General features: G+C 36.3%; 4 protein-coding genes and 1 non-coding gene across 6 annotated transcripts in view; 2 read left to right on the top strand and 3 right to left on the bottom strand.

Annotated features, from left to right (window-relative positions):
- Window positions 1-4119: 4119 nt before the first annotated feature.
- mxra5a (matrix-remodelling associated 5a) lies at window positions 4120-15724 on the top strand. The gene is made up of 6 exons (XM_073843111.1): window positions 4120-4298; window positions 5702-5831; window positions 6018-6408; window positions 6623-10747; window positions 10874-11795; window positions 12100-15724. The coding sequence occupies exons 1-6, from the start codon at window positions 4120-4122 to the stop codon at window positions 14006-14008; spliced, it is 7656 nt and encodes a 2551-aa protein (XP_073699212.1). The 3' UTR covers window positions 14009-15724.
- A 1826-nt stretch (window positions 15725-17550) lies between these two features.
- Window positions 17551-28032, bottom strand: gyg2 (glycogenin 2). Its single transcript, XM_073842610.1, has 9 exons — window positions 28026-28032; window positions 27236-27425; window positions 26857-27031; window positions 24942-25104; window positions 24178-24304; window positions 22714-22933; window positions 22002-22166; window positions 20810-20941; window positions 17551-18974 (listed from the first exon to the last, which is right to left on the bottom strand). Exons 1-9 carry the CDS (start codon window positions 28030-28032, stop codon window positions 18849-18851), a joined length of 1305 nt encoding a protein of 434 aa, XP_073698711.1. The 3' UTR covers window positions 17551-18848.
- Window positions 28033-30087: 2055 nt separating this feature from the next.
- On the bottom strand, window positions 30088-47122 carry cd99 (CD99 molecule). Of its 2 annotated transcripts, XM_073842248.1 has the most exons (16): window positions 47028-47120; window positions 46836-46900; window positions 44319-44360; window positions 44098-44148; window positions 43960-43989; window positions 43569-43610; window positions 43107-43145; window positions 42779-42796; window positions 42611-42643; window positions 41614-41661; window positions 39618-39698; window positions 39377-39415; window positions 39236-39259; window positions 33705-33812; window positions 33075-33125; window positions 30088-30966 (listed from the first exon to the last, which is right to left on the bottom strand). In XM_073842248.1, the coding sequence occupies exons 2-16, from the start codon at window positions 46894-46896 to the stop codon at window positions 30938-30940; spliced, it is 696 nt and encodes a 231-aa protein (XP_073698349.1). In that variant the 5' UTR covers window positions 46897-46900; window positions 47028-47120; the 3' UTR covers window positions 30088-30937. The 2 variants fall into 2 exon arrangements, with proteins under 2 accessions (XP_073698349.1, XP_073698351.1); XM_073842250.1 differs by lacking the exons at window positions 30088-30966; window positions 33075-33125; window positions 33705-33812 and adding an exon at window positions 34610-38325 and having other exon boundaries at window positions 47028-47122.
- Window positions 33270-33361, bottom strand: trnar-ucu (transfer RNA arginine (anticodon UCU)). Its single transcript is given in 2 exon segments — window positions 33270-33305; window positions 33325-33361. It is a non-coding gene; the product is annotated as a tRNA-Arg (tRNA).
- A 971-nt stretch (window positions 47123-48093) lies between the features above and the next one.
- dhrsx (dehydrogenase/reductase (SDR family) X-linked) overlaps window positions 48094-52141 on the top strand; it is an 83504-nt gene continuing 79456 nt past the window's right edge. Inside the window, exon 1 of the mRNA XM_073842735.1 lies at window positions 48094-48420. The gene's annotated coding sequence lies outside the window, so the exon portion shown is untranslated. The remainder of the gene's footprint in view (window positions 48421-52141) is intronic.

The raw sequence follows: 52141 nt of genomic DNA, 5'->3' as shown, positions 1-52141 counted from the left end.
CACAGACGCGTGACATCAACGCCGTGGAGAAGTACGTCGCCTCAACAGGCGCGTGATAAGTTATTACGTCGCCTCAATAGACGTGTGAATAGAATTTCCCCTTGGGGATAATTAAAGGAATTCTGATTCTGATAAGTATGTCTCTGTTAGATTTGTTGAATTTGTAATACATTGTCAGCACAGCTGTAATTTCCCCAGTTTCATACAATAAAAATCAAAGATGAACATGTTTATTTAAAATCAAGTAACATAATAAGTAAAATAAGTATATTTTGATGGATATAGCCTTGTGTTTTATTTTATTGAAAGGCATGTATTTGCATTTTACTTAAAGGGATAGTTAACGAAAATCAAGAACTTCAAAACCAAGTAATCACTATAGGCTAATCATTTTAATTTCATTTAAGTCCTTTTGTTATTTTCTTTCTTCTGTGAAACAAAAAAAGTTAATGTTTTTGTTTTTAAAATCTCATCACTTGAAGGCACTGTTCATACTCTCCTTGCACATGGAATAAAGCTATGAAATCATAAGTTTTGGGTTATCAGAATACTAGATCACTAGAAAAAAAATCACAAGAATAAAAATCAAAGTACACTTTCATTTTATTATCCAATTATTTTGATGTCTAAAAAAATACAAAATAGACACAATGTTTTTTTAAAATAATTAATACATTTTCCAGCATGAATAAAAATCCCAACAAGAACAATACGTAATGTTTCAGATGTTTAATCATTTAATAACAAATTGTAAAATGCAATAAAAATCAGGAATCTGTAAATTTGATAATTCTCTTTAACTTTTATTTAATTGACAAAAGTACAAAGAAAAGTTTTTCAAAGTTTCACTGACCAACTTAAATATATTTTGTAAATATAAACAAATTTTGATTTTGATGGCTACACCACACTAAAAAAACGTTGGGACAGAGGCTAAATAAAACAAGGGTTATAGAATATCCAAATTGTGCTGTTTTGGAGCAGTTTGTGAGCAGGGTAAATTAGTAATAGGTAAGGTTATCAGGTTTGGCTTATCAGAAAGCTATATATCAAGTGATACTGCTGGTCCACTGGGCCAGAGCTCATCTCAGATAGTCAAAGAGACAGTGGAAATGTGTGCTGTGGCCAGATGAGTTCACTGGGAAAAATGGATGTCAAGCTGTCAGGCCCACTGATCGAAGGGAACTCAAAAATATTAGGCGTAGAAGATTCCTTATCCTGTGGCTCCATCTAGTGGACAACATTAATATCACCGCCTTCATCTTTCAATTAAAATGGCCGATTAGCGTCCCAAACATGATAAATTCGTGAAACTAAAGCCGACAGGCTACAGGACTGCCATGAATGGAATTTGGTCTTAAGGATCGTGCCCAGTAGGTCTGGGTCTGTTCTTGGCAAAAAAGTGTCAGACTGTGTCTAAAAATAATAATCTTAGAATCCAAGAACCAGTCATTGCCATTAGTTTTCACAAAGATTTTTTAAACATTTAATATTTGTCACTGACACCAAGTGCAGCTATAGCGGAGAAGCGTTTCCTGTCATATATCATTCAGCATTAATTTGGTAATTTTATCAAACATTTTTCTTAATAGGAAAAATCTCTGTTGTTGTGCTTTATTTCTTGTCTCTTTCAATTCAATTTTTATTCAATCGATAGCCTAAATTATGTCAGTGATTCTCTCATTTTTAAAGATGATCAAGTATTATTTCGAATCGATCGGCAGTCTAACACAAGTTAAGCTTATTATCTATAGATTAGAATACAGGCTAATTCCTTCATTTTTAACTTCTAAAAATTTGTTATGAAGAATAAAACAACTTCAGGCTAGGCTAACGAATTTCTTCATAACCTATTGGTATACATAGGTATAGCCTATTCAAAACGAAGTTTTCATATATAAATGAATAAATCACGAATATGACGAAACAAAATTATATGTAGATATAGGCTAGATATATAATATCCTCATCCATTTGATACAAAACTATATGTACATACATACATACATACATATACACACACACACACACACACACACACACACACACACACACACACACACACATACATATACATATATATATATATATATATATATATATATATATATATATATATATATATATATATACATATATGGTTTTGTATACTTTGGTTTTGATATTACAGTGACTGGAATTTATTACGTAGGCCTAGTGTTTTATTTCGTTGTAATCATTAACTGGGGAAATGTAACGAATAAAAAAAATAGCCTGCATTTAACTTAGGTCTACAGACAATTCATTTTAATCCCTGATTGTAGAATCCATCAAAAAAAAAAAAAGATTTCTTGAAATTCGTTTGCCGTGTTAGGTAAGCAATCTTCATTTATTCTTCTAAAGTGCAAAAACGTGCTCAGTGCATGCTAAAATCAGCAAACATTTGTGCAATTTCTTAAAAGGAGGTTGCTATTTTGGATTTTGGATACACAGCAGACGAATTTTTTTTTTGCTCTTTAATGGATTGATGCATGAACAAATAATGCTATATTATCATATTCGTGATTAATGAATACATGTAGACTTCGTTTTGAAGTAGGCTATTCGTTATGAACAATATTCGTTAGGCTAGCATAATGTTCATTTAATATTCTGCATAATAATTTTCATTTATTTTTTATTATACTGCAGATCGAAATAAAATAATTTTAGATACTCTTTAAAAATGAGAGGATCAGTGACATAATTTAGGCTACTTTTTTCGACTGGAGAAAAAAAACGATTTAAATTATAATTATTATTTGTTTTGCTCTTTAATGGATTCTATTATTGACTTGAAATCGTGTTACATATGAATGGTCTACATGAGATGTATTATTGCTCAAATAAATGTTTTTAAAAACACGCTAAAATGTTATAATTAAGGGAATTTAACATAGACCTACGCATTTTAAAAGACATTATACAATGTGTCTACTCCTCATGCAATAATTACAAAAAGAAAAAGCATCGGACATAATCCAAAACTAATGTAATAGTTAAACAGAACATGAAATATCATTATCACATCATCTTAATCATACACGAAAAAGACTTCATATTATGCAGCAATTATTATGCACTGTTTTAACTAAATAAAAGTAATAGCCTACAACAAATAGCCTACATCTACTTTAATGCAAAATTTAAATTTAGTTGAAGGAGACGACGTATGAATCAGGCGTCTTGTGAGACGATGTATATGAAGACGACGTATGTATCAGGCGTCTTGTGGGGCGACGCACCTAGTTCAGACGTACTTATCACACGTAATTTTTTTATACATTTCTCATGTACGCCGCCGTCACGTCGCCGCCATTATTGGTTCCAACAGTGACGTCGCCGTGACATCGCCGCGGGTACGTCGTCTGCCCTCCCTATTAATCCCATTCAAAATTTGACACGGACTGACGGCGACGGAAGGGTAGACTGCGCCTTCGTCTTCTTCTGCTTAGCCTTAGAAAAGGCATTATCAACTCGCCATACCCCGAGCTCTGCGTTCTTTGCGCAGACGCATCCACGCGCGCCACCGCCAGCTGAAAGTTCCATTCTCACGTTTCCAACAGAACGCGCAGCTTCACAGCTGGATTGCGCTTCTCATACGCTTTCTTTAAGATTTTAGTTAATTATACTGTTTTGTAGTTTCCCTTCATCAGAAAACGACCAATTGGATGCGTTTTGGATTAAGACAAAGGACAAGAAATAAAAACTTGAAACCTGACTGAAAACATTTTCAGCTTTTCACCATCAGTGGAGAATTTGCTGCCTGAAGTAAATGGACTATCACATGATCCTTCGAAATGCAGTTCTAAAGGGTACTGTGGACCAAAATTATGCCGGACTGTAATTGGAATAATCTCCTGTTAACAAAGTTAACACAAGGTTTGCTCTTTCACTTAAATTTCTCTTGAGTTTAATATTGCATGTGTGCTCCCTAACTTACTTTTAAGAATTCGATTGTTAGATGAATGAAAAAAGTGACATGTAACACCAAATTATTTATTTAAAATCTCAATAAATATAGATGTCACCAAAATGTTATTATATTTAACAGTGTTGCCGTTTTTTCAGTTTAAGGTGTTTGCTGCTGTGGAGCTGAAGATGGGTCGCTTTCATGCTCAGGTTTTGTTGATGCTGGTGATGGTAGCACTGCCTGTGGTGGTGCGGTGTTGCCCACGGCCATGTGCCTGCCACCAGCCCGCAGAGGTGCACTGCACGTTTCGCTCCTTACTCACGGTGCCTGCTGGCGTGCCCAAACAGGTGGAGCGGATGAATTTGGGGTAGGAATGACTATGTCATGAGATTATTATTCTTAGACATTGCTTATTTTCTTTGCCTTCTGATATCATCTTTCTGAAATGAGCACTTTAGCACACCCTCTTATAAAAGTGATTTATCTTGTGAAGATCATACAGGTCATCGAAACATGCTGAAACAGGGTTTTATTATTCATTGTTTTTAAGACATTTAATCCAAGTGGGCTTCCCTGTAGGTTAGTGGGAATTTCCCCTGATGTTAAATGCCTGAGATATTTCGACCATTTTGCAGGTGACCTTCAGTTGTTTAGGACTCTCAAGGACTTGAGATGGTAATGGGGAGACAAGTTGGTTGTCACACTTTTCTCTCCATTTTCACATAAAAACATTACTTATTAGTTGCAAAGGTGCATTTCTACTGTTATTGCCCAAGAAATTAAGATGCCGTTTACTGAATATTGTCACAATGCATCCAGTTATCAGTCTGCTTTTTAAATGAAATGAAAAATCAGCAAAATAATTATGATGAAGAAAATAATTTTTTTTTTTTCAATAAATCAAGCAACAATTTAATATGTAATGAACAAAATAACAAAATAGTATTAACCAATAAGTATCAATTGTATACATTTTTAAAATATAAACGCATAGGACAACTTCAAATGCATGAAAAATACAGTTCATGTTCATGCTTTAAGTTACAATCAGCTTAGCTGACTCGTGTATGTACGTGTGGTTTTATTGTTCACTTGTTTACCAAACAGCAGTTATTAAATATGATGGTATTTACTATGGTGACTAAGTTATTTCAATTATTTAATTTGTAATTCAAAACTGTATAGCTACTCATGTACAGTATATGACCCTGGACCACAAAACTAGTCTTAAGTAGCATGGTATATCTGTAGCAATAGCCAAAAATACATTGTATGGGTCAAAATTATTGATTTGTCTTTTATGCCAAAAATCATTAGCATATTAAGTAAAGATTAATAATCCAAGAAGAGATTTTGTAAATTTCCTACCATATATATATATATATATATATATATATATATATATACAAAAACGTAATTTTTGATTAGTAATATGCATTGCTAAGAACTTCTTTTGGACAACTTTAAAGGCGATTTTCTCAATATTTAGATTTTTTTTTGCACCCTCATATTCCACATTTTTTGTTGTATCTCAGCCAAATATAGTCCTGTCCTAACAAACCATACATCAATTTGAAGCTTATTTATTCATTAAAAAAATTCAGTTTAAACACATTTACCCTTATGACTGGTTTTGTGGTCAAGGGTCACATACAGCCTTCTGAATACAAGCCATGGTTTTCCACATTGAAATTTTTTCGTTTTTTTTTTTTTCACCACTGTATAATTAACCATCTTATTGACTTCTTCTTATGTCCCTCCTTTACTCAGGTTTAATACTATACATAGAATAACTTACAGCTCTTTCGCTGGGTTACGAAAACTGGAGCTTCTTTTGATGCATGGCAATGATGTGCATCAAATTCCTGATGGAACATTCCGTGACCTCATATCCCTTCAGGTACTGTAAAACGTTTCCTTTGAAAAATCATTATTTCTGTATTTCTTTCATTGTACTACTGTTTGAAATGATACTTAATATATTCATGTAAAAGCTTTTGCAACAAAATGACACTGAGTTAAAACTGAAAATGGAATATAACCAAATCAAAACAATATATCCAGTTCAATGCCTCTTTCTCCACAGATGCTGAAACTAAGCTATAATAAACTGAAGGTAATTAGCAGACAGACTCTTACGGGTCTCTGGAGTCTCACAAGGTTGCACCTGGATCACAACAGACTTGAGTTCATCCACCCTGATGCATTCCAAGGCCTCACGTCTCTTCGCCTTCTCCAACTGGAGGGCAATCAACTTCAGCAGCTCCACCCAGCCACCTTCTGCACTTTCTCTATTCTTGGACACTTCCCAGTTTCCACCCTGAAACACCTGTACCTGGCTGATAATTTACTGACCACTTTGTCACAGAGGATGCTAGCAGGAATGCCCCACCTAGAGAATCTCTCCCTGCATGGCAACCCTTGGACCTGTGACTGTGGCATGAGGTGGTTCAAAGAGTGGAATAAAAATTCACCAGGTAATTATCATCATGATTAACAATCATGTTGCCGTTAACATAAACAGTAGGAAGTTCTCATCAGATCAGAGAGAAAAGTAATAGAAATCATGAACTGTGATTATCATCTGGACAGGATTAAATAATGTTGTTTATAATTATACTGTATTCATAACAGTAACATTAGTTGCAGACCTGTTTCCAATGTTTATCCCCCTCCCCTTTTCTTTTCCAGGAGTGCTGAAATGTAAGAAGGACAAAGCCTATTCAGATGGCCAGCTATGCCCTATGTGTTTCTCTCCAAAACAACTGAAGAAGAAACAACTCCAAGAGTTGGAGAAACCCACTTGCAATAGTCCCATCATCAGCACGGCTCACAGAGCCATTTCCCCAGAGGACACAGAAAGTGACCTCTTGACGATTGATGAATTTCGTCAACCCCTTGGCAACATTTCCCTGGGGCTGTCAGATGAACATGGACATCAAGTAGAGCTGGAATGCCTTGTCACTGAGCCAAGAGAGCTGACTAGCATAGACTGGGAGTATGTTAACCAGTATAAAATATCCGCAAATGTGACTCTGACGTTAGATCTAAAGTGTGCAATTGACAGGTCCAGTTATGAGAAGTTGTGGAGATTGATTGCATATTACAGTGATGTTCCAGCCCACCTTCGAAGGGAAATTATGTTGAGTAAGGAACCTTCCACAAGCTTCAGATATCGACAAGATGTTGAACGAGACGCTCGTTACTATACAGGAGTAAAAGCTAACATAGTAGCTGACCCACCCTGGATAATGCAGTCATCCATGGCCCTTCAGCTAAACAGACTTCAGTCTACAAGTAAAAGTGTTCGATTAATTCTCAGCACCCATATGACTGAGGTTATGGAAAAGGAATCTATAAGAGAGCAGAGTAGGGGCTGGGTTATAATTGAGTCCAAGAACGACACTAGAACAATCCAGGCTGCTGTCGTGGGAAGTCCTACTGAGATAAACTGTTCCATACATAGCTCAGGGAGCGAGTCGGTTAAATGGATGCTACCCGATGGATCTACTTTAAAAACACCTAATAGCAATGGTGATAACAGGCTTTCAGCATCAAGTGCTGGTCTTCTTAAAATCAAGTCTGTGGATCATTCTGATTCAGGAGTTTACTACTGTATTGCACAGGTTTCAGAAGACCTTACTATCCTCCCTTTTCGCCTGACAGTGGAGGAATCCTCCAGTCCACCTCCTGGAGGTGAAGGAGTAACAGAGCCAGTTACAGGACTCGCAGGTGGATCTTTTTTCCTCCCATGTGTTGCCACTGGATCCCCTGATGCTGATATACACTGGATTCTCCCTGATGGTAGCATTATAAACAAGTGGGTAAACATTTCCAGGATATCCATGGCTTCAAATGGAACTCTGATTATTCGACACAGTCAGCTTTCAGACAATGGATACTATAAGTGTGTAGCAGGAAACCAGCATGGGATGGATACTTTAGCCACAAAAGTAGTAATATCAAGGCCACCAGGCTTACTCCCATTAAGGAAGTACCCTAGTAGCCCTCAACCTGCTGAGGGAGTTTCAACCAAAGTCCTTGTAACAGACAATCTGGAGTCTTCTGGAGATAATGAACCTGAAGAGTTTTTAGAGAAAGTGCTTCCTAGGCAAGTGGATTTACCCAGTCGGCGGAGGGTCCCAAATGTGGGAATAAAGAGAGGCCATCCATTTAGGAATTCCTGGAGACGTCCTGCCACACAGAGGAGGAGAGTAGGCACCCCAGTAGTGGACAGGGTTAACACTGTAGAGTCAAGAAGAAAAACTAGTGTGTCAAACAACCAAATAGACCCAAAACGCTGGGCTAGCATTTTGGCAAAAGTTCGCAATGGTGGACCTAGTTCAAAAACAACTACTCCAAACTATGTTCAGACAAGTACAAACAAAATACAGGAGTCAGAGGCCGCCTACACAAAGCAGTCAGAAATTGCTAACAAGATTGAAGGATCATCTGCAGAAGGTACAACAATAGAGGGCACCAAGGCACCAGTAAAGGATGTATTGTACTCAGTCACAATGTCACAGTTGCCCATTGAGGCTACTGAGTACAACTTGGATATAAAAGCTCTGGATTCTGAGGATTCGAGGCATGTTATATACCAGATAGCCGCTCCTGAAACAGATCCAAATTCAGATTTGTTTACAGTTAGCACATATATCTCACAACCCACAGTTGAACCACAGATGACCCATTTTACTCTAGGGGATTCAGAGGTTGCAGAAGGAGTTTCAGTGAGCACTGTGTGGAGCACAGCATCATATGGAACTCATTTACAGGAAAACCAAAGCCACACAATGGATGGTGGCAGAGTAACTGAAGCAATTCAAATGTCTAATGACGAAGATGACGAAGAACACAGGGTTTTGCAAAACCCTGAGCATGTGGGAGAGGTTTATCAGGGAAGGATGGATCACAGCTTAGCATCGACCACAGCAAAAACCTTCTCAGAACCAAGCACAGAAACTGCTGCGTACTCTTTTACTGAAAATTTAACTACAATTAAGCAAGGACCACAGACCCTACAAAAGCACATAACTCAGAAAAAACATAATGTCTCAAAAATTCCACTGCTTCTTACTGTGACACCAACCACCAAACCCACTTCAGGGCATAAAACAACCTTCATTAATTCACTTAATTCTTCTTCCTCACATGCTAGGAACTCATCCAGTTTGAGGAGGAGGAATGGTGGAAAACGAAGAAAGTCTAATCGAATTAGAACTAAGACAAACAGTTCTAAATCATCAGTATATGTCACAACTGTTACCCCACAGCCCACTTCAGCTTCAATTGTGGAGGTTACAAATGGGTTTTCAGTCATTACTAAGACAACTGCATCTCCTCAAACTGAAATAGAAACATCTTCATGGGCCAAAACTCCAGGAGCCAAGATGAATATTACTGTTCCATTAACTGACAGCCAACCACCGTCACTAGGCAAAATGCCTCATGAAAAGAACACAGATCCTTTATACAGTGGCAGAAATAGCAAAACCCATACATCCAAATCCCAGGAAAACATATCTATCACAAAGGATAGATACTCAACTGATTCTAAGCCAGCTCAAGAACTGCAAAACACTGCAATTATATCAGTGTCTCTATCAACATTCAGAAATTCCGAAAGAAAACAAGAAAAAGCAACTATACAGAAAGAAAACAAATCCACCGTGTCCCCCCATACTCCAAATCCTTCTGTGAAGGCAGACATTCATGAGTGGTTTACAAGCATTCATACCCCTGCAGCTAAAACGTTTGAAGAGACTCAACAGGGAAAAATTACAAGAGACCCCAGCTTGATCCCAACATCAGACAGCTCTCATGCACAATTAGAAGAACTTCCAGGTGGGAGTCCAGATAAAACAAACAACCGATATAACACCACAGAGACTGAAAACGTTCTGTCATACAAAAGGCCTGAAGGAAGGTTTCCTGTGAGGCCATTCTCTTCATCTTCCCCAAGCACCCAGAACGAAATCCTCAAAAATAATTTGGAAATCCAACATGGTTCAGCAACAGCAGCCACTACAATTTTTGAGGGGGCACAGCAAACTTCACAGGTTCCAACAGGCAGACCCAAAAGCACTACAGTGTTAGTACTTGCAATAACAAACCCAAGCAGGCTTCCAACTGATAGTATTCACAACAGAGACGATTCTTCTTTATCCATGAATCCTTGGGCTTCATCAGAAAGTGCTGATGTGCTTTCATTTACAAAAGAAAACATTCCTGCCACAACAACTACAACATCTCTGAAATATCCTACAGTACATACCCATAAAATTTACCCAAATACACCCACTTCTGCAAGCATGCTAGGTGAACTAGACAATGCAAATCACATTCCCTACAGTGACAAAGACGTATTTGTTACCCCAGGCAAAGAAACTATTAGTAAGATAGAACTTAGCAGAACATACAGCAGGGCAGGACCTCCAGTCACACAATTTCCTTATCAATTAGCCAGTGTTTCTGAAGAAACAGGATCTCAAGAATTAGAGGAAAACCTACACATGAAGACCACTACAAAGACAACCACAACTCAACCACTTCACTCAACTTCAACAATATCTTCACCCCAGCAAAAACTTCCTAGTAGGCCAGGTGTTCAGGGTAGAGGAAGCTCTTTGGAACATTATGCCACATCTGGAGGACCTCAACAAAGACCAACAGCAGGGCCTGAGGGTAGCAAACCTCGGATCACCAGCACAGACATTAGATCAGTAAGAGCACATGCTGAGACTAATGCCTATTTGCCTTGTGTGGCTGTGGGGAAACCCAGACCCTTCCTTTCATGGACTAAAGTATCCACAGGTATGACAGATATGGTTTATCATTATTTAACAATATTACAATTTAATTTTCAGTACATTGTTGACACATGCATGTAGAAATATATTCTGTTGATATTGTACTAAAACTGTCACTGTTTTCCTGCAGGAGCAAGTGTAACACAGAACACCAGGATTCAAAGATTCCAAGTCTCCTCTAATGGTACACTCATAATCCACAATGTACTTCCTCTGGACCGGGGCCAGTACCTCTGCAGTGTTCAAAACCAGTATGGAGAGGATAAAATTGTGGTTAATTTAATTGTTCTGAGTGAACACCCCAGAGTGCTGCAGCCTCGCTACAGTGAAGTCACAGCATACCTTGGAGAAACTGTTGAGTTTGAGTGTCAATCCCAAGGGCATCCTCAGCCTCGGATCACCTGGGTCCTACCTGATAGGGAAATGGTACATTCTAGTGGACCTACTTATGGCAATCCTGAGAACAAGGTCTCAGTCTTACCTAATGGCACACTTCACATGAAATCGGTCAGTCACATGGATCGAGGACTTTATAAATGCATTGCAAGCAATGCAGCAGGTGCTGATACGGTATCAGTTCGGCTGACTATTGCGGCCTTGCCGCCCATCATTCAGCAACCAAGACATGAGAATGTCACTCTTCCAGAGGGAAGCACTGCCTACTTAAATTGCACTGCCAAGGGTGTCCCTCCCCCTTCCATGGGCTGGATTACCCCTGACGGAATGCAGCTCCGTCCCTCACAGTTCATCAATGGACGTAACTTGTTTGTATTTCCTAATGGGACACTCTATGTTCGTAGTCTGTCTCCAACAAACGCAGGGAAGTATGAATGCTCAGTAACCAATGTGGTTGGCACTGCATGGAGGGCCATTATTTTGACTGTAAGTAAGTCCATGATATTCTCAAGAGCCAAGATTACATTCTCTTCGCCTCAGAAAACAGATGTGGTCTATGGAGGCAGGTTGCGCCTGGACTGTGTTGCGACAGGGAATCCAGAACCCAGGATCATCTGGAGGACACCATCCAAAAAGCTTGTGGATGCTCACTACAGGTAATACAAACACTTTAATGAAGCACATCTCCTTAAAATATATGCACATAGCTACTGTCTTCCTTTCTTTTTCAAATCTTTCTGCATTTCACTTGTGCTTAGACGCTGTTTTTATTATTTTGCATCCTGTTTTGACTGATGATACATGTTACCCTTTGCATGCCAATCAAACACTACAACTGCTCTTCTAAAAGAAAGGCACATCTTGGAATCTCATGCATCAAGAGTGCAAAAAAAGTTTCTGTTAGTAACATGGTAAATTACATGTGTTCAATAATACTAATGTCATTTTTTTGTATTTTAGTTACGATCAAAGGATCAAAGTGTCTGCCAACGGTACATTGACCATCATCTCTGTGACAGAGAAAGATGATGGTGAATACCTCTGTGTTGTCCGCAACAAAATCGGAGATGATTTTGTGCCCTTCAAGGTCATCGTCTTAGCAAAACCTGCTAAAATTGAGCAGAAGACAGAGGCTGACAAGAAAGTGATGTATGGAGGAAACCTTAAAGTTGACTGTGTGGCCTCTGGACTACCCGACCCTAAAATCCAGTGGGCACTGCCAGATGGCACCATGATCAACAATGTCATGAAGTCTGAACGTAGTTTTGGCAGTCGAAGTCGCAGGTATGTTGTCTTCGACAACGGAACCCTCTTCTTCAATGAAGTAGGGATGCGTGAAGAGGGCGACTATACTTGTTATGCTGAGAACCAGGTTGGAAAAGACGAGATGAAAGTGCATGTAAAAGTAGTTGCAGATGTTCCTCTGATTGCTAATAAGACAAATGAAGTCATCAGGGTCCTGTATGGAGAATCCGTCTCTCTACACTGCAGTGCCAAGGGTGAGCCAACACCTCTTATACTGTGGTTTTCGCCCACTAATAGAGCCATAACTTCAGGTTCAGACAAGTATTTTATACATGATAATGGGACTTTAGTCATTAAGAAAGTTCAGCGATTCGATGGTGGGAACTATATATGTCTTGCCAGGAACAGTGCAGGGCAGGATCGCAAAGTAACCAGAGTAGAAATCCTTGTCTCTCCACCTGCGATTAATGGCTTTTTAGGTACCACAAACTCAGTGAGGGTGTCTAGCATGAGAGATCAGCGGAAACTGATTGACTGTGAAACTACTGGTACACCTGTTCCACGTGTCATGTGGGTTCTTCCAGAAAATGTTGTACTCCCTGCACCATATTATGGCAGTCGAATGACAGTACATCGCAACGGCACTTTGGATATCCGTTCGGTGAGAATGACCGATGCAGGCCAGTTAGCCTGCGTTGCTCGTAGTGAGGGAGGCGAAACAAGGCTTGTTGTTCAACTTGATGTAACAGATATTTTAGAGAAGCCAAAACTTAAGAGTCCTAAAATGGAGTCACTCTTACTGACTGTGGGCAGGACCATTTATCTTAACTGTTCGGTTGACGGATTACCAACCCCACAGCTGACTTGGATCCTTCTAAATGGCTCCCCACTAGCGAGTGGTGTACAATTTAACAAATTCCTTCACAAGTCTGATGGGACTTTGGTCATTAGTAACCCTGCTCTCTCCGAGGCAGGCACATATCGTTGTTTGGGACGCAATGCTGCTGGAATGGTTGAAAGAATTGTTACATTAATGCCAGGGCACAAGCCACAGATCAATAACAGGTATAACTCACCTATTAGCATCACAAATGGGCAGAGTTTACATCTGCACTGCTTGTCAAACACTGACTCTGTCCGCCTCACCTGGACCCTACCGAGCGGGATGGTCTTAAACCGACCTCAAAGAGCAGGTCGCTATGCTGTTCTTCCCAATGGAACCCTCTCAATTCAACAGACCTCTGTCCATGACAGAGGCTCATACAGTTGCAGGGCCTCAAATGAATATGGAAGCTCCATGCTAACTGTCCCAGTCATCATCATAGCATATCCACCCCGCATCACTAGTGCTCCAGCTTCTTCTACCTATGCTAAAAGAGGAGTCGCAGTACAACTTAACTGTGCGGCTATAGGCATCCCCAAAGCAGAAGTCGCATGGGAGACCCCAGACCGAACACGGCTTAGTGTCAGCCCCCAACCACGGCTGATTGGGAACAAGTATCTCCATCCTCAGGGTTCGTTGATCATCCAGAATCCTACAATAAGAGATGCTGGATTATACAGATGCACAGCCAAAAATGTGGTAGGGGTTGATACAAAAAGTACATACCTTTATGTGTACTAAGAAACACAGGACACCTACTCTTCATATGCCCAAGGAACTGCGACGTTGAGCTGTAACACAGCTATAGCATTTGTCAATGTGAAATATAGAAAGGAATCAGCCCAAAGCAAAAACATTACGTTATATTTTATTAAAGTTCGCAAGTAAAACGTTGCGAAATGTAAAAAGGTACTATTCTTCAAAAGCTTGGTATGGGATTCATGTAATGTAACCAACCTACTGATATTACAAGGCATCTTTCTACTTTTACTGCTGGACAATGACAGTTTATGTCTAAATGTATAGATGAGATAAAAGATATATATTTGTAGCCATGAAGAAAACTATAAATGATATATTCTGACTTTTGAAACCAATAATTCAGAATATTTCACAAATCAGGGATAAAATTATTTTAATGAGTCAGATAAAGAAAAAAAAACATTATTCAAAACATTCAAATGTAAGTAAATGCTTTCTACACCTTTTTTTAATAAATCACACATTCCAAAAATTACTGTTGTTCCAGTATTACATTTTCAGATTTCAAGAATTACTAGCAAATCAGGCATAAAGTTGCCTACAATAGCTTTCTCATATAATTTTTCTGTCTGCATAGATCTGTTTGAACATTTTCATACCTACTTGTCCAGTTGTAACACTTATAAATTATTTGTTGTTTGAAAACTAATGTATTTCTATTTTGCATATTTTTAATAAAGATGACTTTTTAAAAATAATCAAAGTTTCATGTCTGCCATTGTGATTACACAAATGCAACACATGAAGTTAGAGGCAAATGTTTTATCAGGAGAGTGATGGAAAGAGAATTTCCTCAGGGAGGGTGGTATTGCACTGTCATGAGAATGTGTTAAAGAAAAAAAAACATCAGAGATTTTAAAGAGTGATTTGTTATTAGATTCTATGTTCATAACAAGCACCATCTTTGTCCATAATCCTGCCTTTGGGTGGAAATCTCATAGAAATATAGCATTTTGCACAATAATTTGCTATAAAATATAAATATGTATATGTATATTATTCAAATACAATATTTGTGTCGAAGTAGTCAAAAGTTTTTGAACAGCAAGATTTTGAATGTTTTTTAAAGAAGTCTCTTCTGCTCACCAAGCCTGCATTTATTTGACCCAAAATACAGCAAAGGTAGTAATATTATGAAATATTTTTCTATTTAAAATAACTGCTTTCTATTCAAATATGTTTTTAAAATGCAATTTATTCCTGTGATCAAATATACATTTTCAGCATCATTACTCCAGTCTTCAGTGTCACATGATCCTTCAGAAATCATTCTAATAAGCTCATTTGCTGTTTGAGAAACATTTATTATTATTATCAATATTTAAAACAGTATTTTTTTTTTTCAGGATTCTTTGATGAATAGAAAGATCCAAAGACCAGCATTTATCTGAATTAAAAAGGTTTTGTAGCATTATACACTAGAAATTAAAGAAATGAATACTTTTATTTAGCAAGGATGCTGTAAATTAATTAAAAGTGATGATAAAGACATTTATAATGTTACAAAAGATTTCTATTTCAGCTAAATGCTGTTCTTCTTAAAGGTTGTATCAGCGATTTCTAGCCTGAAACATAAAGTGTCAAATTCAGCTGACCTTTCATCACGATCCGCTGCCTGCCCCATAAATTGTCTGTCTCCGCGTCTCTCTGGTCAGCCTAGAGTCTAGTCAGTAGAGTGGTGTTGTGGACTTTTGCTCCGCCTCCCTCACATCCCAGCACCAGTAGGAAAGTCCACAACACCAAACCCCTGACGCTGATTGGTTGGAACACTGTTTGTTTATGTGTGGAAAGGTTGGTAGTGCCGATTGTTTTTTTGGCATATCTCGGACCCTAGGCTGACCAGAGAGACGCGGTTTTTTCACAGACAATTTATGGGGCAGGCAGCGAGCGGATCGTGAAGAAAGGTCAGCTGAAATTGACACTTTATGTTTTAGGCTAGAAATCGCTGATACAACCTTTAACTTTCTATTCATCAAAGAAACCTGAAAATGTTTTCAACATAATAATAATTTAAAAAAAAAGTTTGAGCAGCAAATCAGAATATTAGAATGATTTCTGAAGGATCATGTGACTGGAGTAATGACGCTAAAAATGCAGCTTTGAAGTCACAAGAATAAATTACATTTTAAAATATATTCAAATAGAAAATAGTTATTTTAAATGGTAAAAAATATTTCAGAATTGTACTGTTTTTGCTGTATTTTGGATCAAATAAATGCAGGCTTAGTGAGCAGAAGTGACTTCTTTAAAAACAAAACATTTTACTGGTAGTGTATATACAGTATACATTCATACATATGTGTGGAAAGCAGGAAAAACTATTGATCCCAACAACAAAAACCACAGAATGTGGAAGAGATCAAATAATCCTTATTAGATTCAATCATGACTTAATCACTTTCTTCTTACTGCCATAAAAAGCTATTTTTATGGAGTTTTTCTTTTTACCATCAAGATATATTTATGTTTGCCTTGCTGTCCGAACATGGAAATGTGACAATGGCTATCAACAGCATTTACATAATAATTTAAATAATATTACTCCATATTTACTCTCGTAATGGTTAAAAAACGCATACTTTAAGTGAATCAGAATGCAATCAGATCTCAGTGCTCAGCTTAAGAAAGAGAGATCATTCAAAAGGGAAGACCTCAGTATACTATGACTGGTATTTTATTGAACCAGATCAAATGAAAGATGCTCTCTAATTGACTGAGTAACGTGTGTATAAATAGTTGAGGACTTCAGAGAGCTGTCATGTTACAGGGCAGAGCCAGAAGATAATAAATGGATCCAATATTAAAAACACAGGGAAAAGGGTTTAAAATATGGTTCCATCATAGAACATGCTGGCTTTGACGTTGTTTGGCCACTAAGTTTGCTTACCATAAAAAGTTTGTGGTGTCTGGCAGATCTGATTTGGTTGTGTTAAGCATCTCTGGAGAGAGATAAATATGTTTTAGAAAACTCAAAGGAATAATACCTTTATGATTCTGTTTCATCACCTTTTGATCGATGTTTAAATGTTAAACGCTCTGCCAGTGGAGTTTGTTGAGGTGTTATAGCTAGAAAGTGTTTAAAGCCTGACCTCTAGTGGCAAAAAATGGCAATTTTGCTGCAGAAAGAAAGACGTGAAGATTCTTTGTTAGGTACACTCTTAAAATGAAAGGTTCTTTAAAAAGTTCTTCACAGCGATGCCATAGAAGAACGATGTTTGGTTCCACAAAGAACCATTTAATCAGATAATAATTCTTACCCTTTTTTTAATCTAAAGAACCTTCTTTTGCCACAAAGAACCTTTTGTGAAACAGAAAGGTTCTTCAGATGTTATAGGTTCTTTATGGAACCATTTAGACAAAAAGGGTTATTCTATGGCATCGTTAAAGCAACTTTATTTTGTAGTACATTTACTTTTGGTTGACGGTTCTACTACATGATTTTGTTGGACATTGTGTATTAATCCCAAATCATTCTCTTGATTCTTCTCATCATTTAATAATTGATTAATATAATTTAAAATACTGCTTCTTCAACAGCTATAAAGCATATTTACAGTTAATGCTTTAATAAAACTGCAAACAAAAGATCACAGCAAGGGCTAAATCATACAACTAGATCTTATCACATATAGGATCATAATACAAAAACTAAATAACTAAATTCAGTTTAATGTAAGTGATTGTGGCAACTGTACATCAGAGGTAGGAAAAAACAGCTATACTGTATCTAAGGAGGTGAAAAAGTAACAGTTAAGATTATAATGGCCATACAGTACAAACAAAACTACATCCTCCTTATTTTTGTAAATTGTATGGGTCTGGCTTGCAGTCTCATCTGCATCCAGCTATTTTTGGCTGTACAAAACAGTTTGTTTTACTTCTTGATATTGAAAACTGGTGTGTCTTACCATAATATTTTAATGTATTATCTTAATTATGAACACACTGTTTTGTAGTGCTTTTTACTGTGTTTTACCGTTTACTGCACGTTGTTAGTCTTCTCACTACAGGTGCATCTCAATAAATTAGACTGTCATGGAACAGTTAATTTATTTCCGTAATTCAACTCAAATTGTGGAACTTGTGCACACTGAACCAAAAGTCTTTGGTTCTTTTAATTGTCATGATTTGGCTCACATTTAACAAAAGACCACCAATTCTCAACAAATTAGAATATGGTGACATGCCAACCAGCGAATCAACTCAAAACACCTGCAAAGGTTTCCTGAGCCTTCGAAATGGTCTCTCAGTTTGGTTCACTAGGCTACACAATCATGGGGAAGACTGCTGATCTGACAGTTGTCCAGAAGACAACCATTAACACCCTTCACAAGTATTCATCGCCAAAGGAGTTGGCTGTTCAGAGTGCTGTTTCCAAGCATGTTAACAGAAAGCTGAGTGGAAGAAAAAGTGTGGAAGAAAAAGAAGCACAACCAACGTAGAAAACCGCAGCCTTGTCAAGCATAATTGTTTCAAGAATTTGGGTAAAGTTCACAAGGAATAGACTGAGGCTGGGGTCAAGGCATCAAGAGCCACCACACACAGACGTGTCAAGGAATTTGGCTACAGTTGTCATATTCTAAGGCTTATACTACTTCAGTCTGTGTGCATTGAATTTATTTAATACACGAGTTTCACAATTTAAGTTGAATTACTGAAATAAATAAACGTTTCCACAACATTCTAATTTATTGAGATGCACCTGTATTTCCCTATAGTGGCTAATGAACTGGAATTCCCATAGGCTTACTTATATGCTGAAGAATGAAGTAGATAGAGATGTGTTGTATACTCCCGCATCCAGCACATACACACAAAACTAATCAAGAAACAGGTCAAGTTTTCTCATGATGTTGTCAAAGGCATCTTTGCCCATATAATCAGCACGACCTTCCTCCCACATGCGCCGATGCTCCCGGTCGTCCTCCTCTGTATCAGCTGCGGCCTGCAATTTAAGGGATGATAAAACCCAACTTTAGTTATAATACTATTATCAAAATCAAAATGATACATAGTTCTCAGGGGTCAAAATGTTGGATTTATGACAGCCTGGATTCATGACTGCAAATTTAAGTATTAAAAAAATGCTTTAAAGGGATAATTCACCCAAATATGAAAATTGTGTCTTTAAATAATCAACCTCATGTTGTTCCAAAGCCGTAAGACCTTCGTTGATCTTCGGAAGACAAATTAAGATATTCTCGAAGAAATCCAAGAGCTCTCCGAACCTCCATAGACAGCAAGGGACCTACCACTTTAAGGTCCAGAAAGGTACTATGAACATCAACATAATAGTCCATTTGACATCAGTGGTTCAACCATAGTCTCAGCCTCAGACGTCACGCCCACGGAACGTTGGCTAAACGTCTGATGCATATGGTACGCTTAACTGGAAACACTTCAGGAATGTCAAAGTCGTCCTCTGATTAGTTGAATTTGACCGGATTTCCGGGAGACGCGAGGGTCGCGTTTATTTTCGATCCGCTGGGAAACAAAGCGCAGACTGATTTACTCGGCATTTTGCTAAAATGTGCTTATGCAGACGCCATTGTTGTTATACACATTTGCGACATTCGCGAACAAATTACTGACTTACTGCTTGTTCTCCCTCTTCTTCGTTATCTTTCAATGCTGGTTATTTCAATGACTGACTTGTTGCACGGCAGTCTGTTGTTGTGGGGGCATTTCCACGCACGGAAACGTGACGCTGAACAAAACGAACTGTGATTGGTTGTTTGACATGTCGATCAAACGGTCTTATGGGCGGGCCTTGGCCAACGAAAGCTGCCATGAGTTCCAGACCTTCAGCCGTCAGTCTGAAGGTCTGGCTACGTGAGACTAGTTCAACCATAATTTTATGAAGCTACAAGAAAACTTTTTGTGCACAAAAAAACAAAAATAACTTTATTCAACAATTTTTAGCGCAATAAAAAGTGTTGTAGCTTCATTAAATTATGGTTGAACCACTGATGTCACATGGACTATTATGTCGATGTTCAGGGTACCTTTCTGAACCTCAGACGTGGTAGGATCCTTGCTGTCTACGGAGGGCCAGAGAGCTCTCGGATTTCATCAAAAATATTTTAATTTGTGTCCTGAAGACGAACGAAGGTCTTACAGGTTTGGAAAGACATGAGGCTGAGTAATTAATGACAGAATTTAATTTTTTGGGGTGAACTAACCCTTTAATAAGCCACCATTAGATGGCAGTATTTACAAAAACAAACCCATCTCAAACTTCATCATGTGAAGCAGTGTTATGATAGTACCTTTTTTGAGATACTATTATTGTTTTATTCAGTTTTAATGTGTATATTTTCTATTTTATTTTATTTACAGTATTAGTAATTTAGTTTTTAAATATGTCCATAGTGTTTAATTACTTTTATTTCAGTTTTAGTTATTTTAGTACATCTGGTTAAACTAAATGAAAATGAGAAATGCTGTCTTGGCAAAGATTAAATAAGTTTTTTTGTTAATATTTTATTTAAGTTAAAGTTTATTTAATTTCAAGTAACGCAAATGTACTGAATGGTTTTAGTTTTAGTTTAATTTAACCATAATAATACTGAATACTGAAGAGACTATTTTTTATGAAAATATTAACATCTATAGATCCACTTATACATCTATAGACTTGTCAAAAATAACTCAGTTTTTAAACTTACAAAAATACTAAAGGTACTAAAGTATCTTGGAAAGATGTAATGATTATTAACTACAAAACAAATAATTAATTTTCTCCATAAAGCAGGTAAATCAGCTCATATGTCTACATACAGCTTCTCCGGCGGCCACAGCAGAATCGTCAGTAGTTTCTGGTTCTATGTGCTCACTCTCTTGCTCAGATGGAGGGCTGGTGACAGGGGTCTCTTCAGTCTCCTCACCAGACAGGACATCTATGAGAATATTCTGAGATGACAGTTTAAACAGGTTAGTAAGTAAATCAATCAATAAATAACTGGGCTTTCTCCTAAAACACTTTTGCATGACAAAATACATACATATTCACAATATGGGCAATAAATTATTTATACAAAATCAGCATTTGGAGATGGGGAGAAGACTAGCATGTGGTGGGATATATGTAGCAAACATTATCTTTTTAATTTTGCTTCAGCTGAAGTGAACTTGCTATTGTATTTTTGTTTAAAGGGTTAGTTCACCCAGAAATGAAAATTCTGTCTTTAATTACTCACCCTCATGTTGTTTCAAACCCATAAGACCTTTGTTCATCCATGGAACACAAATTAAGATATTTCTGGTGAAATCCGAGAGCTTTCTGATCCTCCATAGACAGCAACAAAACTGAAATGTTCCCAGGTCCACAATTATCACAATTGGAACACAATTAAATATCTTAATTTGTGTTCCAAAGATGAACGAATGTCTTATGGGTTTGGAACAACATGAGGGTGAGTAATTAAAGACAGAATTTTCATTTTTGGGTGAACTTACCTTTTAATGCATATGTTAATTTATTAAAAAAAAAATTGGGCCTGCCAAAGGCAAGCTTAAATGTAGCATAAATGCTTAATGAATTTTGAATCATAAAGCAAGTATAGTCTTGTGAGGTATTGGAATTTGTATACAGGATCAAACTAAATCTGCTCTGGAGTATATAGGAAATGAACTGACTGCAAACTGCTAACAATTTTATTCTTTACTTAAATGAAAGGTTCTGGCTCAGTTGATTCCCTGGGCTTTTGCATAGCATGTAAACTGAACTCTTCACATTCACTGTGTTTTTGCAACCATCTGAACTAGTTCTCTTTGTGTTGTGGTGACTCACTGTTGGGTGTGTCACTGGAATTGTCTAAAAGCCCAGAGGGCACAATAGTTTTAAAAGGAGGTGGAGCTGATTCAGAGAGAGACTCAGAGCGAGAGATGAATCAAGACTGCCTACTGTTATTTTTGCAATTCATTTCAATTCCTCAGACCTTCATTTCTCTGGAAGGGCAATACCACTTACCGATTCCTCAGGTTTTTCAGATGGGCTGATTGTCAGCGAGTCCAAAGTCAGATCTTGGAGAGGTGGAGAGGGTGTTTTCATCTCTCTGTGATGGGCTTCAGTGCTGCTCGTTTGGCTTTGTGATGGAGACTGATGTGTCTGTAGAGAAACCAACTGCTGCACTGGCTGCAAACCAAAAGAAAGATGAGAGATGACTGACATTTTAAATACAATTTAATATTAGGTCCATTAAATGAGATAATTATGCTAATGGTGAGTTTAATGAGAGTTCGGCTGAAAGTGAAAATTCAGTCATCATTTACTCAACCTCATGTGGTTCCATTCCCATTAACTTCCCATAAAAAAAGATTTCGAAAAACAATGGAAAACAAGATCGTTTCATATGGACTTCCATTGTAAGGACAAAAATACGAATTGGAACTGAAACAATTTGGTTACCCACATTACAAAACATCTTTTTTCATGTTTCACAGAACAAAGTAATACAGGTTTGGATAGACATGAGCAAATTAGGCTTTTTCATTTCATCCAAGTGATTGTTTGCAATTACTTTGCTTACTGATTCCCAGGGATGAATGAACTGATAAAATGTATTTCTTGAATACAAAGTTGCTTTGGATAAAAGTGTCATAAATCATAAGGACAAGTCATAAGGACAGCCAAACAGCCCACGTATGTAATACTAGTATGTACAAAATGAAAAACCAGATACCTGATGTGAATGCAGTTTTACATGGTCTTCATTCTTGTCATCCTTTTTAACTTCTAGCTGTCTTTTACTGTAGTACTCCACCCACCATAAATGTATAAACTGCTGAAAGTTATTGCTGGAATCGCTAAAGGATGACTCATTGACAGTCTGTGGATCATATGAATGGTGCCAGGGCTTATTCCCACCCAAGAAGTGGACAATTTTTGCATGGTGGCCATACCTGTACAAAACCAGAATGCGTATTTGTCATACTTGTGTATGTGTTCAGTGTGATAAGTTATTAAACAGTTTACAGAATTATTGGTATACTTAAACGGATAGTTCACCCAAAAATTAAAATTCTGTCATTAATTACTCGCCCTCATGTCGTTTCAAATTTGTAAGACCTTCATTCATCTTCGGAACACAAGAATCCAAGAGCTTTCTGACCCTCAATAACAGCAAGGGTCTTACAAAAAAGCGCAAAAAAGTCAAATAACAACAAACCGCTTGTTATTTCACATAAAAGACGTTAACATATAATCCACAAGAGAAAATAATAGCTGAATTTATAAAGATTACCCTGTTCAAAAATTTACATACGTTTGTTTGTTTGTTTATTTTGTTTAGTGATAGTTGTTCATGAGTCCTTTGTTTGTCCTGAACAGATAAACTGCCTGATGTTTTTCAGAAAAATCCTTCATGTCCCACAAATTCTTTTGGTTTTTCACCATATTTGTGTATTTGAACCATTTCCAACAATGACTGTATGATTTTGAGATCCATCTTTTCACACTGAGGACAACTGAGGGACTCACATGCAACTATTACAGAAGGTTCAAATGCTCACTGATGCTCCAAAAGGAAACACAATGCATTAAGACAGGGGTGAAAACTTTTTGAACCTGAATAACTTATTTTTTTATTTTGGGGAACATGTAAGTATATTCTGTAGCTCCTGAAGGGCAGTACTAAATTAAAATAAATGTGATATTTAGTCAAAATAAGAAACATGTACATATCTTAATTCTGTTCAAAAGTTTACACACCCTCTTGTGGACTATTTGTAAATGTTTTTATGTGAAATATCTTATTCAGGTCAGTACTAATTAAACAATAACATGCATTTTATATGATCCCTCTTATTTTGGTAAAAAAGAATTGCCATTTTGGAGATTCTGCAAGGTGTATGTAAACTTTTGACCTTAACTGTAACTTTACAAAATTACAGTTGAACCACTGATGTCACATGGATTATTTTGTCTATGTTCTTGGTACATTTCTGGACCTTGCGCATGGTAGAACCGTTGCCGTCTATGGAGGGTCAGAGAGCTCTCAGATTTCATCAAAAATATCTTAATTTGTGTTCCGAAGAATAGCAAAGGTCTTACGAGTTTGGAACAACCATGAGGGTGAGTAATTGATGAAAGAACTTTCATTTTTGGGTGAACTATCCCTTTAATAAGAGTTCGTGTGAAAACTTACTGCTGAAATGCTGGCAGATATGTGTAAACGGCTCCGGCTGTGAGATTGTACACAAATGGTAAATGCTTTCTGATATCTTTTACTGCCCAGTCACTGAAGAATGTGTTTAAAACACCCTGGTCTCCTCCTAAACAGGAGAAGGAAAGAAATAACCAATCACTTCAGTGCTGCATATACTACTAGGGTTTGTGGCTGGTAAGATGTTTTTTGAAAGAAGCTCAAAAAATGCTCACCATGAATATACAACATAAAACATTAATATTGTCATATTGTGAAATATTATTGCTATTTAAAATAGTTTTCTGTTGTAACATACTATAATTTGTTTATTTTATGCAAAGCTGAATATTTAGCAGCCATTACTCTAGTCTTTAGTGTCACATGATCCTTTAGAAATCATTCTAATATGCTGATTTGCTGCTCAAGAAATATTTCTGAATGCTTTCAGGGTTCTTTCACAAATAGAAAGTTCAAAAGAACAGCGTTTATTTGAAATATTTTGTAATGAAATGTCCTTACAGTCACTTTTAAACCATTTAAATGCATCTTAGATGAATAAAAGTATTAATTTCTTCTTCTTAAAATCTTACTGAAACCTTTGAATAGAAATGTATACGTAGTGCTCCTTGTTGTTTGTAAAGATTAAAAAATACAAACGGCATTTAAGGCTAAATAAAGTTCCAACAGGCTTTGAGTACATCCGATTTAGACTGAACTTAAAAGATCTGAATGCAATACCAGCTAAATATAACCGCATGATTCACCATCAAAGCTGCCGTGCTGTGCAGCGTGTTCCAGTATTTGGTTGTGGGTATTCAGGGAGGGCCTAAACACAAATACCCCAGAGTTGAAGCAATCCGGCCAGCCTGGATCAGGTGCAGCAGACAATTCTTCATATTCAAACAGCTCATCAACATTACACAGTACCTGCAGCACAAAATTATATTACAGAAAAACTGGGACCAACACCTCAATACAGTAGTTTACCTTCACTGTAACATATGTTAATTTTATCATTGTATAGAAAATGCCATTGATTAAAAGCCTATAACTTTGGATACATGGGCCATTTTACAGAATTGGTGCAAACTGATGTCCCACAACCAAAAAACACATTTAAAAAGCATTTAAGTATTTAAATCTTAGATGTTTACGACGATCCTTTTATTTTCTATTGAAACCTACAATAATATTTTAAATATCATTAAGCTTAATATATATACAATTGGTACTTGCAATTGGGAGGTGGTTGTCCCACAAGGGACTTATGAAAATAATATTGAAATAATTTTTGCATTTTATTCCATTGTGTTTAAAAAAGTTTTTTCATGTCACTACCGAAACATGATATGTTTTAGTAAAATGGCTGAGACTGATTTTGAATACACCCCTATATTTATGATAAGGAAATATTTATGTGCTCCTCTCTCTCATAGCTATATGGTGAGTAGTTATTATTACTATAGCTATTTGGGAGAAATAATATGCAGTACCAACCGAAACATGGGATGTTTTGTCAAAAATACACTGAATTATCAACTAAGATGTTATGATAGTATTTGGTTCAGTGTATATTAAAGAACTATGTATCCTTAAAGGAACACTCCACTTTTTTTGGAAATAGGCTCATTCTCCAACTCCCCCCGATATAATAAGTTGATTTTTACCGTTTTGAAATCCATTCAGCCGTTTTCCTGTTCTGGCGATATCACTTTTAGCATAGCTTAGCATAGATCATTGAATCCTATTAGACCAATAGCATCACATTCAAAAATGACCAACGAGTTTCGATATTTGTCCTATTTAAAACTTGACTCTTCTGTAGTTATATCGTGTGCTAAGACCGGTGGAAATGCAAAGCTGCGAGTTTCTAGGCTGATAAGATTAGGAACTACACTCCCATTCCGGCGTAATAGTCAAGGAAGTTTGCTGCCATAATATGGCCGAAGCAGGCGGAATATTATAAGAAATGAGCTCCCAGCTGTAGTTCCTAATCTTATCAGCCTAGAAACTCGCAGCTTTGCATTTCCACTGGTCTTAGTACACGATATAACTACAGAAGAGTCAAGTTTTAAATAGGACAAATATCGAAACTCATTGGTCATTTTTGAAAGTGATGCTATTGGCCTAATAGGATTCAATGATCTATGCTAAGCTATGCTAAAAGTGATATCGCCAGAACAGGAGAACGGCTGAATGGATTTCAAAACGGTAAAATTCAACTTATTAACTCGGGGGGAGTTGGAGAATGAGCCTATTTCCAAAAAAAAAAGTGGAGTGTTCCTTTAAGTTTGAAACCAGTATGATCAACTTTTTTCCCTTTTACAAAGAAAACTGGATTCCAAATGCAACAAATCTCACAAATCACACTTTAAATATTGTTAATATTAAAAATGTAAGCAAAATCTTAACAGGCCAATATAACCCTTCTTATTAAATTATATATCACTGTGTTTCTTTAGTGACAAATTTAGGGAGAGCAAAATATTCCAAAACTTTCTGAAAATACAATATGAGAATGAACTGCACAATTAGAAATGTGTTCACAACTTGCATACATCATTTTTTTCAAGACATTTCAAGACTCTGACTTTGAAACCAATTCTGTAGAATGTCCCATATATGTTTCAAAAGAAAAAAATCATAGTCAATATTATCTAAACATAACTAAGTACTCACAAGTGTGTCTGCATCCAAGAACACACACTTGCTAAACTGCGTAAGGGTCCAGCAGTGGAGTTTAGTGAAGGTGACCCCCAATTCAGGACGTCGCAGCAGGGTGAGATGAGCCTTGTCTCTACTGTCCAACACATCCACCACGACAACTTCATCAAACACATCCTCCAGGGCCAATCTAGACAAATACATAAAAATCAATGAACCAAAAATGTCAAAGACAATCAGATAGATGGGAAGCGACTGGAACTTAAATGAATGTTGCACTAAAAACTATTACAGACTTGCAAATCACATATGGCAAAGTATAACCTTGTTGAATGTCATATTATAATGCTAAATGTACATTTAGCAAATGAATGGAGGACAGTTACATTCTCACCTTGCTGCTCTGGAAACATTGGGTGAAACCATAACCACTAACTTCCTTGATGTTCCATGCCTGCGCAAACTTTTGCCTACCACTAAACATCCCATGCTATAGGCATCTGTGGTGGCCAGAGTCACAAAGGCCTGAGCCTCTGAGAGAAAGAGAAATAGAAATGGTAAACTAAAACATGCTTTGGGCCAACCTATATACCATATTAGTGGTCAAAATTCTAGACACATTTGACTAATACATTATTACATTTTTTAACAAAGATTACGATATACTATTACAAATGCTAATGCATTACTAAAGAAATCTATTTGAAAAGTTTTACCAGTCCAATAATAAAAAAGGCTTTCCAACATTTGACTTGCATTGACAAGGTGGGTTTCAAAACACATTGCACACAAGGTCTCAGGTTTAACTCAGTGACCCATCACATTCAGCCGCCAGTGTGAGCTGGTTACTGATATACACCGGATATCACCATAGTTGTCTTTCTAAACCCCCTTTCCATTGGCAGACAGCAGGGAGCAGATGGCACAATGACACTTCACTGCATGGTCAGTGATTGAACTTGTAATGAATCAACAGGCTTGATATGCAAATAGGTCTTGGTGACAGCACATGGAATAAACATTTCTTTTCAATTTTCTTTTAAATAACTTCAGGTTTGATGGAATAGGTCAAGACATATCACACCATCCTACTTAGTCAATAATTTAAGAGTGCTCGACTGTATTTTTCACTCTGTGTACTGTATGACATTTGGACGAAAACAGAATAGAAAGGGTGAACTTACCCGCCATCTCAGTCTGATTTTTATATCCCTCTTCTGAGTGACAAGGGAAATCTGTATGGAACAAGTGCTATAAGGTAATAGCAGTGTTTAAAATAAATGGCAAGACGATGAAACGACAGTCGTGCTATCTTCAAATAGCAGCGCGCCTTTAGTCCATGCTCACTAACAAGTGAAAACTGTTTGAAGTATAGCCTAACGGTCACGCGACAGAGGTCATTCAACCCCCGCTACTACGACTGGATGTTGTATGAGCAACTACAGATATCGATTGCACATTACAGCCTCAAAAAAAAAAAAAAAGCAGGAAAACAAACGCGGCGCTCAGTAAACACAATATATATTTCAGTAACATCAAAACGAACAATTACCCAGAAATGGACAACATAAAAAAAGCCATTGTCCATTTCTGGGTAATTGTTCGGCAAGTTGTATAATATCCAGGTATCCATTTCTAATAAATATGCATTTAATTTTTATGTTGTATTTTCAGAAAGTTCCCCACTACTTAAACAGTAATATAATTTAATAAGAAATGTTATATTGACCTAAGATTTTTTATAGATTTTTATACCAATTACAATTTTAACAATTTGAGTGTTATTTATGAGATTTGTTGAGATTTAAATCCATTTTTTTTCTTTCTAAAAGGCAAAAAGTTGATCATACTGATTTCAAACGTAAGGATCCCCTGCTGAAAAAAAAACAGCTAAAACCAGCCTAGGCTGGTTGGCTGGTCTTAGCTGGTTTAAGCTGGAAGTAGCATGGTTTTAGCTGGTCTCCCAGCCTGGCCAGGCTGGGAGACCAGCTAAAACCAGCTTAAACCAGTTAAGACCAGTCTGGGCTGGTTTTAGCCGTTTTTTTTTTTTTTCAGCAGGGTTATTGGATAACACCTAAAAATTGTCACTTACATTAACATTAGCATGTTTGAGCTAGGTTCAAAAGTATCTAAAATTGTCACTACCAAAAGTCACGACTGAAACATTTGGTGAAGTAGGGACCACTTTGGATACTTTTGAACCTAGCTCAAACATGCTAATCAGCACATGTTAGCTAGCACAGTTCTGAACGGTTGTACACATAAAAACGAAATGTTATGTAACTGTTATGTAAAAAATAGTGTTTTTTTAGTGACATTCTTTAAATTTACACAAAGATTTTATCTTCTTTTGAACACATTTACCTTAAAATGATGGGGCCTATACCTACTCAACACCCTGATAGCTCACGTACATCTCAGAGACTTCTATATGATGTCTGCATTTACATCTGCAATACATCTATTGGACGTTTCCTATCAGATGTCAAATAGATGTCTATTAGATATCTTTAAGATGTTTATGAATTAGAATGTATGTAAAACTGACATCTTACAGACATCTGCCACTGCCAGCAGATAGCACACATACATTTGCAAGATGTCCGTTAAAGATCACTTGATCTGAAAAGCATCTGCTGTGTACAAACATCTGACAGACGTCTGTAAGATGTTAGTTTTACATGCATTCTAAATCATAAACATCTTAAAGACATCTAATAGGCGTCTATTTGACATCTGATAGGAAACATCCTATAGATGTATTGCTGATGAGCAAACACTAAAAAATACGTTTTGCAGATGTAAATGGACATCAAATAGATGTCTCTGTGATGTACCTGTGCTAACATGGACAGTTCTAAACAGTTACATAAAAGCTAATTGTTAAGTAATAGTTCCCAAAAAAAGGGTGTGTAACTATAGAAAAATGGTGTTCGGTGGTGACATTCTTTGAATTTACACACAAATGTTTCATTTTTCTGAACACATTTACTTTAAAATGATAGGGTCTACCACCTATCTACTCACCATGTTGTTATGACAGAGTGACAAATAATTTTTTTCTGATCATAAATGTAGGGGTGTAGCTAAAATCAGTCTCAGCCAATGGACTAAAACATACACTGTTTTAGTAGTGACATGAAAATGTAATGTGTCATATAAATGTTTTTTGAACTGAACTAAAACAGTACGCACCAATTTTGTAAAATGGCCCATATATAACAAAGGAAAGAAAGACAAAAAAGATAAAAGGTAGTTGACACTTTATTATACACACAATAAATCAATTTCTATGGATCGTGGTTCAAGGGGTGCATTACTGACACATTCAATGCAAGTTGCCTTGTGCGTATTGTCAGATTATAAATTCAACTCTTCAGCAGTATTTACAGTAATAATTAAAGGGCCATTTTACTGTCAAATTATTCCATTCTATTTTAAATTTACATATATATAAAAAAAATGTAAATGACACAGAAGTCAGTTGGCATCCCATAATTTTAAACTATTTCAGTTGACATTTTGCCACCAGAATCAACTCTTTGATTCTCATCAGCATACATTATCAGCAATCATCCTCTTCCATTATCATAGTCTTCTGTTTGATTGGAAAAGGCAGTCTCTAATTCAGATTATGAGTAAGGCAAGAATGAACAAAAGCATAACAGCATGATGAAATCGCCTGTATATAGACAGCTTGCGCTTTACAATAGCAAGTCCCTTATGAAACTTGCTGTACTTCTACAAAAATAGTAACAATTTGTCATGTTAAAGTGCAATATCTTACATTGGCACTATGTGAAATACTAAAAGAACACTATAAGCAATTTAGTGACATTCTACTCTACCTCCTCTAAAGATCAACAATTAGTTACCAAAAAAAAAACAGAGAAAAGAAAAATACATTCTTAAAATAATGAGTCAATACAACTTAGATAATCCAAAAAAAGAAAATAAAACTAACACTTACACTAAGATTTTTAAAACAGTCTAAAACCAGCCTCTCATGTAACCGATGTTTCCCATAGGGTTAGGCACTCCATAACTGTACATACTCAGTGTGCATATATTCTTTCAGCGTGTAGATCCAACGCAGTTACGATGAACGGAGCAGGTTGCTGAAAACTTTGGGAGAGAATAGACTTCATTAAAAGACATAAAAATCTCACAGGTGTTTAGAGTTATGCATGTTATGATAAAAAAGATTGAATACAAAAACAAATGTGACTCTGGACTACAAAACCAGTTGTAAGTAGCATGGCTGTATTTGTAGCATGGGTCAAAATTATAGATTTTTATTTTATGCCAAAAAAAAAAAAAATGTTCCATGAAGATATTTAGTAAATTCTCTACCTTAAATATATCAAAACTTAATTTTTAATTAGTAACACAGGACTAATTGTGCACTTGACCACTGTGCGCAACCATGAAAAAAAAAAAATTGTGTTTGCGCTGAGGGGAGCTTCAAAAGGTTTCTGTGTGTTTTTGCAAAGTTGAGCAAATGTATCACAGACATATCTCACAAATCCTTTCACAAACAAAGAGTAGAGAAAGTGTAAATAAGAGATTCATTGTGAGGCGTAGAGAGTAGGGTTGCATCGATCCGATACTCTGGATCGGTATCGACGCCGATCCAAGCTTTTTGAATGGATCGGATATCGGTGATGCGTGACCGATCCAGATTCGATACCGTTACCAGAGTTTGATTAAATAAATAGCAAGAAATAATAGTCTACTGTAAAAACTATAATACAAGAACACAATTATTTTAAAACATTGCTTTAAAGGAACACTCCACTTTTTTTGGAAATAGGCTCATTCTCCAACTCCCCCCGAGTTAATAAGTTGAGTTTTACCGTTTTGAAATCCATTCAGCCGTTCTCCTGTTCTGGCGATATCACTTTTAGCATAGCTTAGCATAGATCATTGAATCCTATTAGACCAATAGCATCGCGTTCAAAAATGACCAACGAGTTTCCGTATTTGTTGTATTTAAAACTTGACTCTTCTGTGGTTATATCGTGTACTAAGACCGGTGGAAATGCAAAGCTGTGAGTTCCCAGCTAGTTTAGCATTTGCACATGTGCTGCGTGGTATTACTGCTCCTGCTTCAGCCTTATTATGGCAGCAAACTTCCTTGACTATTACGCCGAAATAGGAGTGTAGTTCCTAATCTTATCAGCCTAGAAACTTGAAGCTTTGCATTTCCACCGGTCTTAGTACACGATATAACTACAGAAGAGTCAAGTTTTAAATAGGACAAATATGGAAACTCGTTGGTCATTTTTGAATAGGATTCAATGATCTATGCTAAGCTATGCTAAAAGTGATATCGCCAGAACAGGAGAACGGCTGAATGGATTTCAAAATGGTAAAACTCAACTTATTAACTCGGGGGGAGTTGGAGAATGAGCCCATTTCCAAAAAAAGGAGTGTTCCTTTAAAATAATATAAAACACAAAATTGACATAAAACATCATTAAATCACTTTCAGTCAAATATTTCCTCGTAATGGGAAGGCTAATTTTTTATATCAGATTTTTTGATTATTGCTTAGAAGTTGCTCCTGAAATTTTGACTTAGGAGCACAAGTAATATTTTAAAGGTGATTTTCTTAATGTATACATTTTTTTTTAACCTCAGATCCCAGATTTTCAAATAGTTGCATCTTGACCAAATATTGCCTTATCCTAACAATCAATCATCAATGGAAAGCTTATTTATTCAACTTTCAGAAGATGTACACTGCCCTCCAAAAGTTTGGAAACGCCCTAGAAAAGTGGGGTTTGACAATATTTGCATGAATCCTTTTTAATTTGTGATAATTTAGCACTGATGAAGGGACAGCACAAACTACGAAAACATTTTAGTACATAAACAGTTTACACACAGAAAAAAAAAAAAAACACATTTTCATCAAAAACTCCACCATTAGCAGCTATTACAGCTCTGCATAATCTGGGCATCCAAGCTGTCAGTTTATTCAAACATTGACTTGATATATTACTCCAAGCCTCCTGAAGGATTGCCCAAAGATGATTCACACTATGCTGAAATCGTCCAAAACCTCACTTTGCCAGGGGTTTTGGAGGACAGTATATAAATCTCACTTTCAAAAAACTGACCATTATAACTGGTTTTGTGGTTCAGGTTCACAAATAACAGTTACATAAGGTCAGCATTGCATTCTTAAATTGTACATAAAAAAAATAAATCTAAATTCAAAAGCTTACTTTGAGGGTCAGATCGAGTACCATGGTTTTTGCCACTCTCAGGATCCTGCCCTGTAAGAAAAAGTACTTTTTAGCTTTTCCCATGTATTCATTTTGTTAAAGCCATTTTCATAAACTCTGCTACTCCAGTTCTATGTTAACATATCTTACACATAGACAACACCATACTTGTTTTAAACACCTTCTTAAAAAACTCGACTCTGGTGGGACTCGAACCCACAACCTTTGAATCACTTCTCCAAGTGTAGCTTAGAAGTCCAATGCGCTATCCATTGCGCCACAGAGCCACCTGTTGAGAACCCGAGGGCTTTTGTAATACAAGCAAAGCAGTTAAGCCGCCTGCCACGTCATGCGCCCAACCCCCGCTTCCTCTACAAGAGCTGCTGCTTTAGTCGAGCTACTTTAAAACAAACCATGTACTTGGGCTTCCACAAGTGTTTATTTACAGCTGTAGAACGAATTACTAAAAGCTGTAAGAGTAAAAACAAGTTTGAGAAGACTTAAGACTAAAGTTGTGTTTCTTTTTGTAATCAGAACTGCTAAAAAAAAAAAAAATCAAAACCAAGGTAGTGCTTGGTTACAGTATATAAGGATTCTGATTCTTTCACTGAAGCAAAGTACCGAACTCACCTCCTTGTATTTTGAAACAGAGTTTCTTTTTCTGGTACGCAAAGTAACTTGAGGCGGCACCGAGGATAGCAACACCTACAGAACTGATGATGGCAGCCATGGCTCCGCCTGCAGGATAAATTTAAGGAGACAAAACACACAAGAAAAGAAAAAGAGCAAGGGCTAGTTTCAAAATTCTTTTAAAGTGTGTAATTACCATCTTAACCAGTCTAATTAGAGCTTGATGACAAAATGATAGTAACAGGAATTTAACAAGAGGGCAAGCAAATCCGTATTAGTTTTTGCCACAAGGGGGTGCAACAGGAGTTGCCTATTCTCCACAGAAAACTTGGCAAATGTTACTGTACATATTGTTCAACTAAACCTGTTTTCAATTGTGCAGAAACACCAACTAGTACAGTTCACAGCGTGTATAGACTTAGTCAGGGTTTTGTCTCATTCAAAATCATCCAGTCACTAAATGAAATGATTTAAATTCTACTACAGATCAGAAATTCCTTCTAAAAGTGAGTCACTTTTACATTTAAAGCGACTAAAAGTGAGTCAAACAGTACTTATTCGACACTAAAGAGTTGCTGTGATACCAGTGTAAATATGCTGGGCGTTGTCTGCTAAAGCCATTTGTGTACGCAATCTGAACGCAGCCGGTCACTTCAGACTACTTATCTAAACTAATAACTTGCAAAATAATTTCACATCTGAAGCTATGTGGTTTCATCTCCCTCACTGTAGGTGTCTAGATTAAGAGTCAGCCGCTAATTAGCTAGCAGGCCTGTGTTCTTCACACATGCTCAATACATTCTCGTTGTGCCATTGTTGATGGTGTTTACAGTGAGAAATGCTGACAATTAAAAGAACGAGTCAAAGCCGTTGGGGTGTGACTATGACACCAATCAAACAGAGGGAATTCTCACAGTTGACTTTATTAAAAAGAATCACAGATACAAATAGGCTGCCATGTTTTAGGAAATCAAAGGGTGAGAGAGAAATTAGCCACTTTTGTTCAAAGTATCTGTTCACCATATAAAACGCAAGTCTGAATAAAAACTCGAATCAAGACATTAAAACAAACAAAGATACTAATGTTAAAAAGTCTTTCATCAGAAACAAACCGTGATAGTGAAATATGCAAAGGATCAACAACTGTATATGCAAAGTACCATGTGCTTCCAATAGGATGAATGCATCCAACAACAAATTTTTTTTGCGACCAATCTTTTTACACTAAAGACAACTGAGGGACTCATATGCAACTGGTACAGAAGGTTCAAATGCTCACTGAGAGGAAACAAATATGTGACCCTGGACCACAAAACCAGTCTTAAGTCGCTGGGGTATATTTGTAGCAATAGCCAAAAATACATTGCATGGGTCAAATTTTTAGATTTTTCTTTTATGCCAAAAATCATTAAGAAATTAAGTAAAGTTCATGTTCCATGAAGATTTTTTGTAAAATTCCTACTGTAAACATATCAAAATGTAATTTTTGATTTGTAATATGCATTAAGAACCTAATTTGGACAACTTTAAAGGTGATTTTCTCAGTCTTTTTGATTTTTTTGCATCCTCAGATTTCTGATTTCAAATAGATGTATCTCAGCCAAATATTGTCCTATCCTAACAAACCATACATCAATAGAAAGCTTATTTATTGAGCTTTCATATGATGTATAAATCTCAGTTTTGTCAAATTTAACCTTATGACTGGTTTTGTGGTCCAGGGTCACATATGTATTAAGAGCCAGGGGTGTAAACTTTTGAGCAGAATGAAGATGTGTACATTTTTCTATTTTTGCCTAAATATCACATTGTTGTCATTTAGAACTGCCCTTCAGAAGCTACGTATATGTTTTCCAGAAGACAAAAAAAAAAAAAAGGTAAATTTACCATGATCTTTAACTTCAAAAGGTTTTCACCCCCGGTTCTTAATGCATCATGTTTTCTTCTGAAGCATCAGTAAGCGTTTGAACCATCTGTTAACGTTCCAAAATGGGTTTTCCCAGCAAAGCCATACAGTACAACCACCATATTGGATATAATAAATCTTTTGTGCAATAGAGAACAGTTTATGACTATTGACACCAATAATTAGAATTTATTTTAAGATCCTGTGTGTAACAAATCGGCCTCTTTAAAACATCAAAAGTGCAGTTCCTCTACTCTCTTTTGAGATTCGGGATGGCGTAATCCCTGTATGCGCTAAGCTTTAAGTTTCGACCCACACACAGACAAACATTTGCCAGCTTCAATCCTCTGGTACATTTGCAAGGTCAAGCAAGTCTAAAACCAAGAGAATTGCTCTACAAATGTTTCAACCGCTCACATTCGTTCTCAGGAAAATGGGAAATAAAATGGCAGCCATAAACAGAGGAAAAAGGAAGCGCAGTAATGGAATGCTTAACATGGCCTTAGGGGTTGATTCACTGTTTCGTAAAACCGGCGGAGAAGAGAAACTCCTCATTTGAAACATGCCATGCAAAACCAGTCAATCTGTTACGTATACTGGCAAAAATTCAGAGTGTGTTTTAAGCATCCACTTTTGTGTAAACACAAGGAGAAAAAAAAAGACCAGAAGACATCAAGGATATCCTGATGAAAACAAAGAAGGGCACTACACATCCCGTGTTATCTAAAATATGCCATGATCTTTATTTCACATCCTGAATCATTATTTATTTGTATACTTTTTAGACGATGTACAAACTAGTGGCTCCCACCCACTGCTTTATTATATACAAATATATAATTTATAGTTGGTAAGTTGGTAAGATTTTTTCTCAATGTTTTCTCTTTTATGCTTACCAACTGCTTACAGACTTTAAATTTGTTTGCTCCCAAATACAGTATAAATAGTATGTATTAAAAAATATTACAATTTAAAATCATTTATCTTTATATATTTAAAATATATTTTAAAATATTATTTATTTGCGTGATTGCAAAGCTAAATTCTCAGCAACCATTACTCCAGTCTTCAGTGTCATATTCCTTTAGAAAACTTCCAAATATATACTCATTTGAAGCTTGAAAGACATTTATCAATATCATTATTTCAATATTACAAATATATTTCGTGGAAACGTTTTTTAGGAATCTTTGATGCAGCTGAGGTCAAAAGTTTACATACACCTTGCAGAATCTGCAAAATGATATATTTAACCAAAATAAGAGGGATCATACAAAATTCATGTTATTTATTTTTATTTAGTACTGACCTGAACATGAAGTGATAGTCGTTCATGAGTCTCTTGTTTGTCATAAACCGTTAAACTGCCCGCCATTTTTTTTTTCAGAAAAATCTTTCAGGTCCCACAAAATCTTCAGTTTTTAGCCTTTTTTGTGTATTTGAACCCTTACCAACAATGACTATAATTTAGAGATCCATATTTTCACACTGAAGACAACTGAGGGACTCGTATGCAACTGGTACAGAAGGTTCAAACGCTCACTGATGCTCCAAAAGGAAAAAAAAAAACAATGCATTAAGAGCCAGGGGTGTAAACTTTTGAACAGAAAGAAGATTCTCATTTTACCTAAATATCGTATTTTTTTCATTTAGAACTGCCATTCAGAAGCTACAGAAGATACTTACATCTTTTCCAGAAGACAAAAAAAAAAAAAAGTAAATTTACCCTCATCTACAACTTCAAAAGGTTTTCACGCCCCAGCTCTTAATGGATTGTGCTTTCTTCTGAAGCATTCTGAGCGTTTGAACCATCTCTGTACGAGTCCCTCGGTTGTCCTCAGTTTGAAAAGATGGATCTCAAAATCATGCATTCACAGTTGGAAAGGGTTCAAATACACAAATGCTAAAAAAACAAAAAACAAAGAATTTGTGGGACCTAAAGGATTTTTCTGAAGAACAGCGGGCAGTTTAACTTTTCGGGACAACAAGGGACTCATGAACAACTATTACTAAACAAAAACAAAAACGAACAGTTGTGAATCATTAAGGTAAAGGTATTAAGAATCAAGTGTACGTAAACTTTTAAAAGGGGTTATTTTTATAAATTCAACTATTATTTTCTCTTGTGAACTATATGTAAATGTCTTATGTAAAATATATTCAGGTCAGTACAAAAAAAACAACAACATGCATGTTGCACTAATTAGTCACTGTAATTTTTGAGCAATTTAATTGATGAATAAACATAGTAATTTTCTTTTAAATATGCTTTTAAAAATCTTACCAACCCCAAACCATTCTAAGAGTAGGTGTATAGGCTTATAATAACCCTTTCCAACACACAAAGAAACCAGAATAACCAGTCAATTATACAATGAAAATAATTCCTCACTGCCTCACTTCTAAAATCAGTATAATTAATCACTGAATCATTACCAAATATGCATTTCATCCTCAAAAAACCAAGAACACCAGAAGTCCCAGCCTAGTATAACTTTCAAACCATGTAAACAATTTTTAAAACCCGACAAGCGAAGGTGGTTACTATCCAGGACATTTAGAGCTCTGTTTTTTCCTCTGTTATGTTCAGAAGTTGCTGTAACTGCTCTAGCAGGGGCTGAACTACTTGATTAAACTGGGAAATCCAAACACTGAGGCCGTCTGGTATATTATCGACTAGCATCTTGATAATCTGGAGCCACTGCTGGTTTAGATCTGCAACGACAGGTAATCGAAGCAGAGATTTAGGGCACAGCCACTAAAATGAACAATCAAAACAATCATCTTCAGATATACTAAAGGTAGAGCACACGACCATTCACCAACCATTCACTACTCCGACATAGAAGAAAACATCTGCTAGTGAAAAAAACCTCAACATGTACTGCCCACAATAATTGTTTCTGTCTGTTGCACCGCCCTGTCCTTATATAAGAACTGTGTGACAGTTAGTCATCAGACTCGCACAGTTTTCATGGTCTTGCGCTGTAGGTCAAAATATTTTAGCTTTGTGGTCACACTCGTGAACTGTCTCATACTTGATTTAAAAAAAGAACCTGAAAGAGAGGGCATGCCAACTCCACTGGGAAAGACAACATTAGAAGCAATCCGAGCTTAAGAAAAGACAAACAGCTAGAAGTGAGGAACAGAAAGCAAGAGCGAGCTAAAGCTAAGACACCTCCCGAAGACACTCATTTACATATATTTCAGTGGACTCCTTAGGTAAACTCCATAACAACCCTCACTTTGTGGCCGACAGTTTTTCCAAAACAATTACTGATGGAGTAAAAACCCTAAAGTTTCAAATTCCAAACCCATGAGTTCATCTTCAAAACACAAATTAAGATATTTTTGATACCTTTTACCCAGAAAGGTACCAAAACCATTAACAAAACAGTCCATGTGACATCAGTGGTTCAACCACAATTTTATACAGCTACAAGAATACTTTTTGCACATGAAAAAGCTCTGATATTTCATCAAAATATCTTAATTTGTGTTCCAAAGATGAATAAAGAGAGTTTGGAACGACATAAGGGTGAGTAATTAATGGCAGAATTTTCATTTTTGGGTGAACTATCCCTTAAAGTACAACTTGAATAAAATCAATGAATATAATATTTACCATTAGGTTGTTCAGTGCCACCACCTAATGAGAAAAAACAAACAAATTAAAACAAGAAAATCAAGAAATCTTTCATTTTTTAAAAAAATAAAACGTAAACCAGAGAGCACATATTTGTCAAAAGTGTAAGGAAGTAAATACCGCTTTGATCATGATCATGAAAATCTCCTCCTCCTTGTGCTTCAACAAAAAACAAAAAACACAGTCAAATTCATTTGCAAGCACAGATGTACATTAGAAAGCACACTTAATAACAGATGCTTTTAAGTTTGGGTATGTGATTGCATTTGGGTCTTGCAATTGGCTAAGACATGAAACTTGGCTATATGTGAGTTACAGAAACAAAAGAAACCCCAAAACTAAGAACAATAATGATGCAAACCTCCACCTCGGCCTCCATCTGGTTTGTATTCACCCCCCTCATTCACACCAAAAAGGTCACTGTCATCAAAACTTCCACCGCCTTAATGAAAAATGCAAAGTTTTATGAGAATAGCAGAGTAATATAGAGTCAAATTGTGTTCAGTGATCATTCTTCAACTTTTAGCCCCTCAGACTTTTAAAATACTGTAAGAAACACCATTTCTATCCTTCACAATTTTGTCCCTGATGGATTTCACTGAAGTTGAAAATGACTGATAAAAGGTGCACACAATCCATGACTTTTGTCAATAGAGACCATAAAATCATCTTTAATTTGTGGGTTTTAGCATGAATGTTTAAATTCATCTGTAAGCTACAGTACTGTGATCCTAAGTGACAACAATTGGCCTTTATAAGGATATCCAATCAAAAGTTAAATATTTTCTTGTTACCAATCAAAAATCGTGCACTTTAGCTTCTCATCAGAACTTCTGTCCAATTAAATGCCCTCTAAAATGTGAAGTACCATGTTCTTGTTTAAAAACAGTCACTTGTTCTTTTAAATTGAACAACGCGAATATGCTTTCCATTGGAGAAACAAACATCTCAAATTATTAGAAGAGGATACAACACCAGTATCATTACCAACATAAATTACATGGTTTTCAAACTAAACATCATAATTATTACTAAACACGACTGCAGTTTACGGTTTCATATTACATTTTAAAGGGGGTCATCGGATGCAAAATTCATTTTTACATGTTGTTTGAACATAAATGTGTGTTGGCAGTGTGTGTACACTACAACCCTATAGTAATAAAAATTACCCATTGTTTGTTTTTGTTTTTATAAATATCTATAAACTATAACCACTTTTTCAAATCAAGCCATTCTCAGATTCTAGGCTGGGAGACATCAAACAGACCAAGGCTCCCACGATAACTGATTGACACAGCCGTCTTTTCATTAGACCCGCTCTGAGTGAGCTGTAAAATGTCCGCCATTTTTTCGACGCCAGAGTAGGGAAAGACAAGAAGCATTTTATGTCTCCTAATCATTTGAGGTGTTTTGTTGTTGGATGTAATAATGAACAAAGCAGACGTCATTTACTCCCGACAGTTGAGCCGTTGAAGACGCAGAGGATTACTTTTATTATTTTTGAAGGGAATGCACCCCCTAATCTGCCTAAATGCAGTCGCATGAATCATTCGTGATTCAGCCTCATCTACAGAAGTAGTAAGTATAAGGGTTTTTACGAATCTTTGCAAATCGCCTTTCCGAATAATGTGCTAGACAGCAAGTTCCAAGTTCTGCTAAATGAGGCTAAAGTTTACAGTTTCTCAATTTGTCTGTTAAATGTACAAGACTGTAGGGTGTCCCATTCATTATTTTAGCTTCAGCAGGGTGCTCGTGAGTGCCCCCTTTGCGGCCGTTATGCGCCCTTGATCCGCACTTCTCGGGTGAAGGCAGCGAGGGTTTAGGGTGCCATTTGGGACAGGGCCTTAGAGAACCGCTTGACACCCCACAGAAGAGAGAGGCAGAGTGAACTGTAGCTCATTAGCATTTAAAAGGACATGCACCGAAACGGCTCGATGTGCACAGAGCTGTTTTTGGCAAAGTAAAAAAGGTGTTGTTTTACACTACCATTGAGAAATTTTAACCAAAGTATGTTAAAGCCTTTTCATTATGACCCTAAAGAATCATATCAACTTGTGGAAAATTGCCATCCGATGACCCCTTTAGGAGAAAATCTGTTTAACTTAATATAACATAACTGTGGCTATCACAAGCTATCATGTGTGACTTTGACTGTTTTTTTCTTTTTTTAAAGGGACAAACTCTTTGATAGTATATGCCTAGACTTCATGTGTAAATCTGAAATGCATCAACACCTTGAGGCCATGCATTATTATTAAAAAATAGACAATAAGCACTCCAGTTTTTTCTCAATTAAATATACGAAAAGAGCCCAAAAATTACACCATTACAAGACTTTAAAAAAAGAAACATACCAGTTCCTCTCTCTTTGGGTGGGACCACAGGTTTTTTGGGCTCAGTATCTGTAGAGAAAGGAACATAAGAACTTATGGCATGATCTGGCAACGCCTGAAATTGGTTTAAACAAGACCTTCACAACAAGCAGAACAGAAAAACTAAAAACACTGGCAATAACCATAAATAGCAGCACAAGATCTATTATAGGGGTCACAAACTGAGAAACCACATTTCCCTTGATCTTTTGACATATAAGAGGTCATTGTACTATAAAAACATCCTGTAAGTTTCAGAACTCAAATCTTTCTTGATAGTGTAAATGGCTTATATTCAAGCCAGCCTGCAAAAAGACTGGTTGTGGAATGTGGCTCTTTATGACCTACCGGTAATAGTGTGGCTAAACACAGCCGCCACAGAAAAATTAACGGCCGTTTCCACATCACTGTCTGTTTAGCCCCACCCACCAAGTGTATGTAGGTAAATGAAGAGAGGGGTAAATGGTCTACGCAGAAACCAAAAGAAGCCTCCAAAGACAATACGACTCTGTTCAGTGCCAAGTTGTGGAAAAATGGTCTTTGCATTGCCTTCTTTCTGATCCCAACATTAGGAAAGAGTGAATGAAATTTGAGTTCCAGACAACATCAGTAGAACTCATTTGTCAACTTCATTTACAGTCAATTTGTTTACAAACAAGGCACAATTCAATGCAGGATATTCAGAAAGATTAAAACTCAAAGACGATGCTGTGCTGAATGAAACACCTTGCATTAGCGTTAACTAGGTTTTTTTTTAATAACTCGATGAAAAAGTGATATAATACAATATCAATTATTTTAAGGGATTGCCCTTTAAAATATTCACTTTTTGTTCCACAGAAAACACTCATGGCCATGGTTTGGAATGACATGAGAGTCATCATGAGTAAATATTGACGGGAAAAACTATATTTTTGGTTGACAAGAAAGGAAGGGAAGAAGGAAACAAAACTAAAATGGTAACAAAACTCATTTTTACCTGGACCAAATGCGTCAGACAGATCGAACTCATCTGAGAATGAAAACACCATGTTAATTTTTGCAATGGTAATTTGATTACTGTACAAAAAGTAATAAAAAGTAAAATCCGGTTTGAAGTAGAAACAGATTAGACCCACAATGACGTGTATGCATATGTATATTTTACCTCCAGTTGGTTTTTTATCTGTAAATACAATAAAAACGTACATTAATTTTAATAAAACAATAAAACACTGGTTTACAAACAAGACAAAAAGCATAAATAAGTTAGCTTGAATTAGCTCAAAAACCTACAAGTTCTAATCAGTTAAACAAACTGGCAGCAGTTTATTTTACAGTGTCTATCTTGTTACATGTACTTACAACTAACCCATGTTACTAATTAATATTACTTGAATATATGATTAAAAAAAGCAAGGACACCTTAAAATAAAAGTGTAAGCCACCAACTTTATACTGAGGTGTTTATGTAATTATGTATTATGTTTTCTTACCATCTTTTTTAGGAGGGACCACAACAGGTTTATTCGGGTCTGTGTACAATGAACAATGGTCAAAAACTTTTCATTTTGAGTTTACAGTAATTCAAGTTCAATTACTAAACTGAAAACCAAAAGACGGTGAGTGATGATAAATTTTAATTTCACATAAAAGAGGAATTTACTGAACTGCAATTTAAAGAAATTCAACAGCATGCATAGAGGATGCATCCAGCCACTTCAAAAGCACTCAGTGGATTTACTATAGCCAATATTTTCACTGCAAAGAACAAATTTATGCATATCCAAGCAATACAGAGTCACACTCCAAATACAGCTGATATCTAAAATATTCATTACAATAAACAGCCCATAAATGCCTAATGGAATTTGACTAATTAATTGATGAACTAGGTCATTAGCAATCCAAATTGTTAAATTTCATCAAATGGAAAACCAATTAGCCTTTTTTCTTACCTTCTTCTTTTTTAGGAGGGACCACAACAGGTTTTTTCGGATCTGTGCACAATGAACAATGATCAAAAACTTCTCATTTTGAGTTTAGGGTCATTCAAGTTCAATTATTAAACTGAAAACCAAAAGATGGCGAGTAATGATGAATTTTAATTGGTATTAAAGAGCAATTTACTGAACTGCAATTTAAATAAATTCAACAGCACGCAGCCGCAGAATTTAATTAGTCCAGTTTTTTCACAAAACCTTTTTTTTTTTAGCATTAAAAAAAAAAAAAATCAATTCATATATTCAGCAGGCCCTCATTTAAAAATCACAAAATTGTGATAAAAATTTAAGAACAACAATTGATTTAACTCTTTCTGTTAATGTTTCTGAGCCCAAACTGTCTTACCCAAATCGAAGGCATCTGAAAGATCAAACCCTACAAGAGCAAGGCAAAACCATGTTACAGGTCTTATAGGTAACTCAATTAACACAACTAATTAATATGGCAACTAAAATATGTTTGAGCACAATGTTAAAATGTTACCTGAATCTGGGTTTTTGGGTGGTGCTGGTTTCACCGTTGGCTTTGCAGGGGCTTAAAATCATAATACTATTATTAATCATTTGAAACGAAAAGAAGAAAGATATACTAGAACAGTTGACACAGAAACAAGTTTGGGATTAAGGTTTTACACATTTGCTCGCAAATTACTTTATTTAATTATAGAACATTAAATACCAAAACGTAGATCATCCTTTACTTACGCTTAACATCATCATCATCAAAGGCATCAGCGAGGTCAAAATCTGCAAGAAAAGTCATTTTAATCTTTTGTCTCCAGTAGTTTTATGGCCAACCAAGACTCTAAGGCCCGGTTTCATAGACAGGGCTTAGCCTAAACCAGGACTAGGCCATAGTTCAATTAGGACATTTAAGTAATTTTTATAAACCTGCCTTCATAACTGGTGTGCATCTTGAGACAAAACAAAGGCACTGATATATTTAAAGATCAGTCAGTGCAAGTTTCTTTCAGTTGAAAAAGCTCAGACTTTACATTTTAGTCTAGGACTAGACTTACCGGAGGTAAATCTCTTAACTAAATCAAAATTGTGCACGTCTAAAAAAAAACAAAAAAAAAAACAGCATATATACATTTTCAATCTCTGTCCTATAAATACTTGGAATGTGTTTTTTTTGCATAGAGGATGCATCCAGCCACTTCTAAAGCACTTATTGGATTTACTAAGGCCAATATTTCCACTGCAAGCAACAGATTTATGCATATCCAAGCAATGCAGAGTCACACTCCAAAAAACAGCCGATATCTAAAATATTCATTACAATAAACAGCCCATAAATGCCTAATGGAATTTGACTAATTAATTCATGAACTAGGTCATTAGCAATCCAAATTGTTAAATTTGATCAAATGGAAACCAATTAGCCTGATTTGAGCTGAATTATGCAATTTACATGTGGCTCCACAGCACAGTACAAAACCCACATAGAGGATGCAACTCAAGTGAAGCGACTCGAATAGGACAATAATTGTTGAAATCATTTCCAAATATAAAGGCTATTAACATTACAGCTAATTTTGAAATGTTCCAAATTAGTAGCAAGACTACCTCTGCATGAGCTGAAATAAATCTGATAGTTCCTAGAGGGTGAAAGCCTTGACTAGGCAAAATGACTGGAATTTGACAGTTCACTTTCACACAAAAACCCCACCCAGCAATACACTTATGTATCTATTGTCTGTCACATTGGATTAACATTGTGACCAAACCCTTGCAGTGACATACAGCAAAACTCATTTTTACCATAAAAAAAGGAAATGGAAATCTTCTGATGTACACTACACGCAACGCACGTGATGTTAAGCGTGCGACTGTGTGACTGTGCGCCTGCCACACGAAACACCCTGGCAGAGGCCGCATCCTGTGGCTTACGTTGCCAGGGCAATGCACTGTTTTCATTATGGTCTACGCAAAACCCATGGTGATGACTGGTGGTTGAGTCACAGTTGAAACCAGAGCGGTCTTTTCATCTGGGTGCATGTTTATGCAATCGGCTTACATTGCATAAAAAAAATAACATTTGGGAAAAATTAAATTTAAAGTTTGGGAAAAGCAAAGATTCAGGCTTGAGTGACGCACTGCACATTAAACGTAAAACACTCAAATTTAAATTTGGGTGTGTCTCATGACAATATCAGTTCTAGTACATTATGCCTGCCCTCTTTCACCCTCAAAAGCATACGACTTAAAACCAGTTAGCAGAAAATAATCTTAGATCATGCTAAAAAAAAAAAAAAAAAAAATCAATATTCTATTCAGTGCTAAGAAGAGTCGCTGTGGTTTCCTTTGAGACTCAATGCAAGAACACAAAGGAGGAACACAGGAAGTATGGGTCAACGTCACAGGATCAAGTACATTTAGTACACTGTTCAAGGTAACTTGATAGCTGGTAATACCAAGCAAAATTTGATGTTGTTAAAAAATAATTGTGACCTTCAAAGTCTAACTGGAGAATTGAGTTAGCAGAGCTGTTTTCATTTGTTGAACATCATGCCACCCATGCATCTGCTTGCATCATGCATTGTTAATGTAAAATTTACAATATTTAAAGTTAGAACAAAAGCCTAAACAACAGGCAAAGACACAGTGTACTGTTTATGGCTTGTTTTATAAGTATAATTGGGGGAAAAAAACTGCTCTGTGAGTCACAGAGAAAACAATAACTGCCAAATCATGCATATTAACATGGCATCTCTATATTTTAAATTGGGAATAAAGGCAAAGGGAGCTGGGAATACATGGAAAGATCACAATCAGTTTAAGTAGCTCTGGTTTATATGCCATGTCATAACGCTTGGTCTTTAGTCTTGGTTTTTAAACAAATTACCAAAGAGTGTGTTACACAAACAAAAAAGTTGGTGTTATAATTCTCTTGCCATTCTTCCCATGGGTTGGTGAGTCATGCAGCTTGAATGTGGAACGATTTCATTGCGAGGAGTCAAACTAATGTGCTAAGTTTGCTGCTCATTCAAAAGCATTTAACGCACTTTTTCCGTAATACAAAAGGTAGTACTTTTGATTCATCGCTTCAATTACAACTTAGCTTTTATGTCGTATACAAAACACGGTTAGTCGTGGCAGAAAGCGACTCCTGTGTTTTTGCTGCGTTATTTTGGTCGTGATACTTCCCAGTGCTACAAATGTTACAAGCGCTGTTACCAAAACAAAATGTCAACAAACAGTTTAGATAGGAAACCATACCTTGCGCTCTTGTTGCCACAATACTTGCTAGAAGAAGTAAAATCCACGTGTATGAAGTCATTTTGCTGTGAAAATATATATGAGATTAAAACAAACTTCGTGTAATATAAGTAATTCGCAAAGATTTTACGAGCTTAAAACCAGCAACCAAGTTTATCGAAGGTAAAGCTAAGCAAAACTTTAGTTACCCACCCCTCGGAGTGATCCAAGCGTGGCCCAATGCTATTCAACAGCTCAACTGTCTGTATATGATCTAATTAGAATGATGATTCAAAACAGTGTGCAGGAAAAAAGACGCGCCTCGCCACGCCCTACCTGTGCTTTTTTGAGCTTGTGAGTAGTGGAACAGGCTCCGGTTTGTGTGGATAAATTATTAGAAACAATATTTATGTATACATAGTAAATTAATAGTAAATACAATACTTTGAGGTTTGTTAAATAATGGTGACATCGACAGAATCTTTCACATTTTATGAGTTAGACAAACTTGTTTACCTTTAATCGTTTAACAGTGTCATTTTGTTTAATATTACATTTTAAGATTTTTTTTCTTGCTAAAAAAATCACTGAACAGGCGCTTGCCACATTTCTGGATGCGGTTTTAATTTTAATACATTTTTGGCATTCCTTGTGGCATGGCAAATAGCGCCCCCTAGCAGACAGCAAATAGACTGGTTTCGTACGCCATCTAGTGTTAAACCAACGCGTTGCAACAATTAGAAGCGTACAAGCAGGATTCTACAGGATTAATTTAACTATGGTAAACATTTCTGATCTGACTCACTGAGAATCACTATTATGACTTGACTAGCGCAGTTGGGATTAAAGTTATATGAATAAAACACAACCCATAGCCTATTATTGACATCTTTGTCGGATCTGGTAACAATATAATTCAAGGACACTACATTTGTAGGACAAAAACCTTAATACCAAGAGCATCTATTAGGTTTGAATAATAAAAAAAAATAAATAAAATAAATAAATAAAAAAAAACACTTGGTAACGCAACCTTAATATGTAGGCTATTTTTCTTTTTTGAAGATCTTTCACATTTAGCATTGATACTCGTATATTTAACATTAAATTTATTGAATCTATTTTTTGAGCAAGCAGTGTTGGATGATGGGTATCCTGAGGGGACCTCGGAGTATCGTGCCCCCTTGCGCAAATGGTGTGAGAGATCACCAATGGATGAGGCAGCGCTCTTTCGCGTATCATGTTTTTGAAGAGCCCACGCGTTTCACTCTAGGTTCCCCACTCGGCACGCACCAATGCAGATACGGACCGGATCGGACGCTGCTGGCGCCTGAACGTGTATCCATCTTCATTGCGCTCACGGTGTTTGCTTTCTCCAGCTCGCCGGTATCATGCAGTCTTTAATATCCCCAGTCACCAAAGCAATACTGGTTGCACTATTTATTTTTGCGATCCTGCTCATTTTGTACGTGATATTATGGTATATATGTCGAGATGTGGATTGTGATCACGGAATTTGATTGACATTATTGGATGCGTCTTTAAGGACATGCACCGGGTGTCCCAGCTTTGGCACTGATCAACAAGGGAGCAAAGGGTGACTCTGGTAAGTGCCCTGTGAGTAACCTGTTTAACTCTAGGAATGAGAATTTAGAGTGGACAGCACTGATTCGGGGATTTTTTTTATTTAAACATACTGACATTGATTGGGGTGTCCTTTTGCACTAACGTGTTGCGCTTCACTGGCTGTCGGTAACCACTGAAAATAGCTGCTTTCTTTCCACCTGTTAATGTAGACGCAATGCCTATTCAAACCATTTCATATGTCCAATTTTAATCTGTTTTAAATTATTTTGAATTTGAAATCGGGACTCAAAAAGGAAGCAGACAGCATCCTCGTTTAAATTAAATTCACTTTTTGCTGCCATTTATGATAAAAGAATTTGTTTTCACGTTGAGTATATATAGTATAGTATAGTATAGTATATACAAAGTACTGAATCACTGTATGTCATGAATTCAGTTTTTCCCTTTTCAAATAATAGCACAAATAGCTGCGCTATGAGCGAAAATGAACAATAAAAGTTGAGATATGATATCAAGGTCTGTTAGCTGTTTTAAGCATGGAATTTTCTGAGTGCAGTCTGCTTATGGTTTACACTTTATAGATGTCTTTCATTTTGTTGTCAGATAAACTAAAGCGAAAAATACGCCAATAAAACACCATCGCACTGGAAGTTTATGGAAACCTATGGCAAGCCTATTTAACATTTATTGCTTTATATTAAATAGTATGTATTTCTGCAGGTTGTATAGCCTATTTGTATTATCATTAATGAGTAATTCAGTATTAACATTTCAGTAGATAATAGTATCTGTGTTCCAGATTACAGTATTCACTAGTAAGGCTGTTTATTCAATTATTCATTAGTACTTATTCGTTAAATACTAGTACAGTACATACTCCATTGCTCAACAGTTACAGTAGCTATTCCCATTGCTAGTGACAACATATTGAATGCAGTTTTTCCAATATTTTCTTTAGGCTATATTATATTTGATAATATACTGTATCAGCTGCTTACAGAATAGTGTATTTCAGTTGTTGCCGCCATCTTTTCCAGTTTTACTTTAACTATTCATTTTTAGCTAGGCCTACTAGTTCAGGGGTGTCCAATCCTGCAGTCCCACCATTCTGCAGAGTTTAGCTCCAGCCTATCCCACCATACCTACCTGGATGATTTTAGTAATCCTGAAGACAGTGATTACTTTGGTTCAGGTGTGTTCAACTGGGATTGAGCTAAACTGCAACCCCTGCTCCTTCACAGCAGCCCTCCAGGAGCAGGACTGAACACTCAGTCCATTAGTCCATTTCAGTTATATTAGAGCTTATTTATAATTGCATACTAATACTGTATCCGTCACTAATAGGTAATATTTATCTGAATAGATTTTATGTAGGCCTATCTATTCAGAAAAGGCTATTTTGGTTCAGTTATTAGTAAGATTGAATGTACAGTCTTAAAAGGTTCTTTATTGGCATCATTGGTTCCACGAGGAAGCTTGAACACCCATGGAACCTTTCAAATGCAGAAAAGGTACTTTATAGTGAAAAAGGGTTCTTTAGATTTTTAAAATGTTGTTCAAAATGATACTTTTTGAAACTGTTCACTGAAAGGTTCTTTGGGGAACCAAACATGGTTCTTCTATGGCATCCCTGCAAAACACCCCTTTGGAACCTTATTTTTTTAGAGTGTATAATGAAAATATAGAAACGTAGAAATATTTGGGTTTACAAAATTAATTGTAAAACAGCTTGCCATAGAAACAGTGGTTCGCCTGTTGTGCGCTTAGATGTGAGAGCGTTTGGAATTTGCTTCGTTCCTTTAGCCATTCGGTATGGAGAGATTCAAAGAGAACTCAATGCTACAGCTTCATATGTTTATTTGTTCGTTTTGTTTTCATTTACCGATGCATAGCTAATATTCAGCGTAGATCTTCCGTAACCGGCAATGCTTTAATTATCCCTTATATTTCCATTGTTTAGAGTATATATATTTATTTATGTCTTCTTTTGCAAAACGGCTACAATTTCACGCCACGAGCATTGTGACTCACCGATTAAATACTCTGTGCTCTGAACGTGAGAGGAATCTCAAGTGTCAGCACAGTCACCATAGCGCATCATGAGCGCGTCCAACAGCCAAATTGCCCTCGAACCTGGGCCACCAATGCAAGTGAGCTTGAGAAAGAACCGCTAGACCCAGATCAGCGAGACAAGTGAACTGCTGCACCGACAGAACCCAATGAAGCGCTTACATTTCTACCTGAAGGACAAATAGAGGGCAGATAGGTTGTAGTTAACCCAGATTTCACTGTGCTTGTTGAAGATGTCTGATTCCTCACCTGAATACAAAACCATTGGAGTTGAATAAAAAACTCGTAAGGATAATGAAAAATCTGGTGTATAATAATTTTGTTTGTGCAAGAGAGAGATAGTAGAATTAAGTCAAAACTATTAAAAAAAAAGCTTGGCATGTATGGGTCCATGAAGAATCTTTAACATCCTTGGAACATTTCAGTTGCACAAAAGGTTCTAGTATACATAAAAAAAAAATAAAAATAAAAAGATTATAAAAAGGAAAGAAAGAAAGTTTATTTGGGGAACCCTAAATGGGACCCTGGACCACAAAACTAGTCTTAACGGGTATATTTGTAGCAATAGCCAAAAATACATTGTATCGGTTAAAAATGATAGATTTTTATTTTATGCCAAAAACCATTAGAATGTTAAGTAAAGATCATGTTCCATGAAGATATTTTGTAAATGTCCTACTGTAAATATATCAAAACTTAATTTTTGATTAGTAATATGCATTGCTAAGAACTTAATTTGGACAAATTGATATTTAGATTTTTTTTTTTTTCTTTTGCACCCTCAGATTCCCGATTTTCAAATAGTTGTATCTTTGGCAAATAGTGTCCTATCCTAACAACCATACATCAATGGATTTATTCAGCTTTCAGATGATGAAATCTCAGTTTTAAAAAATTGACCCTTGTGACTGGTTTTGTATTAGCTATTGCATTGCTATGAAAACTCCAATTTGAAACCTTTATTTTTAAAAGTGTACATTCATGATACATTATTTTTTACAAAATGACCACAACTCAGTTGATATACCATTCCATGTCCATGGAGACACCCAAACTGCCAGGGGTTATTATATTGAATTCAGATTGAATGTTGCATATGATGTGTAATATGACATCAAACTAAATCAATCAATCAATCAATCAATCAATCAAAATCCTTGAAACACAAATTACCTGAGAATGTAACCTGAGAGGGTTCTGTCCCTTCATTAAAAGTGCAGGTAACCAACATGTAGAATATCTAAATCCATGCACATTGAGCTTCTGTCTTCACCATATGTATGTTTGTCAGTTATTGTTTAGATGTAAATAAAAGTATAAAAGGATAGTTCATCCATAAATGAGAATTCTGTCATTAATTACTCGCCCTCATGTCTTTCTGTAAAACCTTCGTTCATCTTCGGAACACAAATTAAGGTATTTTTGATGAAATCCAAGATCCCTCTGACCCTCCAGACTGCAAGGGTCCTACCACGCTGAAGGCCCAGAAAGGTACCAAGAACATTGACAAACATTGACTTTTTGGATCTTCTATGTTTTTTGGTTACCAGGATTTTCAAAGGAGGGATAGAAATCTCTCAGATTTTATTAAAAATGTACAATGAACAAAAGTCTTATGGGTTTGGATCACTTTAGGGTGAGTAAATGATGACTTATTTTTCCCCCATGCT

The sequence above is a fragment of the Garra rufa genome, chromosome 6 (genome assembly GCF_049309525.1).
Source record: "Garra rufa chromosome 6, GarRuf1.0, whole genome shotgun sequence".
NCBI classification, from domain to species: Eukaryota; Metazoa; Chordata; class Actinopteri; order Cypriniformes; family Cyprinidae; genus Garra; species Garra rufa.
The sequence above is the reverse complement of the archived record's forward strand: the minus strand, read 5'-3'. Positions and strand labels throughout refer to the sequence as shown.

Coding starts and splice junctions, on each gene's coding strand:
- mxra5a (XM_073843111.1), top strand. CDS start 4,120: ATGGGTCGCTTTCATGCTCAGGTTTTGTTGATGCTGGTGATGGTAGCA. Junction 5,832..6,017: donor GTGACCTCATATCCCTTCAG/GTACTGTAAAAC, acceptor CTTTCTCCACAG/ATGCTGAAACTAAGCTATAA. Junction 11,796..12,099: donor CTTGTGGATGCTCACTACAG/GTAATACAAACA, acceptor TTTGTATTTTAG/TTACGATCAAAGGATCAAAG.
- gyg2 (XM_073842610.1), bottom strand. Junction 22,934..24,177: donor TATCTGCCAGCATTTCAGCA/GTAAGTTTTCAC, acceptor GGTTTTGTACAG/GTATGGCCACCATGCAAAAA. Junction 22,167..22,713: donor TAAAACTGCATTCACATCAG/GTATCTGGTTTT, acceptor TTTGGTTTGCAG/CCAGTGCAGCAGTTGGTTTC.
- cd99 (XM_073842248.1), bottom strand. CDS start 46,896: ATGACTTCATACACGTGGATTTTACTTCTTCTAGCAAGTATTGTGGCA. Junction 43,146..43,568: donor CCCTCCTAAAAAAGAAGAAG/GTAAGAAAAAAG, acceptor CATTGTACACAG/ACCCGAATAAACCTGTTGTG. Junction 41,662..42,610: donor GTCTGACGCATTTGGTCCAG/GTAAAAATGAGT, acceptor CTTTCTCTACAG/ATACTGAGCCCAAAAAACCT.